This window comes from Pelmatolapia mariae, linkage group LG8 (genome assembly GCF_036321145.2).
Source record: "Pelmatolapia mariae isolate MD_Pm_ZW linkage group LG8, Pm_UMD_F_2, whole genome shotgun sequence".
Taxonomy (NCBI): domain Eukaryota; kingdom Metazoa; phylum Chordata; class Actinopteri; order Cichliformes; family Cichlidae; genus Pelmatolapia; species Pelmatolapia mariae.
In genome coordinates, this window is record NC_086234.1 from 31,375,597 (window position 1) to 31,447,008 (window position 71,412).

Consider the following 71,412-nt stretch of genomic DNA (forward strand, 5'->3'; position numbering starts at 1 on the left):
ATGCCTGTTGTTGCAGCATTGGTACCTACCTCTTCCGGTTTGGTTTTTGTTGTTGCGCTTTTCAATTTTTTTTTGCGCTTTTCAATTTGTTGTGCGTTTTGTGATTTGTTTTTGCGTTTAGTGAATTTGTTTTTGCGCTTTTCAATTTGTTTTTGCGTTAAGAGATTTGTTTTTGCGCTTTTCAATTTGTTTTTGCGTTAAGTGAATTTGTTTTTGCGGTAAGTGAATTTGTTTTTGCGCTTTTCAATTTGTTTTTGTGTTAAGAGATTTGTTTTTGCGCTTTTCAATTTGTTTTTGTGTTAAGAGATTTGTTTTTGCGCTTTTCAATTTGTTTTTGCGTTAAGTGAATTTGTTTTTGCGGTAAGTGAATTTGTTTTTGCGCTTTTCTATTTGTTTTTGCGTTAAGTGATTTGTTGTTGCGCTTTTCAATTTGTTTTTGTGTTAAGAGATTTGTTTTTGCGCTTTTCAATTTGTTTTTGCGTTAAGTGAATTTGTTTTTGCGGTAAGTGAATTTGTTTTTGCGCTTTTCTATTTGTTTTTGCGTTAAGTGATTTGTTGTTGCGCTTTTCAATTTGTTTTTGCGTTAAGTGATTTGTTGTTGCGCTTTTCAATTTGTTTTTGCACTTTTCAATTTGTTTTTGCGCTTTTCAATTTGTTGTGCGTTTTGTGATTTGTTTTTGTGGTTTGCACTTCAGGGCCACCGTAAAAAACGCTCCAAAACACGAAAACGAAATACGCTATAGACCCACGATGCCTGGACCTGGTAAAACTACCAAGGAGAAGACTAAGTCAACCACACAAACCAAGTTATCAGTGTTTAGCGGTGAAGCTAGCGCGTCTGAGGCCTGCGCAGCTAACAAGCCAGCCATCATGAGTGAACACGGCCCCGGGGATAGTGGCAACATGGAGGAGAGGCTGCAGCGTGCCATACGAGAGGAGTTTGCAAGCTTGTTTTCAATACCTGCAAACACGCAAACTGCACTTTGGGACAAGTTGGAGGGCGCAGTGGCCAAGTTTTCCAGCAAGGCAGACGAGGTTGTGGCAGCCATGAATGAAATGCAGAAAAAATTATCTGAATGTGTGGGGAGAGTAGAGCAGACGGAGAAACGCATTTCAAATGTAGAAGATGAACATGTGGTGATGGGGACCACCATTTCAAGATTAGAGAAAGAAAATAAGGAACTGATGGATAAATTAGTGGATTTGGAAACCAGATCCCGACGCAATAACCTCAGGTTGGTTGGAGTTCCAGAGGGAGAAGAGGGCGCGGACACCTGCGGATTCCTGGAAAACTGGATAACGGACGTATTGGAGTTGAACACATCAAGGAGCCCTCTGGTTACCGAGAGAGCACACTGCATTGGCCCCAAAAGAAAGCCTGAGGAACCTCCAAGAACATTAATTATGTGCTTTCTTAACTATAAACAGAAAGATATGGTGCTCAGAGCAGCAAGATCGGAAAAGGATATTTTGTACAAGAACAAAAGGGTGAGATTCTATGAGGACGTCGCCACAGAGGTGCACAAACAACAGAAGAAGTTTGGAGAGGTACGACAACAACTCTGGAAGATGGGACTGAGAAGTGGCATCGTACCACCAGCTAAACTGATAGTAACATACAAGGAGCAAGTCCACAGATTTAACACGCCAGAAGAAGTCCAAAGCTTCATAAAGAAGATCCAGGAGAGCAAGAAATGAGGAAGATATTATAAGGTCTAGCAATCTGGAATAATAATTTATTTTGGAAAAGGATATAGTTAACTTCATCAAAGCAAAAGGTAACTAAGAACAAAGTGATTTTTTTTGTTTGTTTTGTTTTTTCTTTTAACTTATTTGTAATTATTTATTATTTAATAATTTTTTTTGTATTTAATCACTTACATGGATAACTAGACAGAAATAAATATAATAATAATAATTTCGATTTTTATTTTATTCTACTCTTTTGTTTTTCTTTTTTTTTTGTATTTATTTATTTATTTATTTATTTTTGTTTAAAGAAAACAAAAGAAAACTAAAGAAGTTAATTATTGAGGGGCAGTGGAATATTAGCAAAGCTAAAGGATTCATTAAGGATACAGGGAGCAAGGAAGAGCCAGGCATAATGCCATAGTCATTTTAAGTTAGCAGATCTTAAAACTGAGATCTGTATATGGTTAAAGTTGGAAGTAGAACATTTGAATGGGTTACCCAGGAACTGGGTGGGTGGGGTTTTTTGTGTTTTTTCTTTTGTATGGTTTGTTCATTTGAAGTTTGTGTTTTGTGTTCTGTTTTGTTCGCACTCTCAGACAAGTTTAAGCATTTAGCAATGCATGTGAGGTGTGTTGACTCGGAAATTGGAAGTTAAATGTACCTCTTGGAATTGTAGAGGCCTAAAAAGTAATAAAAAGATTAAGCAAGTAATGAACAAACTGAAAGATCTGGAAGCTAAAATAGTTTTTCTTCAGGAGACGCACTCGCTGGAGGAGGAACATATTAAGGTTGGCAGGAGGTGGCAGGGTTCGTTGTATGCAGCACCATTTAGATCCAATGCTCGGGGAGTAATCACATTAATACATAAATCAGTACCTTTCCAGGTCAAAAATGTAATTAAAGATAAATTTGGTACATATTTGATCATCCAGGGATCACTTGTACAAGAAACCATTAACTTAATTAATGTATATGGACCAAATACAGATGATGATACATTTTTTACTAATCTTTTTCTCACAATTTCATCACTCCAAGGAAAATGCATCATAGGAGGAGATTGGAATTGTGTTCTGGATCCCAGTAAGGATAGACTGACAGGGACTGACCAGGCACATAACAAAAGCCGAAAGACAATTCTTAACTTTATGAAGGAACTTCATTTGATTGACATCTGGAGACAGTTAAAACCTGATGATATAATTTTTTCATGCCATTCAAAAACATTTAATACATATTCCAGAATAGACTATTTCTTGGTATCAGCGAACCTCCTATCAAACATAAAGACATGTTCATATGACAGTATATTAATATCGGATCATGCTCCCTGTAATATCATATATACACATAACAACTTAACAATGGAACATAGATGGTGCTTACACCAGAAATGGCTGAATGATGAAGGATTCCTCACTTTTGTAGAAAAAGAAATAGATGAATATTTTACCATAAATAGCTCACAAACATCAGCTAGTATTAGGTGGGAGGCATTTAAGGCATGTTTAAGGGGAGTTATGATTGCATATACTTCATCGAAATTCAAAGAAAAATGCAAAACAAGACAGCAAATGGAAAAGAAAATTAAAAAACTAGAGGAACTAGTATTCAAAAATAGAGACCCATTAATAGAGAAAGAATTGCTAATACTAAAAGCACAATATAATAAAGAATCGGCAGATAGAGCAGCTTCGAACATTTTGAGATTAAATCAGTCTTTTTATGAACAAGGAGAAAAACCTGGAAAAATATTGGCATGGCAAATTAAACAATTGGAAGTGCAGAAAAATATAACATCGATTATAAACAGCAAAGGGGAAATGATAATGGATCCGATTGAAATAAACAAGGAGTTTAGAAACTATTATGAAAAACTTTATGAATCTCAGGATAGATCAGATCAAAACTCCAGAAATGCGTTTCTGGATAAAATAAATATTCCTACTATTGCTGACGAAGTAAAACAACAATTAGATGCAGAAATCACCGAAGAGGAAATAAGCAGGGCAATTAACAATATGAGATCAGGTAAAAAAGCTGGACCAGATGGATTCCCAATAGATTTTTATAAAAAACTTAAAAGTAAATTAATGAAACCATTATTGGAAATGTATCAGGAATCATTAAGTAAAGGAAATCTTCCTAAATCAATGACAGGCTCACTAATCATTTTGTTACCTAAACCAGGAAAACTGAGTAATAAATGTGAAAATTTGAGGCCGATAAGCTTACTTAATTCTGATTTTAAGGTGTTGGGTAAAATATTAGCAACACGTCTGCAAGATACTCTCCCCTCAGTAATTCATAGAGATCAAAATGGTTTTATATTGGGACGCCAAGGTTTGCATAATGTAAGAAGAGTCTTTAATATTATAGAGGGACTAAACAATTCTTCAGAGAGGGCCTTACTCTCACTGGATGCCGAAAAAGCATTCGATAGGGTCGAGTGGCCCTATCTTTTTGATGTTCTGACTAGATTTGGTTACGGAGATGTGTTTCGAAGATGGATACAATTATTACATTCAAATCCAACTGCTGAAATCTTGACAAACAAAAATATCTCTAAACCAATAAGGGTGAAACGGGGATGTCCACAAGGCTCACCGATAAGTCCACTGTTATTTATATCAGCTATGGAACCCTTTGCTATAGCCGTACGTTCGAGTTTATCATTGACAGGAATTATGGTAAATGGAGTAGAACATAGGATCTCGCTGTACGCAGACGATGTAATAGTATATCTTTCAAAGATAAAAGAATCTATACCTGCTCTGCTCAGATTGATATGGGAGTTTGATCATATATCAGGGTATGTCATTAACAAATCTAAATCATCCGTTTTATTACTAAATGAAGAAGAAAGGAAAAACCCACCCATAGTAACATCTCATTTTAAGACAGTAAAGGAATTTATGTATTTAGGAATAATGATTTGTCCAAATTAAGTGAGATCGTGGAAAGTAACTATGAAAGACTTTCTAAAGAAATAACAGAGATAGTGGACAGATGCATATCTCTACCAGTTTCTTTAATTGGTCGGATTAATATATACAAAATGAGTATACTGCCAAAGGTGCTTTATGCGTATCAGAACATCCCCCTGCCGCCTCCTGTTGATTGGTTTAGCAGGATCAAAAAGCTTGTTCTCGGTTTCTTATGGAAAAATGGGAGACCCAGGATAAGATTGTCGTTGCTACATCTACCATACAACGAGGGTGGTGTCATGTGTCCAAATATTGAGTGGTATTACTGGGCATGTCAAATCAGGTCTATAAGATACTATTTTGACTTAAATAACGCCCCACAATGGACAGAGATGGAAAGTATTAATTTACATCCACCTTTACCTTTATATTTTTTTCTCAGACACAGCAGTAAACTTGATTAAAAAGGCAAAAAATCCAATGGTAAAGAACATGGTCAAAGTGTTGTATGATGTAAAAAGATATATGAAGGAACCTGATGTATTGTCACAGTTTACACCGATGTGGGGAAACCAGGATTTCAGACCAGGAAGAGAGGATAAAGTTTTTAGACAATGGTCAATTAAAGGACTCCAAAAAATCCAAGATTTGTATACAACAGACTCTCAAGATATGATGTCCTTTGATATGCTTAGACATAAATATAATATAGATAGAAAGCAATTTTTCAAATATCTCCAAATTAGAAGTTACATTCGAGCAAAACAAAATAATAACTGCACTAAACCACCAAAATCAGAATTGGAAGACATAATTAGCAAAAGCAGTTCAAAAAAAGGGGCAATATCAGAAATATATAAATTAATTAGGTCCAAAGCATCTGACAATTCGTTAGGAAGGTTGAACGCCTGGAAAAATGATTTAAAAAAGGACATATCCATGGAACAATGGGAATTGGTTTGCACAAAAGCTCATAAACAAACAATTAATTCTAGACTAAGGTTGTTGCAATACAAATGGTTAATGCGAATATATATTACTCCGGAAAAATTAAATAAGTACAACTCTAATATTCCAGACACTTGTAATAAATGTAATGAAGATAAAGGTAATTTTTGGCATTGTATTTGGGATTGCAGGAAGATAGGATCCTTTTGGGTTGCAGTAACACAAACTATGAAACAAATATTATCCAAAGAGGTTGTTTTGGATCCTGGCTTCCTTATTTTGGGATTGTACCCAGAAAACATGAGGTACACAAAAAGTGACAGAATGTTTATTGATATGGGTTTGTTACAAGCAAAAAGATTAATTGCACTAAAATGGAAAGAAACAAGGGAACCGAGTATCACACAGTGGATAAAACAAATGATGGTGGCTTTGCCATTGGAGCGGATAACATGTATACTGAAAAGGAAATTGGATGTTTTTGAGAAGGTATGGAGACCATTTGTGAACTTTGTAGAAGGATTTGTATTATCTGAGGAGGACGAGGACTGAGGACAATGACATTTGATTTGGGATAATGACAAATTTAGGCCTTTAATGGAGTGATAAATCTGATGACTTTTTTGTTTTCTGTTTGTTGTCTGGAGGAGTGTATGTTCATGTAGTATTTAGAGTGTTGGACTGTTTGTAAATCACTAAAATGTAAAAAATAATAAAGATATTGTTGGGGGAAAAAAAAAGTCACCAAGGCTCTGCAGAGCTCCAAATCCCTTCTGCCACAGACAGAAGCATCAAAAATGTGCGCTGGGGTGCCTACTGGGGTCAGCGGGGGAGCTGGCCCCAGGGAGGGGTCACTTGCCCCTCCCTTCCTTCCCTCCCCATCTCCAGCGGCCTCCCTCTTCCCGCTCCACCACAATCACCCACACATGCAGGGCCTTGGGGTAGGGGTGTGTCACCAGGGTGCAGAGGAGACATCCCCCCCCTCTGTCCCCTTCTGGCTGCCTCTGCCTCAATTTTATCCCACAACTTAGACATTCACATTACTCACACTCTCATTACACATACATATAGGATCTTGGAGGTGGGCACGCTACACGGATTCCAAACTACCATCAGGGTGTACACCTCACCCCTGGCGTCGTTGCCCACCTCTCAATTTTAAATACATGTAGACATTGAGGGCTAGCAGGAGGGGCTATATGCTTACCTGCTGCTCTGGCAGGTGGCTCCATGCCCTCCTGGGTTTTAAATGCACCTTAGAACACACATACATCAACAGTACATATGAGCGGGTGGAGGGAGGTTTGGAGTCTTCCTACACCCCCGTTCTCTGCGGCCTGCTGGAGCAGGGGGGCTAGGAGGAGGAGTTGGCCGTCCGACTGGGGTCTGGTGTATGGGGCCTCCCTGCTGCTGCGGAGTCGGGGCGGTCTGCTTCTCCCCACCGCAGGGAAAAGGGTTACACCACCTGAGTCTGGGTGCAGTTTCCCCCTCCAGGGGCAAGGGTACCTAGACTCGGGGCTTAGAGTACGCTTGGGGAGTGTGATTGTGTGTACAGCGTCTCTCTATGTCTGTCTCCACGTTGGGTGAGTGTTGAGCAATTGTATATGAGAGCATGAGGGTGGGAATAGATGTTTGTATCTGTGTGTGCCTGTTTGTCTGTGTCTATATGTCAGGTTGGGTATCAGACGCCACCTCTCTGAGGACATCTCAGGCCCTCCAAGGTTTGGAGGCCCATCTCCCCCCACCACTTCCCCTGCCGGTGGCGGACGCCCTCAGACATCGGTGCGTTGGTGGTTCTCTGTCTCCGGGGGTGGGCGCCCAGGTACCCACCGGCTCACTCCTTGGCGGCTGCTTATTGGGGCCTGGAGCCTGGGGCTCGCTCGGGCCACTTTGGGGATGGGGTGCCCTCGGCCTCACGGCCCGGGGCTCGGCCACTCAGGCACAGCTGGCTGCCGGCGGAGCTCACGGGCACGTCACTGCAACCCCCCCTGGCTTCTGCTCCGCGGCTGCTGAGTGACCCCTCATCTGGGACTCTCCTCAGCTCTTTCTGGGATAGTGGCGCGGCTGCCCCTCTGTTGGTCTTCCTTGGTCTCTTGTGTTCTGGGGGCCTCTGGATGTCTGGAGTCTTGATCTCCTCCATACCTGCTTCATGCCCTGGAGGTCGGGGCAGTGGCCCCCCACACCCTCTAGCAGATCATTACATGAAGGAACCTTTTAAAAACAAGCGCGTTCATGCTCACAGGTGTACACACGGGTGATCACACACACAAATTACACCCTTTTTGGCTCTTACCTCAAAGCACACTGTGCGCTGTCGATCTCACGTGCTGCACAATAATGTTTAATATTTAGTATTTACTGTCATATTCTCATATATCATTGTGATCTTGTTTATTACTCTCGTTTTCTTCTGCTTGCTTTCTTTTTTCTTTCTCAACAGGTGATCCAGGTGATCGACATATGTATTTTTTGTCTGCTTATTCTGTTGGTTTTTGTTTTTTGCCCTTTTTCCCCGTCCCTCTTCTTAGGTTTTTTTCTTTCCCTCTTTCTTTCTCCACATTCTCTCCTCCAGTCAAGTCTGTCCCGTATTCAGCAAGTGAAAATAAAATAAACAATAAAAAGTTGAATCAAATGGACCATTACGGCAAGGCTGGGATGGTCCATTTGGTAAAGTAAATCCGTTGGGCATCTTTCTTCGCCTTTAGACAATAATTCTGATGGCAAAAGAACCAAACGGGACAGGTTAAAAAAAAGAAAAAAAAAAAAAAAAAAATGTGCGCTGGGAGCTTCATGGCATAGATTTCTACAGCCAAGCAAATCTATATGTATGTGGCCAAGAACCTTAGTCCATGTAGGGTATCTTAGCACAGTTTACTTGTGTCAGTTAGGTCAGCTAGTGGGAGGGCAGAGAGGGCAGCCTTTACATTGTTTTATTGTAGAGTGACAGGAACTGCCTATGAGCTTCTAATCAGGCAGAAGTATTGACAGAAAATCTATCAAAGGAAATACGTTGATGAAAATCAAAGAAGAGAAATATTTATGTGATGTTCCATTTTCCTGAGAACTGATTGGCTGTGATGACTCCTTCAAGTACTACATGAAACTTTGTCCTGCTAGTAACGCCTGATGTCTGTTCTCAGGCCTCCTCCTGTTTCACTGGCATATATCCATCACTCCACTGACCTGCCTGCTGACATCAGAGCACACCCCTGTGTCATGTGACCTGGCTGTCATTGCAAAGCTGGACTCAGACCTCAGGAAGAGAGATTTTTATCAGTCAGCTGGCAGATGACACAGTGCTCTTCCTTAAAGATGTTTCTCAGGTTTCAGTTGCAATCAGCACCCTTGAGTCTTTCTCCAGAACATCAGGCCTCTTCCTAAATATATAGATACTCTTTGCTCCTTCTGTAAGATCGCCCCAGAGACCTGCTCACATCTATTCTGGTCTTGTACCTCTACGTAGAGTTTGTAATCTGATTTTACTCCTCGCCAAATACCATATCCATAAATGTAAGTTCTCAAGCAAGAAACCTCACTTTCTCACTTTTAGGAAAGAAATTGAACTCTATGTGAATACAATTTGCTCCTCTCACAACAAAAAAGCTTTAAAAACTACAAATGTTTATAATATGTTTAATGTCCTTGTTCAATTATTCAATGTCATTGTATCTGTTGTAAGATGGCGCGGCCACGTCCAGACGCCTTCCTGACCGCTCCGCTCCGACTATCCACTTTTCTCGTTTTTACTTATTTTTTGCTCTAGTTTACATTCCAAAATCCTCTAGTTTTATAGTATACGACAGCAGATCACTTGTAAACATCGGTGACAAGGTTGCACATCTAATCTTGGACACTTTTAAACCCGACCCATCCTGGCCACCAGAGATTCTACGCAGCGCGGAGAACAACAAAGGACGGGCTGCTTATCCGAGGCGTAGAACAAAGAAGTGCCGGGGGAAACGCGCTGGCATTAGGAACAGACTGAGACAGCAGGCGCATTGCGCACCACTGCCCAGTATCCTACTGGCCAACGTACAATCGCTGGAGAACAAGCTCGATGACCTAAGAGCAAGAGTCACCTTCCAACGTGACATGAGGGACTGCAACATTCTGTGCTTCACGGAGACATGGCTGACCCCCACCGTGCCGGACCAGGCCGTAACTCTGTCGGATTCATTCTTTGTGCTCCGCACGGACAGAACGGCAGAGTCGAACAAAACCAAAGGTGGAGGAGTGTGCTTCATGGTAAACAGAAAGTGGTGTGATGCCAGGAGCATTTCTACTCTTTCCAGCAGCTGCTCGCCACATCTGGAATTCCTGAGCATTAAGTGCCGCCCTTTCTATCTGCCCCGTGAGTTCACCTCGGTCATCGCCACGGTGGTCTACATCCCACCCCAAGCGGACACAGGTATGGCTTTGTCCGAATTACATGATGTGCTGAGTTCGCTTCAAAACAAGGATCCGATCGCAGCCCTCATTGTAGCAGGAGACTTTAATAAAGCGAACCTCGGACAAGTCATTCCGAACTTGTACCAGCATGTCTCGTGTCCAACGAGGGGGGATCGAATTTTGGACCACTGCTACACGCCATACAAGCAAGGCTACAAAGCTGTCTCACACCCGGCTTTTGGGAAGTCTGACCACAACGCCATCTTCCTCATTCCCCAGTATAAACAAAACATACAGAGGGAAGAAGTAACCACGAGGGAGGTGAAACGTTGGTCTGCCCAATCAGACGCACTCAATGACATAGACTGGGACATGTTCAGAGCATGTACAGTCAACATCAACGAGTTTACGGAAGTAGCAGTATGCTTCGTCAATATGCTAGCGGAGGAGATTATCCCCACTGCGAGAGTCACCACATTCCCAAACCAGAAACCGTGGGTGGACAGATCGATCCGCACTGCAGTGAACGCCAGGACCGCCACCTACAACGCGGGTCTCGCCACTGGCGATATGAGCGCCTACAAAGCGGCCTCATACGGCGTGCGGTGAGAGATGCCAAACGCCGGTACCGGGAGCGTGTGGAGTCCCGCTTCCACCAGGGCGACACACGGAGTATGTGGCACGGACTACGCACCATTACGGACTACAAACCCAGGGACACTGCGCCGATCAACGCCGACTCTGCATTCACCAATGAGCTGAACCAGTTCTACGCCCGTTTCGAGGTTAGCCAGGTGGCTAATGCTATCTACCGCCTGACTACTGAGGACAGTGATGTCATCAGCGAGAGACCGGTGACCAGCATCGTGGAGCATGATGTCCGAGCGGCATTGAGGAGAGTGAACACAAGGAAAGCGGCGGGGCCAGACGGCATCACCGGCTGTCTGCTGCGCTGCTGTGCTGACCAGCTAGCAGGTGTGTTCACTTCCATCTTCAACGAGTCCCTGGCGAAGTCTGTGGTCCCCACATGCTTCAAAAGATCCACCATCATCCCTGTGCCCAAGAACAGCAAACCCTCATCCCTGAACGATTACCGGCCAGTTGCGCTGACCTCGGTAGTAATGAAGGTGTTTGAGAGGCTGCTGAAGAACATCATCTCCTCCTCCATCCCAGACACCACAGATCCGCTCCAGTTCGCCTACCGACTCAACAGATCCACTGAGGACGCCATCGCCCACGTCCTGCACACCACCCTCAGCCACGTGGACAAGAAACAGGGTAACTATGTGAGAATGCTGTTTGCTGATTACAGTTCAGCGTTTAACACAATAGTGCCCAGCAGACTGTTCACAAAGCTGAGGGATCTGGGACTCAACAGCCGTCTGTGTGCGTGGGTGTTGGACTTCCTCACTGGCAGAACTCAGGTGGTGAGGGTGGGTAGGTGCATCTCTAACAGCATCACCATCAACACAGGAGCACCACAGGGATGTGTCCTCTCGCCACTGCTCTACTCCCTTTACACTTCAGACTGTGTGGCCACCCACGGCTCCAACACCATTGTGAAGTTTGCTGACGACACAGTGGTGTTGGGTGCCATCTCCAACAGCGATGAGGCGGCCTACATGGACGAAGTGAAGAATCTGGCATCATGGTGCCAGGACAACCATCTCCAGCTGAACGTTGGCAAGACCAAGGAGCTGGTGGTGGACTTCAGAAGGAGTCAGCACAGAGACTACAAGCCCATTATTATCAATGGAGCTCCAGTGGAGAGGGTGCAGTCCTTCAAGTATCTTGGTGTCCACATCTCCTCAGACCTGACATGGGCTGCCCACATTCAGGTCCAGACCAAAAAGGCTAGGCAGCGCCTGTACCACCTACGACAACTGAGGAAGTTCAGGGTCTCTCCAAAGATCCTCAGGACTTTCTATACAGGCGCTGTGGAGAGCATCCTCACACAGAACATCACATCCTGGTTTGGGAACAGCTGTGTTAAGGACCAAAAAGCTCTCCAGAGAGTGATCCATACAGCAGAATGCTGCTGCAGGTTTGCTCTCCCCCCCGCTTCAGGACACCTACACCAGGAGATGCCGGACTAGAGCAGCGCAGATACTGAAGGACCCGTCCCATCCTGGCAACAAACTGTTCCAACTTCTGCAATCCGGTAGAAGGTTCCACATCATCCGGGCAAGGACAGAGAGACTCAAGAGGAACTTCTATCCCCAAGCCATCCGGGCCCTAAACACACACACACCCGCCCTCTCACATCATCTATAATTGACTGAGACAGGACTCTCTTCCAGACACTCTAAACCCAGGCACAATGTACATTTCAACCGGCTAATGTTTCCGGTTTGGGAGCTGGAGGGACGGGATCGTTTCCCCAGCGTGGCACCAAGTAATTTTTTTTCTTAATTCATTTTGTAATCACATTGTCAACACGTGAACATTCCCAATTGTGTTTTCGCGTCTTAGCCGTGTGCTTTACAACTCCCACTTCGCTCGCAGGCCAGGCTGCAGGTTCAGCATTAGCTTAGCCTTTCGGCTAGTGTTTCCGGTTTGGAAGCGGGAGGGACGGGATCGATTCCCCAGCCTGGCAGCACTTTCAATTTTTCTTAATTCATTTTCTAATCACATATTGTCAACACGTGAACATTCCCAAGTGTGTTTTGGCGTCTGAGCCGTGTGTTTTACAACTCCCACTTTTCCTGGCAGGCCAGGCCGCAGCGTTAGCTTTAGCCTAGCCTGCCGGCTAGTGTTTCCGGTTCACTAAAGACTATTTATCAATATAAGTATAGACATTACACATAACAAACACACGGAAACATTGGAAATCAGTTTTTGGCAAACGATGACTTTTTGGCACAACACTGGAGGTAAAACAGGTATGATCCTTCACATCTGGAGTGTGAAGGTGCAGACACAAATTCAGACATCCCTGGGATGTTTAAGATTTTAGAATTTCTCTGGTTCATTAGCTTTAGTCAGATAAGTCAGTAATCACTCAAGATTAGTTCCCAAGTCCTCCTGAATTCAAAGAAATATTCAGGGGATTCGGCGCTGTGCTTTTCCACAGGTGAACTCAGGTGAAATGAAAGAAGCAGTGGTTGCCCTGCTCCTCTGGTACAATGATAACTCAGAAAAGCTCCTTGGAGTAAGGAGATCAGGCTCAGAAGTGTTTTTTTTTACTAAGAATGTATATCTGTATTTATAAATGACATACTAAGGATGAGTAATGCTTAAAGAATGAGGAATTGACACGTTTAACAATGTGTCATTGTTATCCACTATTCTATGGATGTTTTTGAGTACAAGATCCTTTTTTCTATCAAGTAACCTAAAAAATGACTGACTGCACCTTTAAAAATACTAACTTAAATAAACCAAGATAACCCAGCAGTCCATAGGAAATAATGTATGCACTATGTCACTAAAGTTATTGTCACTGCAAATGTAAAAGTAAACATAAATGACCCAAAGAGGAAGTGACATGACTTTGAAGACAGATGTGATCAGGTGGAAAGTGCAGAAAGCTGACTGATGTGGATCTGTGGCTGCATTAAATTTTGGTCTGTCCTGTATTAGGCATTCAGGATTTTCTTTGATGGCCATTTAGCTCTTATGGCATGAACTTGCTCAGTGCATTATTATTTGCTTTTCTACAGTCTGATATTTGTTTACTAATTGATCGATACAGTGTATTAAATAAGTGCATAAATAAGATGTCAAAAACCTCATCATCATATCAAACAGGATAGATTTGGGGGGAGTTTGTTTGGCACATGCTGACTGCATTCTAATTATAACCAGAACAGGAGGCGAGAGCAGCGAACAAGAGTGCAGCAGTTTGGTGAAAGGAAGAGGAAAGGTGAAGAAGAGGTGAGCATCCAATAGACGAGCAAGAGGACAGTTTCAAAGGAGACATTATGGCACAATAAAAGCTGTAAGAGCAGAGATTCATTCATATTTTTACTATTTTGGCTTTAGCGTTTACTCCCGCTGCTTACGATAAATCCAATATAAAGAACAAACAAGAACAACTCAAATTGCATTGATTGTTTAGTTCAGTATCACTCTGTGATTGTTTGACATTTCATATAAATGTGTCTATAAAATATAGCCAATAATATTAAAAAGGTGCTGTTACTGAGTGAAACTTCCAAAGATTTCAGGTCTGGATTTAGCCCCAGTGTTTTAAGATCCTAGCAACACTCGTATTTATGGCCACATTTTTCAAAGACACTGGGTGCTGACTCAGGGGGACCACTTTAGTTCATTGAAACTTTAATGCCAGTTTAGTTTAAGACATTAAACTGGTCGCGTTTTGAATCCAATTGATAATAACAGAACTATGCTGGACATAAGCAGCTGTGTTAGTGTGACGGCCTGCATATTTGAAGGATTACGATAAACTTCCGTTCTTACTGAATCTGTAACATTGCCTTGATCGGCCTACATCATTTTAAAAAGCATTTTTTAAATAGTTTGTGTTGTTAAATGAGTTTTGTGTCACTGCACAGTGAAAAACTCACCTGATGTAGTGGTAAGGCCATGTTCACATCAGAGCGCACCCCTGTGTCATGTGACCTGGCTGGAGCTGCAAAGCTGGACTCAGACCTCAGGAAGCGAGATCTTTATCAGTCAGTGCTGTCAGAGTCTGTGCTCTGGGAAACAACCGAGTAGCTCATGCCCTCTGCTCCCACGTGGATGAGGCACAGCTCCTTTACGCTATAGAGAATAAATATATGCCAGGTAATAGACACACAGCATATAAAGCATATTCTCATTCTCAATTTTCTATATAGTAAACCTACTTTATAGAAAGTCTTGTATGTTTTTTTTAAATCTATGTCTGTTTCTCAGCGTTAGCCTTATAAAATACTGTTCCAACTGTCTGAGTAAAACCACAACTCTTAATCGGACAGCTGGTTAAGAATATGAATAATGTAGTTTTTTTTCATTTCATTTCATTTTTTGACCTTGGCACCTTAGATAGTCCATAAAACAATAAACATAAGAAGACTTAATATGTGCAATAGAACTGAACATGATAAAGAAGCATATAAATGTTACAGGATAGACATCAAACTTGTTCCATCTGTCCTAAACTCACAGGTCTTCTTCGTGCTGGCTACTATGACCTCCTCATCGACATCCACCTGAGCAGCTATGCTACTGCTCGCCTCATGAGTACATTGTTCCCATGACGAATGACACAAAGAGCATCTCTCTGTTTCCAAATGAAAAGAAGAAACATGGCCTGCCAGGCATTGGACTCAGCACCTCTTTGAGACCCAGAATGCACTTCACATCCCCAAATTTTGTTTCCAGGCCCGGACCATCGTGCTTTAACAACGGCAACAGTGGATCAGGAGATTGTTTCCAGTACAGCCCTGAATTCCCCTTAGGTATACTGAAAGTTAAAACCATTGAGATGTTGACAGAGGCAGTACGGGAGGGAAGCATGCACGTACGGGACCCAGTAGGAGGAAGCACCGAGTTTCTATTTGTTCCACTCATCAAGCTGTTATATACTATGCTCATCATGGGCGTTTTCCAAAACGGAGATCTGAAGAATATCCTCCGACTGATTGAACCTTCTGTGTTCTGTGAACGACGCAATGAGCAGGATGCACTTTTCATGGAGTTGGAGGTGCTAAAGAAGGGTGAAGCCGAAGGAGGAGGAAAGGAGGGAGTGCTGAATGTCCCCAAAGAAGGACTGTTAGAGATAAAGCTGCCAGAGCCTGTAAAACTCCAGGTGACACTCAGTAGAAGCTTCCAGTTTGGAAATGCATTTCTTATATAGAATTTCACTGTTGTTTACCATTTTTGTTTGCTAAGGTAAAGGTCATATTCTGTTTATATTTCAGTTGGGATTATTATAGTTATTGCAACTAGTAACTAGGACCCTCCATGTGCATGCAAAGAAATCTCGAGTCCGAGGAAGACCTGGTATTTCTGGTAAAATTCCTATCATACTTACCATAAAAAACAGAAACGAGACATTCTTGTACCGAGATTTAAACAAGCTTTTTACTGATGTAATGGCACCAATTCATTTGTGCAGGATTTCTGCATTGGCGTCATCTGTCAGTTTTGTAGGGTCATGCATGGTCTTGACTTAGGTTGAGGGTTGAAATCCTACAATTATAGATAGGGAACAGTATAATTTGGCATTTTTCACAGAATGAGAACTTTCCCCTAATATCGAAATCGCTTTAGAAAGAGATTTCCTAATGGCCACTACGTGCAGTTTTTTAAAATTTCTTCTTTAAACCATTTAATTTTGTTTGTGTGTGTGTGTGTGTGTGTGTGTGTGTGTGTGTGTGTGTGTGTGTGTGTGTGTGTGTGTGTGTGTGTGTAGATGTGTCATGTGCTGCAGTACCTGTGTGACTGTCAGGTGCGCCATCGTATTGAGGCAGTGGTGGCCTTCTCTGATGACTTTGTGGCTTGTCTCCAAGAAAACCAACGATTTCGTTACAATGAGGTGATGCTGGCACTCAACATGTCTGCAGCCCTTACTGCCAAGAAGACCAAAGAGTTCAGATCTCCCCCACAGGAACAGGTGGGAACACCACAGAACAACATAGAGCATAAATATAACTGTAACCAGATCTAGAGGAGCACTTCAGCTTGCTATTAATCTCATTGCACAGACATTTTCTGTAATTCAAATGGTTGCCTAGCAGAGGACACTTGCTCAGTGAAGAGCAGTAAATAATGCTAAGTGGGTGACTTACATACACATTTTATTTTAATTTGGCTTTGTATAGAAACACAGTTTTTGCAAACTGTCAGCCAATCAGCCAAGGTTGAGGGTGAACCCATAGTGAAACCTAGCCCCACCCTATCATGTGATATACTAAGGTCAGAAGGCAGTGAGTGGGTGTTAAGGCGTCTGGGAAGGGATCTCAACACAGAATTATTGATGGCGGACAGCTGGTGTCGTAAGCCCCGCCTCTGTTCAAAGGTGGCCGTTCACAGTGGCCGTAGATGCTTCTTTCAGTCCTCTTTAAAACCATCTGTCTTCTCTGTCCAGCATGTGAACATTGGCATCCTCAAAAGAGTGACCTTTGACCTTTAGATGTAGATGAACAGCCAAGTCTTGACCCGTTGAGGTGGCTCTTCTATGTTGTGCCATGTGTTTATTGAAGTGGCTGTTTGGTCTCTCCAATGTAAAGGTCTGGGCATTCCTCGCTGCACTGTACAGCATACGCCACATTATTAAGTTTGTGTTTAGGAGTTTTGTCTTTGGGATGAACCAGTTTGTATCTGAGTGTGTGGCTGGGTCTGAAGTATACTCTTGGCCAAAATCAAAATCCAAGAAGTAGAATCCTTCATTGCTCACATCAACTGTTTGCCATTCCTGGATTGTGCCGTGCTCATTAAGGAGAATGGAAACCTCAACATTGAAGTTTACCGGAAGCCCCCCCACACAGACCAGTACCTCCTCTTTGACTTCCATGACCCTCTGGAACACAAACTTGAAGTAATCAGGACCCTACACCACCGGGCAGAACATGTTCCCTCTAAGCCTGAAGGGAAAAAGAAGGAACACACACATGTAAAGGAAGCTCTTAAAACATGTGGTTATCATAATTGGGCTTTCATCAAGTCAGCAAAGATGCACAGAAAGAAGGTCAGACACCAGATAGGGAGGATCAGAAAGACAAACAGAACAACTTTGCACCCCTTATTTAGCAGGTTTGTAAGAAAAACAGGAGAATTTTCTCCAAAAGTGACATCCCACTTTACTTCAGACCCAGCCACACAGACAAAAGCTGATTTGACCCAAGTACAAAACTTCCAAACACAGACTAAGCAACATAGTGTATGCTGTGCTGTGCAGTGAGGATAGGTGACACCTCTACATCGGAGAAACCAAACAGCCACTCCAAAAATGCATGGCATGGCATAGAAGGGCCACCTCAACAGGACAAGACTTGGTACATCTACACCTAAAAGATAAAGGTCAATCTTTCATGCATGCCAGCATTCACATCTTGAACCGAGAAAACAGATGGTTTATAGGAGTAAAAGAGGACGTCTAGGTCAACTGTGCTTATGACACCAACTGTCAGCGATCCCCCAGCAACCCCTCCCAGGTACCTCAGGCCCCCAGGCCCCACTTACATCTTGTGTCAGGTGACTTCATTAGGTCATATGATAGGGTAAGGCAAGGTCTCACAATGGTTTCAGCCAAAGCCTCTGGTGATAATGATCCACAACTTTTTTCCACATGTGATGATTCACATGTTGGAGTGAAACCACTGGGAGACGTTGCCCCACGCCACAGTCCCAGGTTTTTAAACCACTAGGTTTAGATATTACCGTTTATAAACCTGGGACTCTCTTGGTTTTAGAACTGAAGAGGCCTCTTGTACGAATCAGAATCAGAATCAGAAGAAGCTTTATTTGTCACATGCAGGTTGCCCTGCGACCTTACATACACAACACAGACATTACATGGGGATACAGGTCGGAGATTGGCAGTGTTGGAGAGAAAAAAAACAAACATTGAAATGTACATCACAATGGGAAAGTACAAGAGGAAAAAAAGAGACCCCTTCTCATGCTGTGCTTCCATGGTAGGACAGCACGAGAACAGGAAACAAAAAAACTCCTCTGCACAAAAAAGCACATAAATGTCCACAGCACAACATTGTGAAGACATAACAAGCCACAGGGTTGGGTGTTGGGTGAGGAGTAATATGAAGCGAACCCAGCAGCCGCCTCGCACGTCGCTATCTTCCCAGCGCCACACGTGGACCCGTGAAATGTGAAACTGATGATCAGAGGGCTGGGGTGAGAGCACGCTTATCTGTCAGGCTCTTGCATGTCTTGTTTTCTTTGGAGTACTTTCTTCTTTAGACTTGCTTTAACTCCCAACAAGAAGAGGAAAAATGTAAAACAAATATTTAGGTGAATGAAAGTTCAGAAACAGAGAAATTACAATTTTGTCAATGTGTGTATATTTGATTTTGAATCTATCTACAGAATGCCCTACAGGCACATAAAAACAAATTCAGAATTTCTCACAGCTCTTAGTCGTAGATGGACTTTTGTCTTCAAGTATTCTTTTACTTCTCGGGTAACTGCTCAGACTAACTTTAAAGAGTGTCCATGTAAGGATATGTTACACATAATCTGTACATCTCAGTCCAGCACAATAAAAACAGGAACATTTCACTTTACCTATGGGTTATATGCTTTGTTTCAATGGTTTGCAAACCTTTGTGCCCAAAGAACACCTGTATTCATGCACAAAAGCCTTTCTTTTGATGGCATTTTTCACAGACAATTTGCAGCATCTTGCTCTTGAGCAGCCTTCCTGTCAGGATTGATACCACTCAACAAACATATTCTAAGCCTCGTCTTCAGCACTTTATTATACACTTAAATATAAAGCAACAAATTGTCTTGCACTGGAGTGCATTAGATTGCTTGCAACTAGTAAATTGGTCTACTTCACATAGCCCAAGTTACTCTAATGTGGTTTCCAAGTCCCACTTTAGCTTGCCAAGCAAGCTAAAGTGGGTCACAGACCGCAGCCTCCAGGCTGGGCACAGCAGGAGGGAGGCAAAGAAGCCCCCCCAACCAGGCTGAGAGGACCCACAGAGCCCCAGCAGCCACGGTCGATCACAGCCCCGGTGCAGAGAGCCCCCTCCGAGGAAACACTGGAGATATGACCTAATAAGAATATATACAGGATAAAGAGATAAAATAAATAAGAACGGGATACAATATAAATATAAATAGAGTAAGAAGATGAAAAATGAATAAGAATAAAATCAATAAATATTAGGTAAAACCTAAATTAATAATATAAATAGAATAACAGGATAGAATAAATAAGCATAAAATAAATAAACGTTCTCTGCGGCCCTGAGCTCCTCCGGCAGGCTGTTCCACAGATGAGGACCATACCACTGAAAAGCTGCCTCTCCGTGAGTATGTGTCCTGACTTTAGGGACAGTCAAAAGGCCAGTACCAGAGGACCTCAGGGTCCGCGAGGGTTCATATGTTAAAAGCAAATCTGAGAGATAAGAAGGCCCAAGACCATTAAGACATTTAAAAACCAATAAAAGAACTTTAAAATCGATCCTGAAACACACGGGGAGCCAATGCAGCGATTGTAAAACCGGTGTAATGTGGGCCCGCCCTCTGGTCTTCGTCAGCACACGAGCTGCAGAGTTTTGTAGAAGTTGTAAAGGTGAAATATTCTTTTTGGGGAGACCAGAGAGCAGGGCATTACAGTAATCAATGCGACTGGTAATAAAAGCATGCATCAGCATCTCCGTGTTGGCCCGAGAGAGAATAGGGCGGACTCTGGCTATATTTTTTAGATGATAAAATCCAATTTTGGTTACGTGTTTAATATGTGGGATAAAACCAAGCTCAGAGTCAAAAATAACACCCAGGTTTTTCACTTGTAGTGAAGGGCATAGTGAATATGCCTGTAATTTAGACAAGAGTTTCTCTCTCTGAGCCTCAGGACCGATGATTAAAACTTCAGTCTTGTCCTGGTTAAGCTGTAAAAAGTTTTCTGCCATCCAAGATCTTATATCTAAAATACAGTTAAAAAGGGCATCCATTGGTCTGGTGTCATCAGGAGACACGGAGATGTACAGCTGAGTGTCATCAGCGTAACTGTGGAAGTTCACTCCATGCCTCCTGATGACACTGCCAAGAGGGAGCATATACAAATTAAAAAGTACAGGGCCTAAAACCGACCCTTGAGGCACACCACATGTCATTTTATGGATCTTAGAGGAGCATGTATCCATACTCACCATAAAAGTTCTGTCTGAGAGATAGGAAGTGAACCAGTTGTGTGCAGCACCAGAGAGGCCCACCATGTGTTTCAATCTGTTTAAAAGAATAGCGTGGTCTACTGTATCAAAGGCTGCGCTTAGATCCAGTAGCACCAGGACTGAGAGCTTCTGGGCGTCCCAGTTACATCTAAGATCATTTAAAACCTTTAGGAGAGCGGTCTTTGTGCTGTGGTTCACCCTAAATCCAGACTGAAATATCTCTAGGATCTGTTTATCATTCAGAAAATCATTAATCTGAGTAAAAACAAGTTTTTCTAAAATTTTACTTAAAAATGGTAAGTTGGATACAGGTCTGTAGTTATTAAAATCATTACAATCCAAATTGCTCTTCTTCAGAAGGGGCCTCACCACCGCCGTTTTAAAGGCAGCAGGGAAGACGCCCAACTGAAGAGAGCAATTCATCATGTATAAAAGCTCAGCTTCAAAAAATCCATAAAGTGTTTTAAAAAGTAAAGAGGGGATTGGATCTAAAAGACATGTGGTGGGTGTGGGTGGTGATTTTAAACTAAATACATTGATTCATGTGAATAAACAATAATTGGGACATGTAAAGATCTAAAATTGACACATTGACTGGAGAACAGCTATAAGCAGGATGTTTCCACAATATCCACTAGAGGGCACTGTTGGTCTTCCTTGCTGAAGGACTTTAATGTTTTTCCTGCTTATTAGTCCTGTGGAGCCAAATTCTTGGTTAGGAAGCCCTTACCGGATGTATTATTCTAACCCTAACCTCTATGAACCCCACACAAGGTCTTATTTTATAATCCTAAAACCCCACCCACTTTGAATCCGAATCCCAACCCCTAGGAAGACCTGCTTAGCCCCCTCATACACCCTTAGGGCCCTAAACCTAACCTCAGTGGACCCTGTGATAGAGGTGATTTGGACCCTAATCCTAACCTCCCCTTGCGCTTCTTTATCCCTCCTCCCCTCACCTTTCTAACCCCATCCACGGGGTGTTGTTTTAAACTTCCTCTGTGTCATGCTGGGGGAGTCCTGGACACCTGGGATGAGGGCAGGTATGGTCTGTGCACTGGAGCCCGGCCCCCTTCGGGGACCGAGCTCCCAAACTTGATTTCCCATAACCCCGAACTCTAATACTGTAAATGATGAGTGATTTAAGTTAACACTAAATGTTAAACAGTGTCTCCTGAGCATTTATAATCAGGTTTGAGTCTGGCTGCATTGACTTTTGAAGATGCAAATTTAGCATGATGGCTGATGGTGCTGTGTAAGCTTCTACTTACCTTCTACACTGTGTTTAACACACATGTCAGAATAGCAAAGAGGAGCACTGTTGCTTCATCCTTAATACTTTAGAGGAGAACTGGATTGCAAATCAAAAGGTCCTTAATAGCTTTTTGTCCTCCCCGACCCTCAAAGCCAAACTTCAGCCATTTCTGTATACCTTCCATCAGGGGTGTCCAAAGTCCGGCTATGGCCCGCGGTCCATTTTTAATTGGCCCTCAAGTAATTTTATAAATAGAATAGAATATGGCCCACACTTCAACTTTTGCTTGAGTGTATTGCACTTCTTAGTTTTAACACCAGGGGGAGCTGCTGTTGATCAAGGCAGTTGCTCTACCAAAAAGGAGAATCACAGAAGAAATTTACCCCAAGTTACCAAACATGGCAGAACCAAAGAAGCGAAAGGTAGAAAGTGAGTGCAGAAAATTTCAGACACGGTGGGAGAGTGAATATTTCTTCAAAGAATTCAAGGGGAAGTGTATCTGTTTGATTTGCACTGAAACTGTGGCAGTTATGAAAGAGTATAATGTACGACGTCATTATGAAACCAAACATCAGGCCTATGCATCCTGCACTGGTGCTGAGCGAGAGCAGAAATTAAAGCAAAGGGTAGCTCTCCTTTAGCAGGTACACATGCTTCAAATATCAATAATGCGCATCAATTCTGTCACTACCCTGCTTTTGCGCACCACTTTCTTATATGCGTTTTTCTTGTTAACACACAGAGTACACACCGCTGTACGCAGTCCACGCACACGCAAAGTCAGCTGATCTCATCTGATGCAGATTTGCTCCTTGATCAAGTGACATTTGTCCGGATTTTTGGCGTACGATCAGCACCGCGGCTGGATGGCCCCATTTACATACCCAGCGCAGCTGATACTCACCAGAATAATTCACTAAAATTATATGCACTCCTGTTATTAAGTCCAGTTCAGTCTTTTAGTGTTGATAACCGTTTCAAACGAACGTTAATAGGTGTGTTGCTAAGCCTAAGAACTTAAATAACAAACTTGAAATGTACCCATCCCATTTTCCCCTTTTTTGTTTTTTCTCTGTGCTGTAAATCTTCTGTCCAAGAAGAAATCTGCTGCTGTTCTGAGAATGAGCTACCAAAGCTTTTTCTGAATAAATCAATAAAGATCCATTAATGGAAAGCTGTGATGAAGGCAGTTTTGTCTTTAATTATATTCAACAATATAACACATTTGACCACATTTAAATGATTTTTCTAACTTTAATACGCTACAGTTAAGGTTATATACCTAATTTCTAGTAAGTGGCCAGAATGATTACATCAAAGAGTTTAGTTAAAAACACGCCCCGGGCAGGCCGGCGCAAAGAAAAAGGAAAAGAAAAGGGCAAAGAAGTCAGGGGCGCCGGTTCTTTAAGCGCAGCCCACGCACCCCACTAGCTGCTGCTGAGGGACAGAGTGGTTTCGAACCAGCGACCTCAGCTTGTCACACACGAGCTAGTAGCCGGGCAGTTTACGTCTGCGCCACCTGCCCAGGCCAAACAAATGCAGACATATTTGGTATATTTATCTTCTATAAACACGCGCCGAGGTATTTTTGACAAGCAGAGAGAACAAATGTTTGGACAAAACATATCTGGTCCTCGTTAAAGATTGCACGCCGACTCCTTTATTTATTTTTTCTTTTCTATTTTTTTTTGGAGAAAGTTTGTTTTTCAAAATAAATGAGCGCCAGTGACGTCATTCTACGCGACTACCACAGGTAAGGAAAAGCCTGAATCTGTAGATCTTTTTCTTTTGTTTTTGTTGTCTAAAACACAAAAATCCCAAAACAGTCAGCTCACAAAGTTGCAGGTTGGTGGCAATTTGGCAGAACAGCCAATGACTTAAAGCAGTTAGGTGCATATATCTTGCCACAAGACATGTGCGCTAAGCTAGCTAAATTAGTTTCTGTTAGCGAATCAAGTTCAAGCTCCTCACATATCATCATCCAGGGTACAGTCATATGCTCATGAGGAGATCCCATGCAGGCAACATTAGCAAGTTAAATATGCACTAATTTTAAGCTATTTCCTAATATCTAACCATTATGATAAATGTTTGCCTGCAACTGAGACAGCCAACGCAAATGTCATTGAAAAAAGCAAAACCCTGTGATAACATGTTTTTGTTTTTCTAGAATAGAAGAACCACATTTTAAAAAGCCAGTAGGAATAAATCTTTGTTGTTACTGCATGATTAGAATGAAGTAACAACAAGTCTGGCTGGAATAAGAAGTGGTAATCTGTGTACTGTGCTAGTGATCTGCATAATTCACCTTAGATGGTCATCTGTTTGGATGACTGAAGTCGGCTAACGACACAGCTAATTTCATCAGGCTGCTAATGAAACATCTAAAATGATCGATGGTTAACTACACAACGGAAGCAACAGCATTACAATCACTTGATTCAATTAAAGATTTTCCCCCAAACATTTGATCCAAATTAGCAAAGTACTGCAACCATCTGAACCTTCTAGGTGTTACATGTTACAGTGTTGCACTCGGGCCAGCTTTAAAAATGGAAAACTCTTTGTGTGGTTTACTCGGTTCTGTAAATGAGGCTCCTTTCATTTGTGAGACTGTTGTTCTTCTCTTCCCTTTTGTCCACCCTTACAAGGTGAAGGTGCTGCCCACCCATGATGCCAGCAAGGTGCGTGCAAGTGGATCCGGCCTTAAAACCACTGGAGTGCCCACCTCTCTGCCAGTGAAGTTCAACATTGATGCCAAAGATGCAGGTGAGGGACTGCTGGCAGTGCAGATCACTGCGAGTGCATGAACGTGGACCACACAATAATGTAACCAAAGTGTTGATATTTAGGTAACAGTTTTTGTTTTCTCCTGAAGGACCCAGACGGGAAGCCCAAGAAGCAAATATCTGTGACAACCATGATGGGACCTACCTGGTGTCTTATGTGCCAGACATGACTGACAGATACACCACACTCATTAAGTACGGAGGAGACGAGATCCCTTATTCACCCTACTGAATCAGGGCTCTGCCCACCCGAGATGCCAGCAAGTGCACTGTCACTGAATGTTGTCCAGTGGCCAGGTAGGACTCACTTCCTTGGTTGCTTATACACTTTTAGTTTTCTTTGAAAACGGCCCTTTAAGTCACTTGAGCCATGACTTGAGTAAGCACTGTCCTGTTGAGTTTGTGGGCTCAGATGACAGTTATTGTAGAAACGATGTGAAATCATGTTTTAGTTTTTTGTAAATTATAGTCAAACATACAATGAACTGAGGTATTCTCTTTGGTTAACAGAGCGATGCGATAATAAAAGTGGACAAAGCACATCGAGTTGCCACAAATATCTTAGTATATTACACAGTTTACATAGTCGAAAAGGAGTATAAAGAAGTTTACACTTACAGTGGGGCAAAAAATGAGGTGACCAAATACTTATTTCCCACCATAATTTGCAAATCAATTCTTTAAAACTCAGACAAGTTAGAGGTACACCTATGATGAAAATTACAGGCCTCTCTCATCTTTTTAAGCGGGAGAACTTGCACAATTGGTGGCTGACTAAATACTTTTTTGCCCCACTGTATTTGATCCTGTCTCCCTCAATACTTTTTAATATCTAAATGCTTGATTCATCATATTATAACAAATGTGCTGTTGTAGCTACTCACAGTGAGTTTGATTATATTTTTTCCATCTACCAAAGAGAAATAATATCTCTTAGTGGCAGGTGGATCACACACTGATTTTAACACTTTGCATATGACTGCGTAGGATGAGCATTTTATAACAGCATGTGTTGTTTTTGTTTATGTAAGGAAATCCATCAGTTTCCCTTGTATTTTAAATTTGAGTGAAGATCCTAAATTGGCCCCACTCTTGACTTTGAGAAAGGCTGATCTGTGCTGTCCCCACATGAGCACAGTCAGATATAATACAGGCTTTCAGAAGCAGGAAGGCTAAAGGCTGTTTAATGTCTGGTGTAACTGTGTCAGACATTTGCGTTCTCACGTGCATGGATAAGATCTTGAAAACTTCAGAGCTGCAGTGCATGTGTAAAAGTGGCTAAAAAGCAGTGCATTAACATGTGTTTTGTCTCTTTGATTCTCTTTGATTCCTTCATCAGCAACATCTGCATCCACGATCCACCAGCTCAACAGCAACATCTGTCAGCTGTGCATCCAACTCGAGGCCTTCGCCTGCTGTGCTTAGGCTCTGGGCCGCGATTTCCGTCCCTTGTTGACGACCTCGCTGCATCCTGTGCTGTAGAAAGCTGGTGAGGAGACGCTGCTGGTCAGCCAGGCGGCGCTGAGCTCCATGTGGGACATCAGTAAGGCCTGTGGATACGCTTCCCTCAAGGAACTGATCAATGAGAACTCTGACTACCTGCTTAATGACATATCACTCAACCTTCAGAGGCTCAGCCAGCATCCACAGGTAGTTATGACGTGTTTTTGTTTTTAACCCAAAATGGACACAGAAATAACTGTTGGAGGGTTTACCCGATTTCCTCCTTGATCTGCTTAAGCCTGTGCTGCCCTGAGCTTCTACTGTATTTCATTATAATCCTGTCTTGTTGGCCAGGCTCCACCGGTGTTGACAGTTCTGTTGACTCACTCTGACTGCAGCCTGCTGGTCGGGGACATCGTTCAGGATCTGGATCTCAGCTACGAGCGCACAGCTGCTCTTTTCTGCTCTGCGCTGCACGCGCTCATGAAGGCACTGGGTAAGATTTCAACAGTGATGTCAGCTTGAGTCTCACGTATACTGGGAGTCAAAGAGGACAAAGAAGAAAATGTGACTCATTGCATGCTCTGCCACATTTTTTTATGTTGCTTAACTTTGTTTCCTGCAGTGCCTTTCAAAGTTTCTATCAAGGAGTACACTTCAGGATGTATAATTTGCTCGTTATGAAATTGTCAGTATCTTTGGAACCATTTAATACATCGTGATGGTTTAATTGCTGAGTCGTTTTCTGTTGTAGAATTAATATTTATAATAATATTCATACAGAAGCTTTACAAGCCCTCACAGTAAAAATGTATGAATTAAATGTTACTGATGGGCTCTTTTCAAAAACATCAGCATCTGTGTCACACTGATTTTGATCAACTGACTTATTTTATTGTAACCAAACCTATGCTCATATTGTTGTCTTGTTTTTCCTTTAGCGAGGTGGTTTCCTTCCACTTGTAGCAGGACCAGTACGTCTGCCAGCTCCAGGAAAAGCTCCAGTAACCAGGAAGACCTCAGCATTCGCCAATTCCTGCTGAATTACCGCAAACAGAAAGAACTGGCAGAGGGCATTGGAATAGAGGACGATGACACCGAAGACAGAGGTAATAGGTCTGTCTAAGGGCCACTGGAATATAAGCTATAGGTTGTAGTGGTGGTTATATTAGATTCAGAGTGTAGAGGAGATGGATCATTGTAATTAAGAGTCATAGAAATCTGAACCTCGCTGCTAAACTGGCGGTCTAACTGTACATGTGCTCCCATTGCAGAGGTCCCTCCCACTGAGTGTGAGGATGTGGAAGATACTGGTAGTCCTGATGTGAAAGCAGAGCTTCCCTCCCACCTCAGCATCACTAAGGATGTTAAGGAGCGCCGCATTCATCTGCTGTCTGATCCCAGCCTCAGGCTCCGACTTAAGGTAGTTTTATGTAGAGTCAACTGTTGGACTAATAACAAAAATAATCATTCTTGTGAAGGTAGGACCGCCAGCGTTGGTACAATTCATCCTGTCAGAACTGTGTGGATGACTGTTCACTGGTGTAATGCTCATCAAGGAAAAACATTCAGTCTGGTCCAGGAGTGAAACAGAAATAAGTCTGTGCTGAAGTCGTGCCTGCTCAGGAGTTTGGGCTCTCAATGAAGACCTCAATAATTAGTTTCAGCTCACATATAATCAGGATCAAAACAGAGATAATTGTTAGGTGTGTTGTGTAGGGATGGGTATCGTTTAGGTTTTATCCGATACCGGTGCCAAATCTGTACTTTTGAAACGGTGCCGGTGCTTAAACGGTGCTTAAAGAATGGAGAACACAAACTTTGTCCAAAAACCTCTCATGTTTTTATTTTTAGCAGTCTCTTTTTTTCTGCAAAATGATAAGAACCGTAACAACATATAAACATCATCTGTGCAAAGATTTATGTTTTTAAAGTGAAACAGTGAAAAATTACAGCGCTGTCAATACATGAATATCCAGACGTTGTACAAAAGTGTCCAATTCTTGCACACAATTGGACACCATGCCAGTTGATTTTTTTAGGTATTTAAGAGCAGACAGTAATTAATTTTATTAACATGCCTAAAAATGCTTTTTTTAAAAATACGTTTTTGAAGAATCAACCATACATTTACATGGTAATGGGCCTTTTCTGCCATGGAGCGCTTAATTGGCCTCTGGCCCTTTAACCTCTGAGGGGCTGTAACTTTGATTTCTTTTGGTCAATTTGCATGATTGACACCTCTTTTTAATTGTTTGAGTCAATAGAGTCACAGTAACGATGCCACGTTCACGTTACTTCAACCAATCAGACGTTCCAAGGCCAAAACTCACGTGGGCCCAAATTTACTGCATGTGACGTCTGTCCAGTCACGTGTCTATAGGTGGCTCTAAAATGGAGGTTGTTGACGGAAAACGACTCTGATGCGGCTAGGTAGGCGTGGTAACTGCTGATAATCACATGGCTACCGGCTACTGGCGAAAATAACGGAGGAAATCTGGACTGTAAGCCAATTTCTGTCTTGGCGCATTTGCCCCGCTGTGTGTTTTTGTGGTCTTCTTTTGCGGCTCATTCAGTGAATTTTGGTCAGAGTGTGGTGAAACTTGGTGTGTGGAGTCAGTGATAGCTCTGGAAGATAACCAGCCTATCGTTAACCGGTTACATGAAGTCTGGAGAATTTCTGGTTCGTCTTGTTTGTTTAGCGGACTTGTGCGCATTTGCATAACTGCTCGTTTAATCATGGCTTGTTTTCGTTGAGTTTGGTGGTTGTAAAAATGGTTTATATGACATTTTAGCTGAGATTCAGAGGTTTCTGTGGATACCACACATGTCTGGACTTATATTTCTCACCCCGTGTTATAACCGATTAAACGTGATCTCCTCCTTTTTGCTCGTGGTACCGGGGGCGTGGGGCTTAAAGCACTTGTTGCAGGCTGCTGAGTTTGCATCTTTTGCTGTGAAGTACAGCCAGACTTTTGACCGCTTCGCTTTGGGTATTTTTAATCTGTAGCTCTGCTCTAAAAGAAGGTACGTACGTGGGCCCGCCTACTATCCTTGTAAAGGTAAAATGATTGGCTACAATCCAAAGTGTATGACATCTCAAGAAAAAAAAAAGCACCGAAATGTGCGCTGCTTTTCTGTCTGGTTACTACCGTTTATGTCAGAACCGGTGCCATGATGGCACCGGATACCGGTACCCATCCCTAGTGTTGTGTGTCTTTGTCTTTAGGTACTGGACGTGCTGGAGTTGTGCGTTCAGGTGCTGAGTGAGAGGGAAAATGAACTGCTGCCTATGGCTCTTTGCTGCTGGCCAGCACTCCTGCAGAGACTCACAGCCGATGACCCATTAGCAGTCCTCAGAGCCTTCAGGGTAAGTAAAACGAACCTCTCTTTTCGGTACGTGAGTCAAAATTATTCAAGTCGTCTTTAGTTTTAAACTCTTAGTAGTGAAAGAATGAAAGATGGTGCCCAACAACAGGCTTATTTCATTCAGAAATAGTTCTATTATTTTCTTCTTTGGGTTGTAATGTGAAGACTCTTGAAACTAACATTTCTTCTATCAGCACAGAAAAATCACCGTGTGGATGCCTTCTTAGAGGCTGCTTTTCAAACTGTCTCAGAGAATCACAAAGTAGGACTTTGGGATAAATGAAGCTGATAGTTTTTTGTGATCTTTGGTGCAAGTGTCAGCTGATTCAACTTGTCGGTGTAAATTAGGCTACTCGTCAGCTCCTGTCATCAGCTGGAATATTTTTAAATTTGTTATTCATATTTTCATTGATGAGCTGACAAGTACAGACACGTTAAGTCTGTAAACAGTCATTTATTCACTCAGAGCTGCTGCTGGGAAATTGTTTCATCAGCTTTTGGATATATACGAGTTTTGTAAATACTACAATTCATCCAGGAGTACGCAACGGGAAGGTTTTATTGAATTTTGACGGCTTGCTGCTTTTGTCAAAGAACTCATTGAAGCTCCTTCCCCACCAGGTGGCAGTCTCGTATAACAATGAAAATCAACCATTGGTACCATCATCGGGGCATCTCTGTTTTATTATAAAAACCTTAAACTGTGAAACAGTTCGACATCCTAAACACGTGACGGCGATGTTGTTTCTAAAAATGCCTCTTCACTGTGGCAGCTCTGTGATTCAACATATTTTAAACATGACTTTGATGATACGGACCACAGCCAGCTGTGCCAGCAGGATGCTGCTCAGGTCCAAACTGCACACACAGCTACGACTGCAAGCAGCTCTGCTTATACCCAACTGAGAAAAACGTGACTGTTCAATCAGCGAATGTGAAGCCATTTAATTGATAAGCTCAGAGAAGTTGTTGTTGTTGTTTTTGTTTACTTTGTGTTCAACATACTTCCATTAGCATGTTGAAAATATTCAAGGCCTGCAGGCTTCTGCCATTACATTCCCAATTATGCAACTATGAGCTGCTTGTGTAATTTTTGGTCACCTGCGCAGTGTGGAGGTGAACTGAGTGACAGCGTGAACATCACGAATGTCACACCCTCCCACTGAGGTTCAACGCTGACAGAGGAAAAGAGTCACAAAGGTGACAGAGCTGTCTGCAGCCTTTCCAGAGCCAGCGTTACATCTAACAGTGACAAGGACTGCAGTGTAAAGACAGTTGTTTCATTTTGTAAGAAATCAGGTTGTTTGTGAAACTGTTCCTTTAAAATAGCTCACGGCACTTTGTGTACAGCAAACTCTCTCATACAGTATAGTGTGCAGATAAACAGGCACGATACACGTTGTGTGTTTGAGATGCTCTTTGTGATTATTCTGTGAAGTCGGTTTCAGTATGTCTGTGGCTTCAGTTCACAGTGGGTGGGACAAGGATGGGTTTAAAAAGGAGATTAACCAGCAGTGGTGAGGGAGAGGTGGTATGTAGTGGGAGTGGGCAATTTGGAGAATGAATGCTCACCTGGACAGGCAGAATTAGTGTTGGTAAGCTTTAACGTTGTGACCTCTCAAAACTGCTGTGAAATCCTCCCTGAACCACCTCAGCACTTTAACTGAGCTCATTAGGAGTTAGCAGAGGTAAAGTCCAGGCTTGGTCTACTTTTTATACTCTTTCATCTTTTTCCTACTTCCTCTTCTTTCCCTCCTCCCTTCTTATCTTTACCCCATATTATTTGGAACCAGGATCATATTTTTAAAGGATTTGTTCTTTTGGATATAAAAGTGTCATTATGTGCACGCACTGGACATAATCAGAAAAGAAGCATTCACAACAGTAACCATGTATGGAGCCAAGCCTGGAGCTGGACATGTAACGTGCCCCACTTTCCTCACATCCTGCTGCACCACTGCCTGCTGTTTCAGCCCATCCACCACCCCAGCATCCACCTGTAGGTCCTGGAGTTTTATGAGTAACATATATGCAGGGAGTGATCCACCCGAAGACCAGGCACCGAGCTCAAACTGTATTCTGCTGCTGTGATTAATCCGTGAAATTAACTTTGTTGCATTTTATTCGTTTTTATTTTCTTTTACAAGTTGATTTCTGTTGTAATTTCTGGATAAAAGGTAAAAGTATTACAATTTTTATATGAATAAAATATAGTAAAAATGTCCTGTGTTTGGTTTTCTCAGCTGAAGCAGACCTAGATGCTGTTTGTGAAGCCTGTCTACCCTACCTGAGCTCCAGACAACCCATCAGACTGCAAGAAGCCTGTTTAAGGTAAGTCTTTATAATGATGTAATATAAGACTTTTAGCCCTTTAGCCCAAACTTTAGTAAATCAGTTTGTGGGCCTGATTTAAATATCACCCTCACTCATTTTGTCCCTTGAGAAAGGAACTTCCAGAAATACGCAGATGTAGTTCAGCGGTGGTGGCTAAAACCAACAGGAGCAGTTAAGCTAACTTCAGGTTGGCACACAAAAGAGATAACTAGCAATAGCTAGCAATCCCAACTTGGCAAAAGTGTTCCTAGCCAGGTAACGAGCATAAAAAGTGAGGAATGACTGTGATGATGAGTTTATATGTGGCATATCATCACAGGTCAGTTGCCTTACAGGCGTGAATAGAAGTGTCTTCAGGACACGTAGGGCCGTGATATCCCAATACTGTGTGTACGAATCTGAAAGGGAACTCATTTCACCTTTACACTGGCAGCTGATGCAAAACTGCATGCACTGTGAGACCTACAGTAATGTAAAGCACAGATGGAAGTTGTGAATAAACAAAGTAAATGAATAAAAAAATAGCTCAGTATGCAAGCAGCCTTTAATAACTCACATCATTCTGAATTATTGATCTAAGTGTTTGGGTAGCAACATAGCAGCCACAAGTAAAAACACATGCTTTAATATACTTAAGTATTTTCCTGCTTGGAGGTGATTTAAAAAACAAACCTGAAGAGAAAGGCAGTGTTGAGTTAATGAGCTTATAGTTAAACTGTTGGTCCGCATGTTAAAGCCAGCAAAACTGGTTCAGTCTGTCACTTCGGATCATAGGAAGGGGTTTTCCATACAATAGATATTACATACAAAGCAAAACACAGCTCAGAGCTAATCCTGTTCCCATGTTTCTTTCCCTGTCCTGCACAGTGTGTTCCGACACTTAATCCAGGTGGATCCGGACACCTTCTGGTTTACTCTCAATGAGCTGCACTGCCCGTCCTCTTACATCCCACACCACCCCGACCTCCTGCAGGTGCAGCTGAACGGCACGGGCAGGCCGAGAGACGAGTTCTCGGACAACGTGTTCAAACTGCTCAAGGAGGAGTTTGGCTCCGTTACTGAGACAGTTAACCAGCCAGTCAGCTAATGAGCTGCTGCTTGATGAAATTGACTCACCTCACAAACGGACGGCTTATTGAACCACGACTCCAAAAGGTCAATTAGCTGAAAGAAATCTGTCAGCTGTGCCAAATAGCTGATCACCTAGCTCTGTGGAATTAAGAGCTACGCTGTCATTTACAAAATGTTACTTAGTCATCACCTTGATTATCTAACCTCCTAGCTTCTGCTAGCCCACAATTAGTACTTATTGTACATTAACATTAGGTGAAAATGGAGCACTACTGAGTTATGTTTGATTAAAAAGAGAAAACAAAAACTACAGTATCTGATATTTTTGGCTCTTCCCTTATTTTCCCCAGGAGGGAATCACAGCAGATGAATCCAAACACATTTTTACATCATATGACCTTCTTGATGTAATCCTCTCATTTATCCAGGCTTGGGACCAGCAGTAAGAGTATACTAGCTTTGGAAGCCCTGAGGGTGGGTGTCTCCTCCACCAAGGAGTCACTAAAAAAAATACATGAAAATTGTATAAATATGGTTACAGCTGTTGATTGTGTGTTTTTTTTCTAAAGTACAAGAGCCGGCATTGCCACATAAAAGATTTCATTTTTGCTTGATGCAATGATCATGATGCAATGTGCAGAAAGTTAAAAGATTAAAGCTAATAAAACAAATTTCATTTGATTCAATTTTATATGTGTGCATGAACTAAGGTGTAAAGCCCTTTGGTCAGCTGTATCGCTATAGAAAGGACATTGGACAATGGAGAAAGGATAAATTGAACTCATTCATAACCATTCATGGCCAGCTTGATCCAAGCGGTCCTCAGTAGCCATGACAACGAAGACCTCCCACAAATCCTGCTGGGTGCAACCAAAAGGGTTTGTTGCACACCCCGCAACCAAATATAATCATATAAGGGTGTTTACTCACTTTATGTCACTTCCACAATGTTATTATATATAGTTGTTGTATATAGTTGTTTATGTTATAGTCGATGACGTCGTGTAGCCACTTCTAATGACTTTTAGGAAAGTCAATAGCGATTTTCCTTACTGAGAAGCTGGCAACACTGTTTCAAGCAGACACACATTGCCAGGGTTGTGGTTGGCACGGCTGACTGGGAAACGCCAGGTCGTTGATTGATATCATGCCTTGTATGGTGTCAGGAAGTGACACACACACACACACACATATGCTTGTCTTAACCGTCACGTGGTTAAGTGAATTGTGTGTATCCTCTGTTGTCAATAAAAGAGTGAGGTGAACGCAGAGGCGTTGGAGTTGCTTGGACAGGCGAGTGGCAGCACTGCTCTCCGACGCTCCCCTTGCAAGTAAAACGTACTGAGGTGTCTGTGTGTTTGCTTTCAGTAACAGTTTCTGTTTACCAGCACGGTTGACTTAAACCCAACAGAATCATTCATTGTAAATGACTTCTGATGTTTAAGGAAATATCTACACAGGTATGCAGAAACCCACTTTTACTAACAATCACTCCTGTATATTGTAATCTTAGACTGTGATTCTGTGTCCAAGTTTATCAGGTCAGATGGATAATATATGAGTAGAAAAACCTTTCTGCAAAGAATAAGCCATTCTGGAGTGTGTGCTACTGTCTATAGAAAAAGGTTTTATACAACGGAGAATTTGATACTTTGATTTGATACTTTTACCCTCACTACATTTATTTCATAGCTCAGAGTTCTAGTTACTCAAAGATGAGAATTTAGATGTGAAATTTAATCTTTAACTGACTAGTACTTTGAGAACTGCCATCAATTACAGAATGAAGTTCATTTACTTACAGGTTATTGTATTAGTAATGCTATATTATACATAGAGACAGAATATGACACGAAGGGCTACTGACCACAGAAAAGTAAAAGGTAACTGGGCCTAAAGACTAACGGGAGAGAAACAAGCTTTCTGTGATTCTATGATTTTTATTTCTGTGTTTTTGTGGTAATCTTGGATATCTTAGGTTGTCTCATTACTGTCATATATATCCTATCATTAAAACATTGGCTTCTAACAACTAACAGTGTCTCGAAAATAATGTCATAAATAAAGAAATGATATGGGTGCATGACTTTTAACTTGTGTATTTTTTAGGCTGAACACTGCTGCTAATGTGACTTTGGCAAATGGTTTCATCAGACTGTCCCCTGATGGATGGAAATTCGGGCTGGAGCCACAGCTGTAACAACATGGCACTGAAATGATTTATATTGGATAGTTTATAAGTATATTACTATTCATATATAAAAATTGTTATTAAGTTAGCTTTTGTGTTTGCTGGCCAATTATCGTCTGCAATGTTGCCTCAAATTTTCCATGTGTCTGAGCAAACACATAAAGTCCCTGAGCGGTTGCTTGGACCACTGTGAGCAACATCAGACGTGTGCACTGTGGTCACACCAGCATCGCATCCATCCAAGTTACATGGTTTATTAAAAGAATCAAACTACAGCATTGACATTTCTGTTAGAATACTTTTAATTAAATGGGTTAGGCCACTTACAATGAACATGTGAAAGATCTTGTTCATGACCCGTGTAGTATGTTAACACTATTGGAAGGAAATGTCAAATGTCAAACAGCTGGAAAGGAAACTACACCAGTGCACTGGGATGTTTCCCCAACTCGTGCCAGACGCTGTTCCTGCCTGTGAAGGTAACATCACCCGAGACAGCCCGCCTACCTCAGGACCTCGCCGAGTCACGTATTGATCACAGTGATTATGAAGACTGTAAAAATCCACCACCAGAATGTTTAGATGCTTTCTAATTATTAATGAATCTCGTGTTTGTGTGTTTCGGGTTTTCTTTTTTTGGCCTCATTTGTTACTAACAAAGGTCTCCAAGCTCAGTTTACATTCTGTATGTGTTTTCATCTTTAGCAGCCACACTCTGACTGCAATTTAAAAAACACAAACTTAGAAATATTGAAGGGGTTCAGGTAGAGCCGGCTTTTGAATTACTATGAACTCTTGCCATACTGTACCTGTGCAACATGTTTTTGTATGAGACAGATTTGTAACAGAGGCCTTAGTCTCAGTAAGTTTGAAGTCCTTTCCTGATTTATTTGCAATCTCTGCTCTTTCACTGATGATAATTCAGTGCTGCTTCCCTTTGTCCCCTCCCTCATCACTTTGTTAAATTTTTCAGTGTCCAGTTTTGTTTTGTTTTTTACTTCTGTTTGAATTCATTGAGTGCTTGACCCTGCAGACTGTTTGATGGGCTCCTTGTCTTGTAACCGCTGCCTGTTTTTGACCAAAGATTTGGACTTTTGACTTTAATACAGCCTCTGCATGTCCTCCCTTTGTGTCCTCTGTGAATGTGCTCCACGTGTCACAGATGTTTTCATTTTAATAACACAGCTTTCCCACAGTGGGTTGCAGCAGCATTTATTCACAGCACATTCGAGAAAGTTGATTCAGATGACTACAGTGATATTAAAGTCAGATTTATCCTGACAGTGTGTCACTGTGAATTATTATCTTTCACCAGGTCAATTTTTAAAGTTCAGTATTTCAAAGCAGGAGCTTTGAAGAATCATTTTGGCATTAGGACTGTAACAATATGAGATTTTTAAAAAAGTCTCATTTTTCTAATTGTGTTCAAAAAGTGGAAGAAACATATGCAATCAATAATGCTGTTATAGTTTGCTTCTGTACTGTTATGGTCACAAACTCTAAGCCACTGACAATCTAACATACATTATTGGCTCTGAGTTATTGAGTATCGGCACCACGTAGCATCACCTGTGAAGACAATAGAGGGCAGCATTTGTTCATCATTTAACAGCGAGCACAGAAGCCGGCAGACCTTCTTACCATATCTTATCATCTCACAATTAAAAGATAAGCTCTCATTTTGTTATCTTAATACAGGCCAATTAAAAGTATTACAGATTGTTTTATGGTGTACAATTGTGTATCAACACAAAAGCCACCCCCCCCCCCCCCCCTAAAAACAGTTGATTGAATAATATTTTATAAAAATGATTATAATTTAGCTGAAGCTCAGGTGGTTTTTGAGTTTGTTTTCATTTATCAAATGTACTTGACTGATATAAATTGAGTTTATCCAAAGCACATTGTAATAATGATCATTTAACTGAGTAATAAATTGATTTAATGAATTTAAGTCACATTTTACTCTGAATTATTGCTTCATGTTTATTGAGGCTTAAAAACATTTTGTTTTGTTTAGGGTGGAGACTGTGTGTTCAATTCAATTCAATTCAATTTTATTTATATAGCGCCAAATCACAACAAATGTCGCCTCAAGGCGCTTTATATTGTACAGTAGATAGCACAATAATAAATACAGAGAAAAACCCAACAATCACATGACCCCCTGTGAGCAAGCACTTTGGTGACAGTGGGAAGGAAAAACTCCCTTTTAACAGGAAGAAACCTCCGGCAGAACCAGGCTCAGGGAGGGGCGGGGCCATCTGCTGCGACCGGTTGGGGTGAGAGAAGGAAAACAGGATAAAGACATGCTGTGGAAGAGAGACAGAGATTAATAACAGATATGATTCAATGCAGAGAGGTCTATTAACACATAGTGAGTGAGAAAGGTGACTGGAAAGGAAAACTCAATGCATCATGGGAATCCCCAGCAGCCTACGTCTATTGCAGCATAACTAAGGGAGGATTCAGGGTCACCTGGTCCAGCCCTAACTATATGCTTTAGCAAAAAGGAAAGTTTGAAGCCTAATCTTAAAGGAGAGATAGTGTCTGTCTCCCGAATCGAAACTGGAAGCTGGTTCCACAGAAGAGGGGCCTGAAAACTGAAGGCTCTGCCTCCCATTCTACTTTTAAATACTCTAGGAACAACAAGTAAGCCTGCAGTGTGAGAGCGAAGTGCTCTAATAGGGTGATATGGTACTACAAGGTCATTAAGATAAGATGGGGCCTGATTATTTAAGACCTTGTATGTGAGGAGCAGGATTTTGAATTCCAGATGAAGGGAAGCCAAAACAGGAGAAATCTGCTCTCTCTTTCTAGTCCCTGTCAGGACTCTTGCTGCAGCATTTTGGATTAACTGAAGACTTTTCAGGGAGTTTTTAGGACTTCCTTATAATAAAGAATTACAGTCGTCCAGCCTGGAAGTAATAAATGCATGAACTAGTTTTTCAGCATCACTCTGAGACAGGATATTTCTAATTTTCGAGATGTTGCGCAAATGGAAGAAAGCAGTCTTACATATTTGTTTAATATGTGCGTTGTACACATTTAATATGATGCATAACAGCCAGAAGAATGAGGTTGTAGTGTTTGATGATTTCAAAGTCTTTCACAGCCTCTCCTTTGGTTGGGCCGCTGAAGTTGCAGTCCAAGTTTCCCTTTCCTGCTCCTTTAGTGCTCACAGTGAAACGCCTGTAATGGAGAGCTTCATGTCATCCTAGTACTACAATGAGCCATTTTACCTCCCATCTTCTCCTTTCTTTAGATTAACAGGATTTGCAGAGGGGCAGCACCCAGTGCTTGTTAGCTGGTGATGGCCTGTTGGCTTTAACCCCCCCCCTAAAAAAAAAAAAAGAACAAACAAACAAAACAACACAACCCCACCATCACCACCTGGATGACAAATATTTTCCTAAACTAAAGAGCAGGAACAGTGGCTTACTGGTTCAAAGAACAAATAGTCCAGAATATACCCTTTTTTTGTGACTCATCTTTGGAAACTGCTGCTACTACTGCTTTGACTGGTACACAGTTCAAATGACAGCTCAAAAGGATGTGTTTACATTAGCATACCAACTATAACCCTGTTTATTCATGTTTATTCTTGTTTTTAAATCCTTGCGATTGTGGTTTTAATTTTGATCTTGTCCATTTCGTCAAACTTTTTCATAAAAGTGTTATGAAGAGTTGTTCCATGTAGTATGACGGAAAACATTCAGACTCTGGCATGCAGGGTTTGCCTTTTCTTCTCACTGAAAAGTCTCTTGAGTTTTGGTGTTTGTGCCCACAGATGAATGTCGGAGCAGGCTGTCATCCAAACAAGGTGAAGGTTTCTGGGCCTGTAGTGGCAAAGATGGGCCTCAAAGCCTTCCAGCCAACATACTTCACTGTTGACTGCTCAGAGTCTGGTCAAGGTAAAGCTCCATAAAACTGTGTGTGTGTGAGTAAAGAGAGCACTTCGCTCTCGCTCTGCAGGCCTACTTGCTGTCCCTAGAGTATTTAAAAGTAGAATGGGAGGGAGAGCCTTCAGTTTTCAGGCCCCTCTTCTGTGGAACCAGCTTCCAGTTTGGATTCGGGAGACAGACACTATCTCTACTTTTAAGATTAGGCTTCAAACTTTCCTTTTTGCTAAAGCATATAGTTAGGGCTGGACCAGGTGACCCTGAATCCTCCCTTAGTTATGCTGCAATAGACGTAGGCTGCTGGGTTTTTGAGTTTTTCCTTTCCAGTCACCTTTCTCACTCACTATGTGTTAATAGACCTCTCTGCATCGAATCATATCTGTTATTAATCTCTGTCTCTCTTCCACAGCATGTCTTTCATCCTGTTTTCCTTCTCTCACCCCAACCGGTCGCAGCAGATGGCCCCGCCCCTCCCTGAGCTTACCAAAGTCATACTAAAACATTTTTTGACAGATTTTTGAGCGCCGTGTATTACGTAAATCGATTCAAGGCAAGGCAAGTTTATTTATATAGCACAATTCAACAACAAGGTGATTCAAAGTGCTTTACAGGGACATTAAAAACAAAAACAAATAAAAAGCATGATTAGAATTGATTAAAAAAACAGTAGATCAAATCAGAACAGTAGATAAAATCAGTAGTTAAAATTTAAGTTTAGAAATTTAAGCTTAAAAGTGTGGATTTGGTGTTTTATTCAAATGCAGCTGAGAATAGGTGAGTCTTCAACCTGGATTTAAATAAACTTAGTGTTTCAGCTGATCTGAGGCTCTCTGGGAGTTTGTTCCAGATATATGGAGCATAAAAGCTGAATGCAGCTTCTCCGTGTTTGGTTCTGACTCTGGGAACTGATAAAAATCCGGATCCAGATGACCTGAGGGATCTGGAAGGTTCATACTGGGTCAGGAGGTCACTGATATATTTTGGTCCTAAACCATTCAGAGCTTTATAGACCAGCATCAGAACTTTAAAGTCTCAAGGGCAGTAAGCACAGCCAGAATTCATACATAAGGCGCGCTGTCGATGTTTGAGAAAATTAAAGGATTTTAAGTGCGACTCATAGTCCGAAAAATACGGTACATGCAATATATTTAACATATTTGTGGTCATATACAAAGCCAGATATACCTGGGCTATAATTTTCAGAGGAGCTTTTCCTCCTTGCTTGGCATCAACTGTGAATTCAGTGGGTTTTCCAACAGCCAGACCACTGCTCTGCAGGCCTGGACCGGACGCCTTAACCTAGAGAAAACTATTTTAAACAAACAATTCAAAAAGGAACAAGTCAAAGATCTACTACAGCCAAACGATCATTTACAGACGATAGCGCTGTGAAAAAAAATATTTGCCTACTTTCTGCTTTCGTATCTTATTCCATATTTGGAATAAGATACATGTTTCAGATCAATCCATTTTTAATATTAGACAAGAATGTCTAATACCGGGGCACACACGCTTGCGCATGCGTCATGGCGCAGTGCACGAGCACAGCAACACACACTGAAAGCACATAAGCAGGAGATTAAAGTGCAAAATGAACTTTTCTTGCAGACACCGCTCCCTACAATCCTGACTGCCCTGACATGACTAAATTGATGTCAAGAGTGAAAAACGGAGTAAAAAAAGTCCCCAATCAATAAATCAGCGGATAATTTTACACACAGTAATGTGCAAAAGTCTTGAACCAAACATTGAAGGGTTTCTTTGGACATTATCTGTTTTGTTTTTGTGTTGTTTTACCTGGAAACTACACATGACACACACACATCAACGAAAACTAAACAGGGGTTTATGTGGCTTAGGATGGCGTCACTGACACTGGTTTAATATGAAAACAAACTTTCTCCAAACAAAAGAAAAGAAAAAATGAATAAAGGAGTCGGCGAGCAATCTTTAACGAGGACCAGATATGTTTTGTCTGACATTGAAGCTGTTCTCTCTGCTTGTCAAAAATACCTCGGGCCGTGTTCATAGAAGATAAATATACCAAATATGTCCACATTTGTTTGGCCTGGGCAGGTGGCGCAGACGTAAACTTCCCGGCTACTAGCTCGTGTGTGACAAGCTGAGGTCGCTGGTTCGAAACCACTCTGTCCCTCAGCAGCAGCTAGTGGGGTGCGTGGGCTGCGCTTAAAGAACCGGCACCCCTGACTTTTTTGCCCTTTTCTTTTCCTTTTTCTTTGCGCCGGCCTGCCCGCCATGTTTCTCTATTTAGAATAATGACACTTGCTGGCTGTGTCCGAATTCAGGGGAAGGATGCTTAAAATGCCATATTTGGAGGCAATGACGTCACAGCGACGCGACGAGGACTGTCCGAATTCAAAGAGCACTCAAAATGTGGCGACAAATGTGTCCTACTTTGCCCTGAATTCTAAGGATGGTCCGATGTATCCTATATCCCAGGATTCATTGCGGGTCATAGAGGAGATTTGTTTCTGATAACGATGGTGGTCAAAGCGGGAGAGGAAAACACTTTCAAATGTAAGTATATGAAAATCTGGTTGTACAAAAGTTAAATTGTTATAGTGGTCGTTTTGTTAAGCTTTGGGCATCTGCATAGACATGTTTCTTTTCTTTAAAATAACCGTAAACCAGTTTGCATGGGGGGTCCCGCGATTTTTCATGTATTGCTGCTTACATACAGCTAATTTAGATTTTTTTCGAATTGGTGATATGTTATGTGGAACAAAGACCAAACGACTTAATTTATTAAAACGAGGAGAAAACGATCACCTCTTCACTGGGGTGAAGAATTGAGCCGCTACGGCGTGGAGGTACAAGAATAAATCAGTTTACACATCATATTCATATGAGTACGGTCCTATTAACCCTCATGCTACAGCAGCGGTCCCCAACCTTTTTTACGCCACAGACCGGTTTATGTCAGACACGGAGCGGCCTTTAAGGTATCGCGGATACATACGACCACATAAAATGATCCGACCAAGACAAAAACTGTGGTATTTTGTAAATATAATAATAAACGTGAATGTGCTGTGTAATTGTGTAACTTTATTAGCAGCGTCCTCCTGAAAATGCGCCAATATTGAGAGTAACATCCTCCTCTCTGCCGCTTAATGCTCTCTGGTCGCTATGGTAATGTGTAAATATTTCTTTCAAAATAAGACACGAAACTACAACAAGGGAAAGACTCAGGGAAACAGAGTTAATGATAAAACCCCTGAAAACCATAAATTTCACAGCGGAGCCTTAACTCTCGTGGCCCGGTACCAAACGACTCACGGACCGCTGCTGTACAGAACCTGTGATGTCCAGACGGTGTTCCTCTGGTGTTCTGCTGTGAAAAATTTTGGGTTTAGGGATTAACATAGTTGCCATGGTTTCCTTTCTTCTCTTATTTGTTGTGTGTGATCAGGACAATTCTGGAGAAGATGGGCCTGCAGGGGAAAGTCACCCCCTTGCAGGCCAGAAGACATGAGATAACTTTAAAGAATACAAAGTACGTATGTGTGTTATCAAGAAGATAATTCTTAAGAACACAAGTTAATAAATGTGCAATTACTAAGAGTTGTTGTGGTGTTTTTATTTGCCTGCTGTCATTTTTGATTTCCTCTGCCTTTAGGATTGCAAGTATCCAGGCTCAGGAGAGGGGGTCAGTGGGAAGCCCACTGCTGCTACTTGGCCCTGGTTTGCCCTCATGGATGAGGTGATAGGACAGAGGCCTTCCATTAAACGTCCTGTCCTAATGTCCTCTCTCCCTGAGGACACTCCAGGGCCAAGCACAACAACAGTGGGTGACCAAAACGACAGCGATGACGAAGCGGCTCAGCCACCTACGACAGGGAGAAAGAGGAAAAGAGACAGGGATGATGAGCTGCTAGACCTCATCAGAGAGGACATGAGGCAGCAAAGAGAGGCAGAGGAGAGGAGAGCAGGGAGAGGATGGACAGACTGTTTTCACTTCTAGAAAGATGTGTTCCAAAATGAGTTATATATTGAGAAATTTATTTATTTGAATATATTTGTTACATTGTTACATGTGTTGCATTAGTTTAAAGGTTTTATGTTATTAATAAATTGATTCGAACAAACAGTGATTGTCACTGAACTCAATTTGATTTACAGGCATTTTTAACATGTATGAACAGAACGCTAACTTTGAACAATTTTACTTGGATATTTATTTGATAGCAATAAAGTAAATAACAATAACAATTAAACAAGAATATTTCAAATACACAGTATGCAAAGATGGAAAAACAATATTTTCAGTTGTTCACACAGGATTAACCTGAGTGACCTGTTCCTGGACCATTTCTTGAACAACTGTAATAGATTACAGGAAGTCTCTGGCAGTGTTGCTGAATCTGCCGGAGCAAGATCAGACGTGGATGGGGTGCTGCAACTGAGGTTTGTCTTTTCTGGTCGGGGAGTGGAGAATCACACAGGGTGGTCTGCAAAGAGCTTTAGGATGCTTCCTCCCACTGTCCACTGCATCGTCCATCCACAGGGTTTGCAGGGCTGGCTCAATCAACGGCTGCCACAGCACTAAGATGTTTTCAGAAATATGCAAGCAGGAGATGGTGGATGCTATATTATTAGTATAATACTTGTAACTCTGTAGCAGACAACAGTTTGATAAAGTGCTATGTAAAACAAACAAACAAAAGATTAGATTCTATATGTTTCAAAGATATTTAGTTTATATATTTTATATGATACAGTACATGTGTAAGAATGACCGATGTTGTGCCAAAAAATGATCGTCTGCCAAAAACTGATTTCCTGTTTTTGCCCTAAACTGATTGCTCGTATTTAACCTGCTATGAATAACTTGTTGGTCTATAATACGTGAAACATATGTCAAATGTTTCCCTCATCAATGATATCAAGTGTAATATTTAAAGAAATTAGGTCACTGCTGAACTGTATCTAACCATCATCCTTAACATTACATTAATTATCATTTCATCAAAGTGTTTATTGAAGCTGCTGGCATTATGTTATAAGTTATATTATAGGGGTTATCATAATCAAATATTAACATGTTTATTACAGGTGCAGTTATAACTACTTTAAAATGATTGAGTTAATATATATATATCATAACTCAGAGCCTGAGTATATTGTTACAGTAAAATAGTAGCTGAGCAAAGGCCTGAATGTATTCAGCTTCTTGTGGTATTTGAGTTTGCTTAGTTACAGGTGACAAAAGGATGTCCAGTCCATGGGGACCTCAAAGGCCTGAGATCTTCACCATATTTGGATGGATGGGGAACTTCTGTGTCTGCAGTTATCTCTTAAAATACATGAATGTTCTGTACATGCAAATTATGTGACTGTAAACGCAAGAGGGGGCGTTACAATACCCTGATGGGATAAAAGTAATCTAGAGTGTATTTTGGGTAGAGATGTACAACTGATGTTTTGCAGTTTGCACCTCTCCACGCTGCGTGCATTCATTAAAATCAATTGTTTGACCGACCTCTTCTGGACCATCATTGTTTTACTCTCGTCCTCAATTTCGAACCCGTAACACAAGTCACTTTGAGCCACCAGCAACATTCCTGTAACAAGGTAGAAGCTGCAATCAGTTTTTGGCAGTGACTTTTATATATCCTTTATTTATCCAGCTCACAAACAATCTTGTTGACATTAGAAATTTATTTTTTAAGAGTAATATGGCCAAGAGGACAGCAGACAGCGCAACAAATATATCAATTGTACCTAGATTATAACCAGAGTTATAAAGATACTTGAACAACAGGTAATTATTGTATATATAAAACCCCTTTGTAAACCATGTTCACCGAAGTCTATTTACCAACATACATAAAGATATTACACATATTACACAGAAACATTGGAAATCAGTTTTGCCAGGCGAACACTTTTTTTGGCACAACGCCGGCAATATTTCAATTATCCGTGTAAATACCTCAGTAATTCCTAAATGCGTGTAGATTAAAGACAGCAGTCTCAGTATACCCCATACATTATACAAATTGATAATAGCAGTGGTTAGCAGAAACACTACTTTAAAACATGTAGATGCAAATATGTACTCAGCTTCCAAGCTAAAACCACTTAGAAAAAAGAGAGTACGAGTTTATATAGCAGCAGTTAGCGGGGTTAACATTTCAGCATGTTGGTTAGCAGCTGCAACTGTAAAGTCTACTCGCCAGTGCAAAGCACTTTGAATTCTGAAGAAACAGCTTCAGGTCTCCAGATCTGGAAGTTAACAAAACTGACATCTCGCTTTTCAACCTCTTTTTCAACAGCAACAATGTTCCTCATATTTAGTAATCAGCCTTACCAGCGTAACCAAACGGAAAACATTTAAAGGCTGGAGAACAATTCCCATTGGTTAAAAATGAAATTGTCCATCAAGGTCAGAAAATAACAACTGTTAAACAAAAATGAATAAATAACAAAAATCAAATGTATTTGGCTTTCAACACAACAATAACTTTTTATACAGTCATCTTATTAGAATTTTGCTTTAGAGTTTGCAGTACATTACACCACATGAGTAGTAATTCTGACCAAAGGTTTCTACTTTTATCTGACTGTGACTGTGGGCTACAACATCACCTGCATAAAGCAAATCTTGAGGCCACCAAATTGAGATTTTCCATTATTCCTATATAGTCTATAAAGGCTATGAATTGGTGACACCGGAAACAAATTTATTAGTATAAAATGCAGAAAGCTACACACTGAGATTATTTTAAGGTGGCACATGCCACCACAGTAGATCCGTCCCCGCTGCCGGTAATGTGGACCAAGCTCTAGCTGTGGGCGTACAAAATGCCCCATGTCAACGGGTCGGGCATCCCATACTGCTGAAGCCCTTTGTTCGATCTCTGTTAATTAAATGTAAATTGTAGGTGTCTTTCCACTGTGCTATATTTTTTCTTTTTGAAACAAACAACCCAAAATAATAATAATAATTTATTTTTGCAGGTGGTGCAATATCTAGCTGGGTGTGGGCTGCAGAGCTGTGTGATGCTGGTCCGTAAGGGATACCCTGACATTGGCTGGAACCCTGTGGAGGGGGAACGATACCTTGACTTCCTGCGCTTTGCTGTCTTCTGCAATGGTAAAAATGTAACCATATGACTGCAGTCAGATCATTTATTTTCCACTGGAGTTTGTGTCATGTGCAACCACAATCTTAGCAACTTGTCCCTGTTATGTGGCCAGGTGAAAGTGTGGAGGAGAATGCCAATGTTGTGGTAAGGCTCCTTATTCGTCGACCAGAATGTTTTGGCCCGGCGCTTCGAGGTGAAGGTGGTGATGGGTTATTGGCAGCAATGGAGGAGGCCATTAAGATCTCTCAGGATCCCTCCAGAGATGGTCCGTCTCCTATGTCTGAGAGCAGCAAGGCACTGTATGACAACACGTCTAACCTGATTACTTACATATACATGTTAAAGTTCACACTGACAGAACAGGACTGATCAGTTGGACTGAAAAGGCAAGGATCAATTACATTTCCTTTATATTTATACAGCACCCATTCATAGCAGCAGTTATCTCCAGACACTCAAGATACCAGCCGTCAGATAATTCCCTATAAGCAGCACTTGGCGACCCTGGCAAGGAAGACCTCACTTTTAACAGGAAGCACTCGCTAGCACAATCATGTTGACTGTTTCCATTTGGTCTGCCTGGTAGACTAAATTCCTTACAAAGGTCTGTACATGAGTCTACAAGTCCAGATGGCTTGTCGACAACCTGTTAAATGTTAAGGGATTTTCTTAAGATCTAGAATTTGCATCTGTTTTGGAAATTAGGGCATACAAAATGCTGACTCATAGCAATTATAATTTGTTGTGCAGATGTATATTTCAGTAGTTATGAATGCCTGTCACAGAATCCCAGGGTTCAGTTGGATATGACTTTGAGCACACTATTTTCCTTCGGCACACCTTTTGGTAACTTCTTAAAGTACGTGTCATATTTCCAGTACTAACAATATTCAAGCAGATTATCTCTTCCTGTGTTTTCCATTTAGAAAAGAACAATTTCAGACAAACATCAGCCTGAACCAATTATCCTGTCACTAACCTGAGTTCATGAGTAACTACAGTACAAGCACAGAGTGGGAAATGAGCATAACAGGTCAGAAGAAAGTGGTCTGAAGTATTTAGGGGCATTTAATATGAGAGTGTGTCTCTGTGTGTCCGTGTGTAGCAGTGACATGCCAGGGGAAGAGGAAGATGATACTATTCACATGGGAAATGCCATCATGACCTTCTACTGTGCTCTCATTGACCTGCTGGGCCGCTGTGCTCCAGAGATGCATGTGAGTTACTTTGTACTGTACACGTGCGTTTGTTCAGCTGTCTCTGTTTTGTCTATGTCGTCCTCGTCAATGACCTATTTATACAGGGTCCTATCTCCAATTAGAGCACCTGACTGGAAAATGCCTTAGGAAATGTTTGAGGAGAGAAGTTTTCTTCCAACTTCATTTGCATCGTGTCTGCATAGCTGACTGTGTTCACAAACAGATTAAAAATGTGCTGCACGTGTATCTTTAGTGAGCAGAATGTGTTTTCAAAGTCTCTTTTGAGTAGCTGTAGTTGTTGTTTGCAGATATTGTTAGCTCCTGCATGCACAATGACTTTTAGATTGCCCGGAAGCAAGAATTCCAGTAGCTTTATCCTCTATGTCTCAGACAATAGCTCCCAGGTAAGAGGGGTTTGTGACTGAGCTTGTTTTAATATTTTGGATTATTGAGTCACTGATAGTGAGAGTTGTCGCTGGCCGTATGTGTGGTCTTACGGGCTCCGAGCTGGCTGGCCTTGAAGTGGAGTACCAGCAATTCAAAATACACAACTCCTACATGCAGCCTTACGTATATAGTGCACTCACTAAAGCCCTACCTCTTTTCTATTAGCTGATCCATGCTGGTAAAGGTGAAGCTATTAGTATCAGAGCGATTTTGAGGTCTCTCATTCCTATTGAAGATTTGGTGGGAGTCATCAGTATTCCATTCTCTATGCCTAACCTGGCTAAAGGTAAGAAAGTCATCTGACATGATGAGATCTAATCCAGTACTGTAATAACAGTAACTGATCCTGTAATATCAGCAATCAAGAATTGAATTGTGCTTGCGTGCATGCACAGTAGGGCTGCCACGATTAGTCGACTAGTCACGATTACGTCGACTATCAAAATCGTCGGCGACTGATTTAATAGTCCACGCGTCGTTTGAAGCTTTGTAAGATCACAAAAGACGCAGGAATAAGTAGTAGGATTTAAGAGTGTAATAACGGACTGAAACAGAAGATGGCAGCACTGCATGTACAAGGATGCCAGCTGTCGTTAAACCCCGAAGAAGAAGAAGTAGCTCTGTCCCAGAATTCATAGCGCAGCCCAGCTCAGTTTCCAACAATGGCGGCAGCTAGTTAGTTTTAATATTACTCTTATTATTCTTTCTGGGTCACAAAATAAACGTTTAACATATTTTCAGGCGAGAATGTAGCAGTGTAAACCTCAAATATCTGCTCAGTTTATCGTTTGTGGCAGCCCTAATCTCTACCCAAAGGAAGATGAGGCAGTCCCAGATAGCAAGGAAACATTGAAACAATGTTGAGTCAATATCAGGCGACATCATTGAATCAACGTTGAAGTGTGACGTTGACCCAACATCACTCTTGCACCCATTTTTAACATTGAAACAACGTCAGGTTTTGATGTTGAATCAATGTTGAAACTTGACATTGATTCAACGTTATATTTTCTAACACTGTTGACATTGAAACAATGTCAGATTCTGATATTGAAACACTGTTGAGCTATGGTGTTGATTTTCCACCTCTTTCGCACAGTTGCTTTTTATTGAAAAAAAACAAAAAAGGTCAATAGACATGTATCATTTGCAAAATACTTTATTAAAAGACAAAGTTTCCTATTTACATTTCTATGTTTCACGTCACTTTTTATCATTTACTCCGGGATGGGGATGGATGATGTGTGTCCTGCGCGCCACCCGTACGACCTGGAGCATATCTGAGCCATTTCTGGACTGCTTGAGCAAAGACCAACTCAGACATAGAGTTCGCCCCTACCTGCTGCGCCAGGCCATCTAGGACAAAAATAGACACACACACAAAAAAACAAAGACAAAAAAAGGGAATTAGAGCACATGAATAAGCTCTTGTTAATTGTCTTCAGCAGGGAGAAAGTATGTAAACTCCTAGGCTGATAAACATGAAAGTCACCAGGCGGAAATCAGCAAACTGCTGCATTTGATTCCCAAAGAGCTATAAGCTGAAAATGTGATATGTCTTAGCATGGTGTGCCGTGTATCCTTTAAAAAAAAGAAAACATGGGGTCGTCGGGCTGTACAAAGTGTACAACCCGAGGACAAAACAAGCCGAAGACCAAAGACTCCATCTCCAGATTAACCGGACATGAAAGTCTTGTTATTAAGAAAGACAAAGTAATATAGCAAAAAACAGACATAGGAAATGTGAAACGCACCCAGCACATCAATTGATCCCTTTATTGTTCACTTTAGGCTCATAAAACTACAATAAATGTTAAAACTTACCAAATATGCATCTGCACAGCGCTGTCTCTTTAAATGCCCTTTTTTGCTTTGTCTGGCCCTTGGTATTTTTTCCCTGCCCAGTTGAGTACAGAGGCCAGCTCCTTTGTAATGGCATAAACCATTACACAGCGGACTCGCACCTCCAGTGTGGTCCAGCAGCACCAATCAACGCAAAGCGTCTCACCTATAGACACATTTTATGAGATGGAATTAGCGTGTCTCATGTGTATGCAAGTGCTTGCGTGTTTACTTCATGTAATTGATGATAGAAACATGTCATTTGGTTTTCCCTAAAGCCTGATTTTCAAGTCATACAAAGAATAAACCAAAGTATTGGCAGTGCAATGTATTTCTATTCACTTTTGTTGGATATTCATTTGTTAGTTCTTGTAACTGCTAAAAGTGTTTACTAGTTTTTGCCTGTCACATATATTTGTTATACCATGTAAACTGTGAAATTCCAAGATTTTCAAACTTGCCTTGCAATAGTGGCCTCACAGAGTCTCTGGAATCTACAGAAAAAAAAAATCACAACAAGATGACATTCAGGAGTATAAACTGGTGTTTTGAAGATAAGAGTACAATGACATTGTGATGCAGCTTTAAAGCTTTTTTAAAAGCATACCATCTATAGGGAAGACATCAGACTCTACATGCTGGCGAGATCGCAAAGCTGTGTCGGTTTGTGCCGGAGTGGCGAAAGGTGCCGGAAGCTGGGTGGGGCATTATGATGGTTGCTATCAGTGGGCTGGGGGGCAGACTGCGGAGTGATGAGGGCTGTTTAGAAAAAGATAATTTTTTAAGTATTTAAGAATACAGACAACTTGTCAAAAAAGTTTCCTTGTGTCAGACACAGATATGTACACAGACACTAGACAGTATTTTATTACCTGGTATTTTCACTCGAGGGGCCTGGGGAAACCGTTTTTTTGTAGGCTGCTCATCCTCTGAGTCCGTATATGTGTACAGGGGATTTGGTCTAAAGAAAAGAAATTAAAAACGGTCTTAAGTAATTGTAAATATGCTTTTGGCATATTGTTTCCTAAAGTTAGTTTGATTTCTAACAACACACACAGGAAACAGAGACGTGCAAGAAGGTACAGTATACAATGAATTTTTCAAGTGCACAAGTGTACACGGCTTTGCATTTTTAAAAAGTTTACAAACTTCCACTTTTTGGACTATATTATGTGGCGATATTGCAGTATGCAAGCACCACAGATATGTATAAAAGACAAGATCATAAATTCTTAACAATCAAAGATATGTTTGTGAATATAAAGGTTTTACTTGTGCTTTCTTTTAAGACTGGTCTGGGTTTCTTCTTCGGACTGAAGGTCAGACGTATCACAGCGTTCACGTGGATATCTCTGAAGACTGCGTTCTGCTTCGTGAAATGTGCCTGGAAATACAAACACAATGTACGGCCAGACATACATTACGTGTGGACAAAAGGTGCAAACGCATAGAAAAATCAGCGGTTTCAAAAATACGCTGGTACGTGTGGACGTAGCCTTATTCATTATTCAAGGCACAAACGGAAAGTCATGTACGCGTGCAACGTAAAGTTAGGTGAGCGTGCAACGTACAGTCACGCATGCTGCGTGAGCTTTCAAACTGAGTCTAAAGTTTTCGTGTGCGAATTGAAGCGAGTGCTCTCCTATCATCAAAAGTAACAAAGTCATTGAACACGTTTATACAGTTAACTTTACGTTTATCAATCATATATCACAGATTTAGAATTTTTTGTAGTATTCAATTCAATTCAATTCAATTCAATTTTATTTATATAGCGCCAAATCACAACAAAAGTCGCCTCAAGGCGCTTTATATTGTACAGTAGATAGCACAATAATAAATACAGAGAAAAACCCAACAATCATATCATATGACCCCCTATGAGCAAGCACTTTGGCGACAGTGGGAAGGAAAAACTCCCTTTTAACAGGAAGAAACCTCCGGCAGAACCAGGCTCAGGGAGGGGCGGCCATCTGCTGCGACCGGTTGGGGTGAAAGAAGGAAAACAGGATGAAAGACATGCTGTGGAAGAGAGACAGAGATTAATAACAGATATGATTCGATGCAGAGAGGTCTATTAACACATAGTGAGTGAGAAGGTGACTGGAAAGGAAAAACTCAATGCATCATGGGAATCCCCGGCAGCCTACGTCTATTGCAGCATAACTAAGGGAGGATTCAGGGTCACCTGGTCCAGCCCTAACTATATGCTTTAGCAAAAAGGAAAGTTTTAAGCCTAACCTTGAAAGTAGAGATAGTGTCTGTCTCCTGAATCCAAACTGGAAGCTGGTTCCACAGAAGAGGGGCCTGAAAACTGAAGGCTCTCCCTCCCATTCTACTTTTAAATACTCTAGGAACAACAAGTAAGCCTGCAGAGCGAGAGCGAAGTGCTCTAATAGGGTGATATGGTACTACAAGGTCATTAAGATAAGATGGGGCCTGATTATTTAAGACCTTGTATGTGAGGAGCAGGATTTTGAATTCAATTCTGGATTTAACAGGAAGCCAATGAAGGGAAGCCAAAACAGGAGAAATATGCTCTCTCTTTCTAGTCCCTGTCAGTACTCTTGCTGCAGCATTTTGGATTAACTGAAGACTTTTCAGGGAGTTTTTAGGACATCCTGATAATAATGAGTTACAGTAGTCCAGCCTGGAAGTAATGAAGGCATGAACTAGTTTTTCAGCATCACTCTGAGACAGGATATTTCTAATTTTAGAGATGTTGCGCAAATGGAAGAAAGCAGTCTTACATATTTGTTTAATATGTGCCTTGAAGGACATGTCCTGGTCAAAAATGACTCCAAGGTTCCTCACAGCATTACTGGAGGCCAAGGTAATGCCATCCAGAGTAAGGATCTGCTTAGATACCATATTTCTAAGATTTTCAGGGCCGAGTACAATAACCTCAGTTTTATCTGAATTAAGAAGCAGGAAGTTAGCGGCCATCCAGGTCTTTATGTCTTTAAGACATTCCTGCAGTTTAACTAATTGGTGTGTGTTACCTGGCTTCATGGATAGATAGAGCTGCGTATCATCTGCATAGCAGTGAAAATTTATGCTATGTCTTCTAATGATGCTACCTAGGGGAAGCATGTATAATGTAAACAGAATTGGTCCTAGCACTGAACCCTGTGGAACTCCATAATTAACCTCAGCATGTGAAGAAGACTCTCCATTTACTTGAACAAATTGGAGTCTATTAGATAGATATGATACAAACCACTGCAGTGCAGTACCTGTAATACCTACAGCATGTTCTAATCGCTCTAATAGGATATTATGGTCGACAGTATCAAACGCTGCACTGAGGTCTAGCAGGACAAGCACAGAGATGAGTCCACTGTCAGAGGCCATAAGAAGATCATTTGTAACCTTCACTAAAGCTGTTTCTGTGCTGTGATGAGCTCTGAAACCTGACTGAAACTCTTCAAATAAGCCATTCCTCTGCAGATGATCTGTTAGCTGTTTGACAACTACTCTTTCAAGGATTTTTGATATGAAAGGAAGGTTGGAGATTGGCCTATAATTAGCTAAGACAGCTGGGTCTAGAGATTGCTTTTTAAGTAAGGGTTTAACTACAGCCACCTTGAAGGCCTGTGGTACATAGCCAATTATTAGAGATAGATTGATCATATTTAAGATTGAAGAATTAATTAATGGCAGGACTTCTTTGAGCAGTTTTGTAGGAATGGGGTCTAAAAGACACGTTGATGGTTTGGAGGAAGTAATTATTGAAGTTAACTCAGAAAGATCGATTGGAGAAAAAGAGTCTAACTTAACATCAATGGTACTAAAAGTAGCTGTAGACGATATTACATCTGTGGGATGATTATTGGTAATTTTTTCTCTAATGATAAAAATTTTATTTCTGAAGAAGTTCATGAAGTCATTACTAGTTAGCGTTAAAGGGATTGTTGGCTCAGTAGAGCTCTGACTTTTTGTCAGCCTGGCTACAGTGCTGAAGAGAAACCTGGGGTTGTTCTTATTTTCTTCAATCAGTGACGAATAGTAAGATGTTCTGGCTTTGCGGAGGGCTTTCTTATAAAGCAGCAAACTATTTCTCCAGGCTAAATGATGATCCTCTAAATTTGTGACACGCCATTTCCTCTCCAGCTTACGAGTTATCTGCTTTAGGCTACGTGTTTGAGAATTATACCACGGAGTCAGGTACTTCTGAGTACTAAGTAACTACAGAGCGAAAGTCTGGGTCAAGCGCCGAGGCGACGGCAAGAACAAAGGAAACCTCGAAGCGTTAAAGCTAGCTTTGTAAGGGAATATAACGAAGAAATTATGAAACGAAAATGTTTTCTTTGTTGATATACTTTGTTCGCAGTGCAATTTATTTGTTGCCAGATTGTAAGAAGTAGACACAATTTAAAAAACTTGTTAATGTACAACATTAACAAGTTTTTTTTTACTGTTATTCAAAAGCAAACATGGAAATACCGAGTAGGAAAAAAAAAATCATTCATTCTTACCTTATACTAATCGTGGTGCGGGCCAGTGCAGTGCATGAACTGATGCCTTCTCCGGTCAATTCCGCTGAGAGTAAATCAAATGTCCCGCTCTACTGTAGAAGACAATGAATACCGGGGGAGGGGGGGGGTGTACCAATGTGAGAGGGGTGCTGCGGAATAGTTCAAGTGATCGCTGCTTTAATTTCCCGGTCAACTATACATAAATTGCACGTAGACACGATTTTTTAAAGCTGGTGAACTAGACCAAGTCATTGATAACAAATGAACAATAAATCTACTTTCTCTGGTACTTTATACCCGATCAGTTGCAATGCAATTTAATGCTCAACTACAAATCGATGGTTTTTGATGGTGACCGGAGCCGAATGATCGTCAACTATAAATAGACGTTTTCTCGACGTTGTTGTTGTCACCTGGTCGACTATAAATAGATCAAATATCAATGACAAAAAAACAACGGTGAATCAACATCGTTACAACGTCTCTATAGTAAGACCGTCGGTTTACCACAGTATTTCAATGTTGTTACAACATTGGCATTTCAACCCCGACCATATACGACGGTTCGGATGAAAAATCAACATAGATTCAATGTCGTCTTGCTATCTGGGGTGTTAATTCCCACAAAGTTATTTGGTTGTCAGTCTGTAGCTGTAATCTTAAGATAGGACTGGCCTGTAATTGTCGAGCATGAGGTCTACTCGATGCTCCACAGCTCGCTGAAGTCTCAGTCACAAAACATTTCATCATGTTCATTCAAAAGACCTTTTTTTTCCCTCCAAACAAGTCTTAATTTGAACACAGAGCCCACACAGAGGTAAGGCTTCTGTGCCACAGCAGCTTTCAGTGCTTCGGTCCAAAGTCTGGTCTAAATGGCACCAGTCCTGTTCAGGTCAGTGGGCAGAGGGGACGCTCTGGTACTGATGGAACAGGTGAGGCTGGTGAGCTGGGAAGAAAAACCATCAAGAGTTTACACAAATAAGAGACGCCGTGAAGCAAAGAATCTGTGTTCTGTGAAAGGAGTACCTGATAGTATGACCCTGAAATCCCAGCGCTGTGATGAAGATGTTGATGAGAACTGTGAAGAAGACAAAGACTGTTGCTACATTATTCATTCTGTTCAGTTTGGCGTGTTTCCTCACATCGTTGAGATCGCACTTCACTGCTGACACACAAAACAGTGATGCAGTTAGCTACACTGATGACCACCAGAGTTATCAGGTTATTTATGGATTAGATGAACAGATACAGATGCATGTTTTATACTACTTTATGGATATAATATTAATGATTGTGTATCAAAAGTTAACTTGTCAGAAAGAACAAACTGGTGTATGTGCTCTTTCAGGTTATCTATGAGCTGATAGAAATCTATGGGGCAAATGTAGGTGAGACACAGATATCTAGCTCAGCTAAATGTTTATTTTCCAAACTGTCGAGCACATTAAAAATGTCCGAGAGCATTAAGACTGCAGCATCTACGCACACTTTAGTTTGGGTCCACACACAAGCGCCCACGAAGGACGGCTCATTGGACCACGGTCACAAGAGGGCGGCGTCCTGTTCTACGACGTAGCTCTTCATTTTTGTTTATTAGGAGGAAATACTGGCATGTGGTCCATCTTAACATGCTTTAGCCTGTATGCTCAATGCCAAGCCCAGCAGCTGACTAACAGGCGTGTCATACATGTGACTGCTGGCAGTTCCAGTTCAGTGCACAAGCTTGGATCTGCAAAGTGTGCAACTGTATTGAGATCATTTATTATGTGAAACTTCTATTTTCTTTATGAATTCATATATTTGTTTTATTTATAAAGATGTAAAATACAGTTTTGGAAATGCTGCATGTAAAGGCTTTATGCCTTGTCAAACACCACTTCTGTGATGCCTGTGGACCATAAACTGAATTGCCCTAAAACAGGCGTGGGCAACTCCAGGCCTCGAGGGCCGGTGTCCTGCAGCTTTTAGATCTCACCCTGGGTCAGCACACCTGAATCACCTGATGAGTTCATTACCAGGCCTCTGGAGAACTTCAACACATGTTGAGGAGGTCATTTAGCCTTTAAATCAGCTGTGTTGGTTCAAGGACACATCTAAAACCTGCAGGACACCGGCCCTCGAGGTCTGGGTTTGGACACCACTGCCCTAAAACCTTTGTATCCTTTTTACTTGGGTCATCCTTATACAATTCACTTTTAGTGTCAATTTAAAATTAGAAGGGCTTATTTCTTTTAAACCGATGACTCTTTTGCATGCAGCAGCATGCGAGACAATCCACAGTAGTGTCCCAGCTGCAGCCAAGCCTTCCTGTTCATCTCTGGAGATTTCAATCATGTTTCCTTGTCCTCAGCTCTTCAATATTTTCACCCAGTATGTGGACTGTGTTATCAGGGAAAACAAAAGACTGGACTTACTGTATGCAAATACTGAGGATGCATATACATCATCACCCCTCCCCCCACTGCGTCGCTCAGACCATAACCTGGTCCATCTGGTTCCCTCATACATACCTGGAGCCTGGAGTCCAGGTTTGGGCAACAGATTGAACCAGTTCTTTAACAGGTTTGATTCCGTAGCCCTTTCCTCCCCCATCCACCAGAGCTCTTCACCTCTCTGCAGCCCCGCCCCCCATAGCACGAGGGACAACAGTTGCACCTCACCTGCGTCCTTTCTCCCTCAACGACTCACTACCCTCTAGCAGATCATTACATTAAGGAACCTTTTAAATACAAGCGCGCTCATGCTCACAGGTGTACACACAGGTGATCACACACACAAACTACACCCTTTTTGGCTCCTACCTCAAAGCACACTGTGCGCTGTCGATCTTACGTGCTGCACAATAATGTTTAATATTAAGTATTTAGTGTTATATTCCCATATATCATTGTGATGTTGTTTATTCTATTACTCTCGTTTTCTTCTGCTTGTTTTCTTTTTTCTTTCTCAACAGGTGATCCAGGTGATCGATATATGTATTTTTTGTCTGCTTATTTTGTTGGTTTTTGTTTTTTGCCCTTTATCCCCGTCCCTGTTCTCCGCTGTTTTTTTTTTGTTTTGTTTTGTTTTGTTTTTTCCCCCCTCTTTCTTTCTCCCTTTTCTTTTCCCCTGTCCCGTATCTAGCAAGTAAAAAAATAAAATAAAATAAAATAAACAATAAAAGGTAAATCAAATGGACCATTACGGCAAGGCTGGGATGGTCCATTTGGTAAAGTAAATCCGTTGGGCATCTTTCTTCGCCTTTAGACAATAATTCTGATGGCAAAAGAACCAAACGGGACAGGTTTAAAAAAAAAAAAAAAAAAAAAAAAAAATGCCTCACCTATAGTGCGGTCTCTTGCAAGGAAAATTCACATGAGCAATACTCAAGCAGGAAACGGCGAGAACGTGAGTGTGTCCTTTTTAGCTTGTCTGCCAGCATATCTGCTTACTCACTAGGAATGTGTGTACATCTGTGCAAGCTCGCCTGCATGTATGTGTGTGTGAGGGGTAATTAGGACATTAGGAGAAGCTTCTGACAGGCTTGTCATCGCCACAGCCTGCCCAGTGGAAAGGAGCTGGTCAGAGGGGTAAGTGGGGGTCCGGCAGGGTCAAGAGACAGCTGCTGCACCACCACTCACTGTCTGGAAGCTCTCAGAGAATATTAAACCACTGGGGCTTCAGCCAAGATGCTCCCTTATTTATGGAATACACAAAGGCTTTCCAAAAGGAGGCAGTGGCTAATTTATGCCACTGTTGTGAAAGTGCTATTGTTTTTTTTTTGTTGTTGTTTTGGGTTTTTTTGATCATGAAACACAAGAGCATAAACATAAAAAGACCAGAATAAATGGCGATGGCATCGAGGTAACTGAGGTTATTTTGTAAATCAGTGAATTTGGAACACAGCGCCTGTTGTTCTCACTTTCTCACTCACAGAAAGAAAAAAGAGAGAAAAAAAAAGAAAAAAAAACAAAAAAAAAAAAAAACGACTCCACTGCCTCCTCCCCCCATGCGAGTCATCAGGAACCACCCAGTCACACCCCACACTGCAGCCTCTCCGTCACAGCTGACCAGGTGTGAAGTCAGCGGAGGACGATGAAAACCAGGAAGGCCACAGGTCCGGATGGAAACAGCTCCAGACTGTTGAGGGACTGTGCAGATCGACTCTGTGAGGTTACCACATGTTTAACCTCAGTCTCAGCCTGGAGAGGGGCTGCCAGACTCTATAACTCAACATCCTCTGGTCACCTTACTCACCAGCTTGTTTGTTCTCTGCACATTTCATACATCGCTCTGTGCATCGTTACCTGTATATACGAACTGCACTTGCTTATATATATAGGAACACTTTGTGTCTTCCTTTTATATTTTATATTGCCCCTGCTATAAGAACTGTAACACCCACATTTCTCATCCGTGGGATAATAAAAGTTTATTCTTTTCTATTCTAAAAATACTTTGAAAGCATTTTTCACTCAAACTGGAATAAGACAGAGAGAACCACAGCTGTTCTTTAAGCCGTTTTCATTCAAAGTCAATGATGTCACTTGCCAATGAAGACGAGCAGCAGCCCCACTATGACCTGTAACGCGATGGACAGGGACAGCAGCACGATGAGGGGGACGTAGAAACGATACTGCGGACCCACATAAAGGACGGTCTTCAGCTGAGACGAGTTGGCCATGAGCAAGGCCACGTCCAACATGCTCTGAGCCGCACTCTTCTTAGTGGCGTAGTGATTCATGTCAATAGGTCGGAGTGCTTTTCTAGGCCGGGCCTGTGAGAGGATGGGTTATATTGAGATTTAAATTTATAATCTGAATACGTACTTCCTGGCCACATTATTTTATAGAAGAGAAGGTCTAACTTTAGGCCTACACGGTCTTGACAGGAGACACAGGCTTGTGCAGAGTATGCTTTGCAGAAGTGAAACTGAAAGCAGAGTCTGAGTGCAAGCTAAGAGCAGGTTATTTTATTATGCATTTATCTTTGATTAAGCTTTGATTAAGATTTAAGTAGTTGTATTAGATTGGAACATTTGTTTTATACATTTTACATATAAGTCAAGATCGGCACACACAGGATAGCCTTAGCCTGGTTGCTTAAGCTGAGGTCAACTAAGGTGCAGAGAGCATATGCAAACTCTGTGCACGCACAGACAGACATACACACATGCACACACATAGTTTCAGTTGTGCTGGCCTTCTGTCTAGTGGAAAGGTTACAAGGTCTAGCTGGGGAGCTGAGAGGTGAAACAAAGTGCAAGCAGAGGCTGACACATACACACACACACATCGTAGATAGACTCAGTTATATAGGTAAAAGTTAATCTTATGTTTTGCTTGCAACTGCAAAATTGTGCGTGCATATGTGACTGTTTGATGAAGAAGCAGGTGCAGGACGTTCCAGACAGATAAGCGAGCGTCCGGGGACAACAGGAAGCACCTGGATGGAGACGAGACGATGTTCTTTTTAAACTATGTTAAAAGTCATTGTGGTTTTGGTTTCTGCCTGGCAACAGAAAGGGGGGCTGTACTGTTTCACCCCTATAAATACTGTGTTCTGACTATTGTAAGAGAGTTCAACACTGAATCTGTACAGTGTTGGCTCCACGCTGCGTGTATTCATTAAAATGTCGTCTAATTGCACCCGGCCGGATCAGTGGTCATTATTTTGGTCTACCTCCTCAATTTCTGAACCCTTAACAGTTAGGTATGAGAGCAGGAACACAAATGCAAAGCCAAATAACTTTTCACAATGTTTCTCCTCTCTTTAACAGTGTGATGTCTCTGCACACGTGTCCACGCTTTTTTCCACACATTTAGTTACCTGTCCCTGAAAACATGCATGTGTGGAAAACAAGTTGAACTGGTCCCGTGTCTGAGCTGATAAATCCAGGTGACCGCCGCCATGTATCTCAGAAATACTGGGAGAAAGTTTCAACCAGCTGAGACATTTAGTCCAGCTGTGTAGCACAAGGGTGCGAGACGTCACACCGGGGTGCAGCCCTGTCTCAGCCCCACAGCTATCACTCAGCTCTCTGTACAGCTGATGAGTGGAACAGGCGCTGGAGAGGGGTCGTTCCTATTTTCTCTCCCTGTTATCATGGACTTTAACAGCATAATGATGAAGTGACACTGAACTGAATCATTAATCTTTTTGTTTTTGTGACTTTGTCATTCTGATTGTTCTTCGAGGCTGATGTGATGTCAGGGATTAGTGCTGCATGCTCAAACATCCAGGTAAATCCCAAAAGGTTGGTTCTGTTCACCTGGACGTTCTCAGTGTTCATCACTGTACAGGTCATCTTTGTTATAGCCTGCACACGCCTGACGTGGATCAGAGCACTAAGAGAACACATATTTACTTTCAGACTGCCCGTCGCTAGCTCCACCATATAAATACATCAGGAATAACAAAAGCCAAAGACATTAAGATGACACACGGCCCCAGCCTTTGTTAAATTTATCAGTAGGATGAGATTAAAATAGATTTCTTAAGCTCACGTCAAATACCTTCATTTTATTATTGAATCACAGTTCAACACGATCCTTATTTATCTCATGCTGGGCCTTTGTGTTCATCGAATGTCAAAAATGAGCTGTTTTAGCCTTTTTGATCCACCTTTCTTTTGGCTCCTCAGAAACAGAAACCTAGAGCATCATGTGGGTGAGACTCAAGTCCTGCTAGAAAGAAGCTACACTGGTTCTATGAAAAAGCCCCATGTCTAAATGATCGGTGGGGAGAGAGCCACAGCTTTACTTTTGCTTCAGAAGTTTGGTCAGTTTGCCCCAAGACAGGATAAAAAGTTTGTTTTTCCCCACACGAGCTATAACTCCATATACAACTCTGCTGCTTCCTTCAGTAACAGCTTCATGATGTGCCGACACAAACTTTAGGCATTTCAGCTACGAGCACCGTGGCCCCCGAGGGCAGAGAGGACGAGACGGGCTTGATGCTTACCTCTATGTCACCCAGTTTATTTAGAGCCATGTCCTCTGCATTAAGTGTGTGCTCTGCCATTCTTCTTTCTGCTGCTGGAGTCTGCGCTGTGCTGGCTGCAGAAAAGCTCGAGGCTGGAGACAGGATCAGGTCTGGCTGCTCCTCCTGTAGGATTGTTAAGCAACTCCCACTGCATGCCTCTCTGTCACTCTCCAACACTCGTGTCATTCATAATACAAGAACTTTGAGCCCTTTAACTGGAATATCTCATCTTTCTCAAATGTCTCTTAATATTGCTGTACACGAATCAACACGACTCAGTGTGCCAGCCTGCCTGCAGCAATGACAAGAATTATACGTCCTTTACTGAGGTGCTCTGTTGGGTTCACAAGGGATTTTTTATCCTTTTGTTCCCATTATGATGGATTCAGACCAGTTTAAAGTTTAAAACCTAAAAACTGTCTATTTCTGTGATTAGAACCCAGTTTCAACATTTCACCAAAAGTGAAGAGTTTAGCTGTTTTTAAATCTTTGACCAGAATAACATTTCTCTGCTCCTGATTTTAGATTTTTATTTCTTCGAATGTGTTCCAGTCTCATACTGGGTGTACGAGCTGGACAGACTGGTTTAGCTCCCCTCTGCTTTCGTTTCAGCCAGTGTCTTTGGAAAGGCTCCCCTTGTAAACAGGGTGGATGAGATAGCTGCTCTCTGTCACATGAACCAGGCCGAGTAGAACTGTGTGAGATAGAGTGGCTGCTGGTCTGAAGGCTGAATCACACCACTGTACATGAGCTTGAAGCCATATATACATGAGACATAAAACAAGGATAAGTTGAGCTCACATTCATGTAATAAGACCTTTGAACTACTGTTAATAATTGTGGCGTGATAAACAATGTTTTCATTTCTGTTTTCTTAACATGTAGTCGAGTGTTTAACAAAATATAGAACAATAAATATGAACTTCACAGTACTCAGTTACAGATCAGGAGAGTAGATTTAAAAAGCAGTAAATATGACCCTGATGAGCCCTCATTCCTCCATGTTTGTTACTCTCTGAGCACCTAGACTGTGCCCTCGCTCTCTGTGGTGACCTCAGCTTTGGACTAATGAAGACGTGAACAGGCTCAACACAGCAGGAACTCGGCACACTCAGCAGTCCACCAGTTACCCTGTACTTATACATGTGTAATGATAAAGTTGAATCCTAATAATTAGACAGTACATGAGTGATTTTGGTCTTTGCGACGCCTGGTGCTTCCTTCACCCCAACTGTAGGGAACATACTCTCTTCCCACTCTGCTCTGGAGTATTTCCCAGCACGACTGCAGTGAGATGTGATGTGACCACTGAGTGTAAAATGGTCCGTTTCAGTAATCATCATAAACAAAGAAGCATAGCAACATGTTTAATGTCATCAATGATTTCTCCAAAAAACGATGTAAAAACTCTCGACCCACCAACACTTTCTGTTTCACACAACAACACGTCAGTCATGCTCAGATTAAACAGAGTGTCTGACTGCAGTGACCACACACACGTCTGTCCCTCACACCTCTGTGAAACACGTCCAAGCTGTGCTGTCTCCATCTTAACACCACCAGAGCCTCCTCGCTGAATCTGGTGAGTGCATCCCTCTGAATGACGCTATGAACTAAGCTGAGACAGAAAGCCTCCAATTCGCCCGATAACCTTCTCCAGTTGATCAGCTAGTGGAGAAAAAAAGAGGAAACAAATAATAAACAATATGTAAGAAACTCTAAATATGAGTATGAAACTGACTTACGTAACGTGTGCTTCTCTGCTCGGCTCCAGTAGCGAGGCTGCGTTTGAAGCTGCTTCAGCTCCTCGCTCACCGACTCAGAAGCTTCTGACGCTTCCTTCAGCATTTCCAGCTCCTGACAGACGCACACACCAGAACATGTCACTATGTTCCTGTCCTACGACCAGCGTCAGTTTATTAGTTACACCGACCTGATGTCAGGCCTGCAAACAGTCCGGACTAAATGAAGGTTCAGACTTCAATTCAACACCTCTGTGAAACACGTCCAAGGTATCTGCTGCCAAATAAACAAACAGAATTTCACTACAACAACCCTGAATAAGCCATTAGTTTGCAAAGCTAGGACCTGAAGAGGTTTAAGACCAGGCAGAAGCTGGCTGTACAGCCACCTGTGTCTGCCTCCCATTAACGTGGCACCAGCTGCTGGGTTATAAAAACAGAACGATCAAACATCATTCAGTTTAAGGAGGAAAATAATTTAGCTACAGAAACAGGTTTTTGTTTCTGGCTGTAAATGTTTTTAACTGTGTCTTCACTTAGATAGTCAGTGTCTATAGAAAGAGAACAGCTGGAAGCTAATATCTGACCGGAGTTTGGGAAAAGCTTCACGACAGCCCTCTGACTGACAGCAGGTAGATCCCAGGTACTACTGAGCAAAACAAAAGAGCAGGATGTGGGCACAAAAACGAGAACAGACGCTGTGAAATGCAGGAATTCAAACAGTAACACAACTTAAAGGGGAGCGTATGAGGTGCAGTCACACTCCCAGCATTAAGGTACATCTCCATTTCTCTTCCCACTGTTGCCAAAGTCCTTGCTCATAGAGCAGGGGTGGGCAACTCCAGGCCTGGAGGGCCAGTGTCCTGCAGGTTTTAGATGTGTCCTTGATCCAACACAGCTGATTTAAATGGCTAAATGACCTCCTCAACATGTCTTGAAGTTCTCCAGAGGCCTGGTAATGAACTGATCATGTGATTCAGGTGTGGTGACCCAGGGTGAGATCTAAACCTGCAGGACGCCGGCCCTCGAGGACTAACGTTCCCTACCCCTGTCATAGGGGGTCATGTGATTGTTGGGTTGCTCAGTCAAGTTCAAGTTCATGGTAAAGAAGTTGGAGTTTGTGCAAATTGCTATCGTAAAAACTGAAGCAGCAAACTTTGTGAAAACTAATATTTGTATTATTCTCAAAAGATTTGGCCACGTCTGTAAATAAGAAGGTAAATGATTTGCTTTCCCTCCACCCAAACTTGGTCAACTGAGACTTTCCTCATTTGCTGATATTTAGTCAATGATTTGAGGGCAGCCCTAAAATGATTTAATGTGCAAGTCTCTGGGACTGTGGGTGTCCAAATGACACAGGTGTGACTTTATTTGCGAGTACCGTGCTGCAGGCCAGCAGCAGCTGTTGGACCCTCTGGAAGACTTCTGTCTCTGAGCTGAAGCTGCGGGGGTCTCTGCTGCAGTAAACTCTCAGCTCTGTCTCATAAACATGGCTGAAGGTGGCCATCAGTTGCTGGAGGTCAGACGCTGCTACACGCAGTGAGCTTGGAGAGAAGGCGGGAGGACTCTGGGCCTCGCTGTTCAGGAATACACACTGAGGGGACGAAGCAAACTGCTTTACCACCATGACAGTCGCACATGTCAAACAGGATGTTTCAGCTTTAAAAACAGTTTCCCTTTTTCCTCCTTGTCAGACCTTTGACTGCAGCTGCTCCAGTGCTGACTGAGTCGCCTGTAGGAGGGCAACAATATCTAAGATCTGTTAACAAGGAGCAGCGTTTAAAGCTATGTGAGCACAACTATGACTGTATTTATTTAATATTGTATTTAATGTTTACCTCCAACGAAGAATACACATGACGAGCAAGTTGTTTCTCTGTCAGAACACCCGCCATTATCCAAACCGGCCTCGGGTTCTTCTTCGTGGGTTTTATTCGTGTGCATTACCGCCATCCTTCGGCGTGACGTGAGGACCAGAGGAAAGCCACTCAGGAATGTGGGCTGATGTTTACACGGGGTGCTGTTCCTGACAGTCCTCAGGGGATTTATGTCTCTGACCAAAGTAAAACTAGACATCTGTTGTTTGATATTGTATCCTATAAATCAATACGCTGTGAATCCAGCTGCCAAAGTCTATCAGATAAGTTAGTCTGTCTGAGAAAATGCAATATAGCCTGACATTGTTCATTTCTTCGGTTCTTTTGCAGTATATCAATTAGATCCACTTTTAACTTTCACTTTACTGCAGCTTTGCATCAGTCGCCTTCTCCCAGCTTCATCAAACATGTTCTGTGGTTTCATCTTCTCCACAATTGCATTTCCCCTCACGCTGGATTCTTATCATAAATAATGTGCCAAAACGTTATTACCTGCCTGGGTTCACAGTGGGTAGTTGTGGGTAGGACTGCGTGAGGAGGGCAGAAGCTATGACCTTTGGGGTCCCTGTATGGGCCCACAAAATTATTCTGGATGGGTTTTTTCTAAAACCTGCAGTGGTCCATGTTTCATCTTGTTCTCTCTATAAACTCCACAAGATGCTCGGTTGAACTTTCCCTCCTCCGAGGTAAACTTTTATTAAACTCTTAATAAACAGTCAGGAGTCTCTACCTTCCGGTGTTACACTCTCTAGACTCCGGGCGGAACACACGGGTAAATGCAATTCCCATTGCTACATCCCTTTTCTTTTACAAAGACAATGAACTATTCATAAGTTAAGAACTCAGTTTGCAACTGGAACAAAACTTAGACATGACATTTCTTTGTTGGACACAATTTTCTTCAAAAATAAAAATTTCTTCCTTCCACTTACTTTTTTAGCTTTCTTTCCATTTGCCTTATTATTACTTTACTCAAAAAATTATCACAGATGTTTCGTTCTGTTCTCTAACCAGTAAACAAATCACAACATATAACTCAAAATATCGTCACAGATGTTTTTTTTTCTTTTGTCTTTCCTCTGACCAGTAAACAAATCACATCATATAACTCACAGATTACCCCTTAATTGCATACATAGTCCTTCAGATATCCAGGTTGTTGTAGGGCTGGGTATCGTCACTGATTTCTAGAATCGATTCGTTTCCGATTCACAAGGTCCACGATTCGATTCGATTCGATTCAATTAAATTCGATTTGAATCTGGGAAATTTTGACAGTCAGAAATATTATAATTCAGATCAGTACATTTACATATTTTTGTATCTATAAAAAGGAAGCTGACACACGCAAGACTTTATCAAAGGTGTGAGCGTCACAGCAGATGCCTTTGTGTCAAAGTAGCTGAAGATCAAACACAGAAAAACATGAAGGTGGTTTTCATGGCCTGGGATTTTATAAAAATATTCTGCAGTACATCAAAAACGAAAGAAAACCATTAATCAACATATGAACGTTACCTCTGACGTTACAGAGGTTTTATTAGAGACACGGCTAAGCATTTTGCATCATTTTAAAAAGTTTAAATTTGTTCAGTATTGAACGGCAGAAATTAGGTTTTCTTTTCGGAAGTATGTAAAACGAAAAAAAAAAAAACACCGTCCGACAGCGCTGTAAACAACAGTAGACTTGTGCGTAACAAGCAAGCGAATAATGCAGAAAACAGATTTTTACATGGGAAACTGTTCGAGAGAGAGAGAGAGAGAGAGAGCTGTGCATGACGTGTGATTTTATCGTGGGTGAAGCAAAACAGTAAAAGTCAGAGTGATTTCATGACAATGTTTATGTGAAGCGTAGTATGGATCTTCTTTTGCTGCTGGTTCGGTCAATATTGTTTGGAGAGAGATAAAACTAACAGCTTTAGAATCAGCACAAAAAGGCCGTGAACACAAAGCGCGGAGCCGCCGAAACATCAGAATCAGCGAGCTGTCGGCTTTCAGCCCCGACCTGTGCAGTTGTTGTGCCAAAAAGTGATTGTCTGCCAGAAAGTGATTGCCGTCCGCGGGAGCGCGTGCAGCCGCTTAAAGCTGCAGCGCCCGTCGGGTGAGAAAGGCGACATCTCACTGATTCTGATCCGCGCTGTATGTTTATGTCCTTGTGCAGAATCCGTGTTCCTGCTCTCATTTACTGTCTTAGCTGTTTGGTGGTTGTTGAAATTTTGTGAGGTTTCACCTGAGATTCTGGCGTTTCGGGCCAAAATAAATTTATATTAAAAAATCGATTCAGGATTTTAATGAATCGATTTCACATTATCCAAGCCAGAATCGATTTTAATCGATAAATCGATTATAAAAACCCACCCCTAGGTTGTTGTACTACCCGTCCTGACCTGGTCGTGCTGTTTTGTGTGTTCTCTTTGTTCTGTGTCGGCACAGTAATGTTCGGTCCCTCAGGCTGGAGATGTGCTGACATGTCTTTTTTGACCTCCCCAGCTCGTCTCAGATGGCGATGATTCCTTCTGAGGACTCTGCCGTTGTCCAACTCCACATCATAGGATCTGTTTCCCAGAGTGTTACACACTCTAGCCTTGGTCCATAAGGTGTGTTGTTCAAAAGGTTGGACTCGCACTAGGTCCCCTGGGTTTAATGTGTCCATGTCCTTCGCCGTCCTGTTGTAGTACTTTGTCTCTCTCTGTTTTTCATCAGTGCTAACTTGTTGTCAGTCACTTTGGGTTGCAACAATATGTCTCCTATTGGGAGGAGTGTCCTCGTCCTCCTGCTTAACAGTCTCTGTGCAGGGCTGGTAGTCAAACCTTGTGTTGGGGTGTTTCTGTGGTCCAATAAGGCGAAATATGGATCCTGTCCAGCCAATTTCGCCTTTTTCATGAGTCATTTGGCAGTTTTAACAGCAGACTCAGCTTTGCCGTTACTCTGTGGATAGCCAGGCGATGAGGTATGGTGTCGAAATTCCCATTTCTGGCTGAAGTTGGCAAACTCTGTCGAGCTGTACTGGGGCCCGTTGTCAGAAAAAACAATCTCTGGTATTCCCTGACGTGCGAAATGAGCCTTTAGTTTCCTTATCACAGTACTCGACTTGGTATCAGGTAGATAATCCATCTCCCAAAAGTTGGAGTAATAATCGACAGTTATTAGATAGTCCCTACCCTCAAAGTTGAATAAATCTGTCCCAACTTTGGTCCATGGTCTAGTGGTCGGCTCGTGTGGTTTTAGTGTCTCCTTCTGTTCTTTTGCATCCACAGACCGACATATGTCACATGTAGCGATGTACTTTTTGATGTGGTCATTCATACCGTGCCAGTAGACGCAGTCTCTAGCTGTCCTGAGGCACCCTTCTGTTCCGATGTGTGTTGAGTGAATTCGCTGTGTTATATCTGCCTGGAGTGCTTCTGGAATCACCACTCTCTCTCCCTTGAAAACCAATCCATCCTGTGTGCTCAGTTCATCCTGCAAAGATTGGAACTGGGTTATTTCAACAGGTACATCTTTCTTACAGGCCGGCCACCCCTTTTGTATTGTTTTTATCAGCGTTTGTAGTGTGTGGTCGGTTCTTGTCCCTGCTCGTATTCTGTCCAGGCTTTCTGTTGAAACAGGTACATAATCCACCATGTTGACACATTCTGTCTCCAACTCCGTCTGGCTTTTGATGCTGTCCTGCAGGTAGGCCCTACTCAGCGTATCAGCGAGTAGCATGTCGCGGCCTGGAACATATGTTATGGTATATCATATTTTTGCAGCCTTAATAACATCCTTTGCAGTCTCTTAGGTGCATGTAACAGTGGCTTTTTAATAATGTTCTCGAGTGGCTTGTGGTCTGATTGCGCTCTCACAAGGCGACGATATGTATACTGGGGGAATTTCTCCATCCCAAACACAATAGCTAAACATTCCTTTTCAATTTGTGCATAACCTCTTTCAGTGAGCGTCAGTGCACGACTTGCAAATGCCACTGGTTTTCCATGTTGAGTCAGAGCTGCTCCCAGTCCAGTCTCGCTGGCATCACACTGCAGTGTCAGCTCTTCTTCAGGGCTGTAATATTTCAAAACTGGGACTTGTGTTAGTTTTTGTTTCAGTCTTTTAAATGCATCTTCCTGCACGTCTGTCCACTCCCATAGGCTGTCTCTGTGCGTCAGTTGTCTGAGAAGCTCACAGTCATCTGACAGATGCTTGTAGAACTTTGATAAATAGTTGACCATTCCAACTAGTCTCTGCACCCCTTTTATGTCAGTTGGTGCTGGCATCTCTGTGATGGCCCGTACCTTCTCTGGGTCAGCTTTCAGCCCCTCTGCCGTGAGTAGATGTCCGATGTATGGTACTTCCTGTTTCACGTCACAAACTGTGAAAACTTTCGCTTTTGACACATCTGGCAAGATTTCATCTATTGTTGGTAACGGGAAATGACTACGCTTCAAAGCTTTGTTGAGCGGTCTCGGGTCAATACATATCCTGGGTTTGCCATTTGGCTTCTGCACTGTCACCATCCCACTGATCCAATCAGTACTACATTCCACTGGTGCTATTATTTGTCTGTCTGCAAGACTCATCAGTTCCTCTTTCAGTGGTTTCATCATCGACACTGGGACTCTGCGTTTTGGCAGTTTGACGGGCTGCACTGTTGTGTCGATTTCCAGCTCATATTCACCTTGCAAACATCCATCTCCTGTAAACACATCCTGAAACTCAGTCTATCTAGACATCTGTCTAATGTGAGGTTCTCTTCTCTGAGCAACCTTTCCCTCCAACTGGAGCTGTTTATGCCACCGACGATCCTGTCTCTAATCAGTGAGTCTTTTAATTGTCCAAAGTTGCAGGTGCTCGCCAGCATTCTCAGGTCCGTAACATATTTATCAATATTTTCTCCAGGAGCCTGATTGCGTCCAAAAAAATCCTTATCTCTCGACAGTCTCATTAACTTTGGGATTACAGTGTTCATCTATTTTTCTCATCAGCTCACTTACTGTTACTCTTGACTCAGCTCCGATCAGCGTTCCACAGAGCTCCCTGCCCCGTTCCCCGATCAGATAGTAAAACAGCTTCACTCTCGCCTTTTCCTCAGCATCCGGCAGAGCTAGTTCCGTGTAGAGTGTAAACTCTTCTTTCCATGTTTTCCACGCTTTAGACAGGTTCACTGAATCCATACTCCACTGTGCGGGTGGCTTCAATCCATCCATCGTAGCCGCCGCTGTGCTCTTCTTGTCAGCGTCTCACCTGCTGCACTGAGCCGTTAGCACCTCCGAGGCTAACTAGCCTAGCTGGACGCGTCGATACCGTCCGCTCAATCTGTTGTCATCAAAGCGCGGTGTAGATCACTCTAGACCCCGCTGCCACCATGTTTCATCTTGTTTTCTCTGTAAACTCCACAAGATGCTCGGTTGAACTTTCCCTCCTCCGAGGTAAACTTTTATTAAACTCTTGATAAACAGTCAGAGGTCTCTACTTCTCACTTTCCGGTGTTACACTCTCTAGACTCCGGGCGGAACACACGGGTAAATGCAATTCCCATTGCTACAGTCCGGTTCCTTAATAACATTTCTTTTAGTCAAGTCATATCATGAAAGCAACAATAGCCTGAAATGTCCAAATGAATGCAGAGCAAGAAAAAAGTGCAGTGTCTAAAACTAAACAGCGTGAATTTATAGAGTATGTAAATAAACTGTGATCATTACCACAGCCAAAGAAAGCTCGTTTATAACCAGCATCGTGTAAATAAGCGCTCTGTCCAGCAGGTGGCGCCAGCGTGCCCGCAAACGAAGCCGACACGAACGTCGGCGTCATTTCCTGGATGCAGTTCGAATAGCAACGGTAAAACTCTAAGGTCTGAACGCGGTCCTCTGTCCTATAAATCTGCGAGTGGTCTCTGCGGCTTTTCCTGCGCACAATGGAGAAAAAGGGCTCTGAGAAAAACCGTCATGTGGTACCCTGGCGTAACAAAGCGGAGTGGGAGCAGGTTCGGGACGACCTTTACTCGATGGACTCCTCTCTGCAGAGGTTTGGGTTAGACAGGATATCGGCGTGGAGGGCCAGGTGCACTAATAGTTTCCCCGTGGCCGTGGAATGCACAGCGCACCTCCTGCGCTGCCAGATGCGGGACCGGTCCGGACAGCTTACCGGAGATGACTTGATCCTGATGTACGGGACGGCCCTGGTAAGATTTGTTAATCTTATCACGGAGCGCCAGCAGGGGAGAAGGGCCCGGCCGCTGAGGCAACTGGCTAGAAACTTGAACATCCCCGAGTGGGTGGTGGATCTGAGGCACGGAATCATGCATCGGAAGCTTCCTTCTTTGAAATGGTGCCAAAGGGGATGTAAGGTGGCCCTGGAGTGGCTCCAGCAGGAGTATTGGTCCAGACAGCTGGGAGGAGCCCCCGATGAGCGCTGGGACTTGCAGTCGCATGGCGAGGATGAGGACGTCAAGCGCCAGGAGGATGAGCTCGTTGCCAGGCAGAAAGAAGTGGACGCCTACAGAAAAGCTCGGGAGCTGCTGATCTCTTATGAGAAGGACCAGTACCAAGCTTTTCAAGACAAGGAGAAGAGCTTGTGGCAGGCCCCCTTAGCAGACATGAGTTGGTTGCTGGGTGAGATCAAGCAGTTTGCACTGGAGTCCAGTGAGCTGTTG

The 71,412-nt window shown here is 42.2% G+C and overlaps 4 protein-coding genes, 2 long non-coding RNA genes and 2 pseudogenes across 6 annotated transcripts in view; 6 read left to right on the top strand and 2 right to left on the bottom strand.

Annotated features, from left to right (window-relative positions):
* Positions 1–10,630: 10,630 nt before the first annotated feature.
* On the top strand, positions 10,631–15,679 carry LOC135933503 (ryanodine receptor 2-like; annotated as a pseudogene).
* An 8,072-nt stretch (positions 15,680–23,751) lies between these two features.
* Positions 23,752–25,102, top strand: LOC134632943 (filamin-A-like; the record flags this gene model as incomplete). Its single annotated transcript, XM_063481828.1, has 3 exons — positions 23,752–23,775; positions 24,674–24,791; positions 24,901–25,102. Coding segments are annotated over 3 exons (285 nt in total), but the record flags the coding sequence as incomplete, so codon positions are not given.
* A 1,035-nt stretch (positions 25,103–26,137) lies between these two features.
* On the top strand, positions 26,138–33,242 carry LOC134633018 (TELO2-interacting protein 1 homolog; annotated as a pseudogene).
* Positions 33,243–41,559: 8,317 nt separating this feature from the next.
* On the top strand, positions 41,560–42,910 carry LOC134633365 (uncharacterized). Its single transcript, XR_010094724.1, has 3 exons — positions 41,560–41,659; positions 42,555–42,638; positions 42,762–42,910. It is a non-coding gene; the product is annotated as an uncharacterized LOC134633365 (long non-coding RNA).
* Positions 42,911–45,512: 2,602 nt separating this feature from the next.
* On the top strand, positions 45,513–48,182 carry LOC134633019 (ryanodine receptor 2-like). Its single transcript, XM_063481883.1, has 5 exons — positions 45,513–45,530; positions 46,106–46,241; positions 46,346–46,532; positions 47,339–47,450; positions 48,045–48,182. Exons 1-5 carry the CDS (start codon positions 45,513–45,515, stop codon positions 48,180–48,182), a joined length of 591 nt encoding a protein of 196 aa, XP_063337953.1.
* A 707-nt stretch (positions 48,183–48,889) lies between these two features.
* On the bottom strand, positions 48,890–50,682 carry LOC134633376 (uncharacterized). Its single transcript, XR_010094728.2, has 5 exons — positions 50,594–50,682; positions 50,329–50,480; positions 50,183–50,215; positions 49,704–49,887; positions 48,890–49,235 (listed from the first exon to the last, which is right to left on the bottom strand). It is a non-coding gene; the product is annotated as an uncharacterized LOC134633376 (long non-coding RNA).
* Positions 50,683–55,054: 4,372 nt separating this feature from the next.
* Positions 55,055–58,951, bottom strand: LOC134633356 (ninjurin-1-like). The gene is made up of 3 exons (XM_063482227.1): positions 58,730–58,951; positions 55,226–55,361; positions 55,055–55,145 (listed from the first exon to the last, which is right to left on the bottom strand). The coding sequence occupies exons 1-3, from the start codon at positions 58,920–58,922 to the stop codon at positions 55,088–55,090; spliced, it is 387 nt and encodes a 128-aa protein (XP_063338297.1). The 5' UTR covers positions 58,923–58,951; the 3' UTR covers positions 55,055–55,087.
* Positions 58,952–70,674: 11,723 nt separating this feature from the next.
* The window catches only part of LOC134633448 (ribosomal biogenesis protein LAS1L-like), a 1,650-nt gene continuing 912 nt past the window's right edge, over positions 70,675–71,412 (top strand). Inside the window, exon 1 of the mRNA XM_063482290.1 lies at positions 70,675–71,412. This exon is cut by the window's right edge and continues 912 nt beyond it. Within this exon, the coding sequence (XP_063338360.1) occupies positions 70,675–71,412 (738 nt within the window).

What these genes read in the sequence shown, in the direction of transcription:
- LOC134633019 (XM_063481883.1), top strand. An exon ending in CTTTGCTGTCTTCTGCAATG is followed by an intron (nt 46,242 to 46,345) that starts GTAAAAATGTAA and finishes TTATGTGGCCAG; the next exon opens with GTGAAAGTGTGGAGGAGAAT. An exon ending in GCTGTGCTCCAGAGATGCAT is followed by an intron (nt 47,451 to 48,044) that starts GTGAGTTACTTT and finishes CTTTTCTATTAG; the next exon opens with CTGATCCATGCTGGTAAAGG.
- LOC134633356 (XM_063482227.1), bottom strand. Translation starts at nt 58,922, where the DNA reads ATGAATCACTACGCCACTAAGAAGAGTGCGGCTCAGAGCATGTTGGAC. An exon ending in GCTGCTGCTCGTCTTCATTG is followed by an intron (nt 55,362 to 58,729) that starts GCAAGTGACATC and finishes GTGTGTCAGCAG; the next exon opens with TGAAGTGCGATCTCAACGAT. An exon ending in TTTCAGGGTCATACTATCAG is followed by an intron (nt 55,146 to 55,225) that starts GTACTCCTTTCA and finishes TTTTCTTCCCAG; the next exon opens with CTCACCAGCCTCACCTGTTC.